The following is a 72089-nucleotide window of genomic DNA, read 5'->3' on the forward strand; positions in this document are numbered from 1 at the left end:
AATTTCGTTTCTTTATATACCTCTTGTTTCCATTGCACTAAAAGTAGCTAATTGCATCCTACTTACTTTAATTAATTTAAAAAAACGCACCCTCCTTAATCCGTGTTTAGATTTTGTTCTTGTTTATCTAATTTGCATCTAGTGTTAATTGTTTACCTTCTCATTCATTAGGATTCCTTGAAGTGTCACATAAACAACTACTTGTTTATCTTGATTAAGTTGTTTTCAATTCTAAAGAACAACTTGAAGAAGAGAATATAGTGGTAAAAAGCTTGAGGGTGTGAGCGTAGAAGAGGATAAAAACCAAAATCCTGAGTGAAAACACAACAAAAGTGACAAATCTATTCAATAGTGAAACACATAAGAGAATGTTGTGAAAAATTTTATTTACTAACATTTTTTTGCAGGTTTTACATCATGTCAAATTTAGGAAGTGAAAAGCGTGAAATAACCATGAATGACATGGTCTTTATGTTAGAAGCAATACAAAGACAGTTTGAGAAGCATCATAGGGACATAGACAACATGAAAGGTGATATAGATAGCCTTCGAGGCTGACAAAGTGATCCTAATCAAATAAGGCAAAATAGGAGAAGAAGAAATATGTTGAATGATGACGAGATAGAAAGGGAAGTAAATGAAGATAGTGAAGAGTCAATGGTAATAAAGAAGACTCGAAAGGAGGGACAACAATCTTAATTCTATTAAGATGAAGATTCCTTCTTTTCAAGGTAGAAATAATGCTGAAACTTATCTAGAATGGGAGTGAAAAGTTGAGTTGATATTTGAATATCATAACTACTCATAGGAGAAGAAGGTGAAGTTGGTAGCCATTAAATTTATTGATCATGCTTTGGTTTGGTGGGATTAATTACTCATTTGTTGGAGATGTAATGGAGAGGCACCTATTACCACCTGGACTCAAATGAAAGCTATCATGAGAAAAAGGATTGTTCCATCATTTTACTATAGAGAGCTCCATAAAAAATTGTAAAGACTTACTCAAGGGTCTAAATCAGTTGAGATTATCATAAAGAAATAGAGATAGCCATGATTTGAGTAAATATCGATGAGGATAAAGAAGTTACCATGACGCGATTTTTAAGTGGCTTAAATGGAAAAATTATCGATATAGTTGAATTACATCACTATGTTGAGTTAGAAGAAAGAGTTAATATGGTCATAAAAGTAGAAAGACAACTGAAAAGTAAGGGGACAAAAAAGTCATATTCTGGTTCTAATTGCAATTAAAATTCAAAATGGCCTAAGAAAGAGGAAAAGAGTTTTGGTTCCAAGGAAAATGTTACAGATTTCAACAAAAACAAAGATAAAAGTATCCCATTATCTTTTAAAGGTACTTCTGATCTCATATATACTAATAAATATAGAAATATTAAATGTTTTAGATATTTGGGAGTGGGACATATTGTTTCACAATATTCAAATAAGAAGGTCATGTTTATTAGGGAGAATGGAGTTGTTGAGTTTGAATCTAATTCTGATTGTGATAATATACCATCTTTAAAAGATTGTGATGATGATGTTGAATATGATGATTGTGGAGAATCATTGGTTATTAGGCGAGCTCTTACTATGTAAGTTAAGGAGAAAAAGTTTAGAACAAATGAAAAATCTATTCCATACAAGATGCCTTATAAGTGAAAAAGTTTGTGTTGTAATCATTGATGGAGGGAGTTGTGCAAATGTGGTTAGTACTATGGTGGAGAAATTACGTTTAAAATGTGAAAAGCACACCAAAGATCCTACAAACTGCAATGGTTGAATGATTGTGGAGAAGTGAAGGTGATTAAATAGGTTATAATTTCATTCTCCATTAGGAGAAATTAGGTTTAAACTGTGAAAAACACCCAAGACCCTACAAGCTGCAATGGTTGAATGATTGTGGAGAAGTGATGGTGATTAAACAGGTTATAGTTTCATTCTCCATTAGGAGATATATTGATGAAGTATTATGTGATATAGTACTCATGCAAGTTGGTCATTTGTTATTAGGGCGATCTTAGCAATTTGATAGAAGAGTCATACATAATGGGTGCACAAATAGCCACTCACTTACTTTGAATGACAGAGATTTCACACTTGTGTCATTATTTCCTTCAGAAGTGTATAAGGATCAAATGAAAATGATACAAGATTCTAATGGGAATTCGGGTAGCGAAATAAGTAAAAGAAATGAGAGAAAAGAGGTTGAAAAAGAAAAGAAAAAAAAAATAGGTCATTGGTGAGTGATTGTACTAATGAGAAAAAGAAAGAAGGAAGCACAAGAGAGAAACATATAAGAGAGAAGAAAAAAATAAAAATAAACTAGGTTTCTATTCAAATGAAAGGGAATTAAGGAGTGCTTATGCAAGTAAGAGAGCTTTGATAGTGCTTAGGTTTAGAGAAGTTTATTTCTCTAAAACTAACACTAATCCAAATGTGCTTAGTATGTTTCTTTCTTTGTTGCAGGAGTTTGAAGATGTTTCCTGATGATATGTCAAATAGATTACCACCTCTAAGGGGTATCGCGCATCAAATTGATTTCATCATTGGTTCTGCAATTCTTGATAGACCAGCATATAAGAGTAATCCAGATGAAACAAAAGAATTCCAAATATAGGTAGATGAACTCTTGGCAATAGGGTATATAAAGGAGAGCATGAGTCCATGTGCAGTTCCTGTGTTACTAGTTCCTAAGAAAGATAGATCTTGGAAGATGTGCGTTGACTGTCGTGCAGTTAATAAAATCACTGTAAAGTATCACCATCTTATTCCTAGATTAGATGACATGTTAAATGAATTCTATGGTGCATGTATTTTTACAAAGATTAATATGAAAAGTAGATATCACGAAATTCACATGAAACTAGGTGATGAATGGAAGACTACATTCAAAACTAAATATGGTTTATAAGAGTGGATAGTTATATCATTTGTTTTAACTAATGCGCCTAGTACATTCATGAGGTTAATGAATCATGTCTTACGTGAATTTTTTAGAAAGTTTATTCTGGTTTATTTTGATAATATTCTGATTTATAGCAAGTCTTTAGATGATCATCTTATGTATGTTAGAACTGTTCTAGAAGTTTTAAGAAAAGAACAATTGTTTGCTAACTTATAGAAGTGTACTTTTTGCCTTGATCAAGTTGTGTTTTTAGGGTTTATTATTAGTGTAAAAGGAGTTGAGGTTGATAGTGACAAAGTGAAAGCTATACATGCATAGCCAACACTAAGAGTGTGTCTGATGTGTAGAGTTTTCATGGGTTGGCTAGTTTTTACAGAAGATTTGTGAAAGATTTCTCAACTATTGTTGCTCCTTTAACTATAGTAGTTAAAAAAGATGTTGGATTCAAATGGGGAGAAGAACAAGAGCATGCATGCAAAACTTTGAAAAATAAATTGTGTTCTATGTCTACTCTTTGTTTACTTAATTTTTCTAAAATTTTTTAAATTGAATGTGATGCTTTTGGAATAGATATTGGAGCTGTTTTGATGCAGGATAAACATCCAATTGAATACTTCAACAGAAAGTTAAATGGAGCACCATTGAACTATTCTACTTATGGTAAGGAATTATACGCTTTAGTTCGTGCACTGTAAGTGTGGTAACATTACCTACTTCTAAAGAAATTTGTGATTCATACTGATCATGAGTCCCTCAAGCATTTAAAGGGACAAGGAAAGCTGAATAAAAGACATATAAAGTGGATGGAGTTCATTGAGACTTTTTTCTATATGATTTGTTACAAACAAGGTAAAGACAATGTGGTGGCTGATGCATTATCTAGAAGGTACGCTTTAATTTCTACACTTAGTTCTAAATTATTAGGATTTGAGTAACTCAAAGATATGTATGCTATTGATTTTGATTTTTGTAACATTTATGTTGCTTGTGAACATGCTGCATTTGATAAGTTTTATAAATATAAGGGATTTTTTTTTTCGTAGAAGACAATTGTGCGTGCCTACATGTTCATTGCGTGAATTGCTTGTTTGTGGAGGATTAATGAGTCATTTTGGTGTGCATAAAACTTTGGACATTCTGACTGAATATTTTTATTGGCCAAACTTGCGCTGTGATGTTGAGAAACTTTATTCATCTTGTATTGCATATAGATAGGTTAAATGTAAGTCCAAGCCGCATGGTTTATACACTCCGTTATTAGTTCCTACTCAACCTTGGACTGACATTTATATGGATTTTGTGTTAGGTTTGCCTAAAACTAGAAGAGATAAAGATAACATATTTGTTATAGTTGATAGGTTTAGTAAAATGACACATTTCATTGTATATTACAAAATTGATGACGCAACAAACATTACTGATATGTTCTTTAGAGAAGTAGTAAGATTACATGGTATACCTAAGACAATTGTTTCTGATCGTGATGTTAAATTCTTGAGTCATTTTTGGAAAACTTTGTGGAGTAAGTTAGAAACTAAACTTTTGTATTCTACTACTTGTCATCCACAAATTGACGGTCAAATTGAACTTGTCAATCGAACTTTGGGAACTTTGTTACGTGTTGTTATTGGTAAGAATTTGAAAACTTGGGAAGATTGTTTGCCATTCATTGAGTTTGCATATAATCGAACTATTTATTCTTCTATAGGTTTTTCACCTTTAAAAATTGTGTATGATTTTAATCCATTAACTATTTTTTATTTAATGCCATTACCTTCAAGTGAAATTTCTAGTTTAGATGGTTAAAAGAAGGGTAAAATGGTTAAAGCTATCCATGAGAAAGCGTACGAGCATATTAAAAAGAAGAACCAAGTTTACACTTAAAGGGCTAATAAAAAGCGAAAACAAGTTGTACTTTAACCTAATAATTGGGTTTAGGTACATATGCTCAAGGAAAGGTTTCCAAAACAAAGGAGGTCAAGGTTGGATCCGAGAGGCGATAGACCATTTCAAGTGTTGGAGAAAATAAATGATAATGCTTATCAGATTGATTTTCTTGATGAGTATTTTCAGTTCGCTACTTTTGACGTTTATGATCTTTCTTCGTTTGATATGAATGCAGATTCGAGGACAAATCTTTTTGAAACATGAGAAAATGATGCAAACATGGGTTCAAAAGGCATTAAAGAGAAACATGAAGAAGATATTATAATGTCAGCTGGTCCAATCACAAGATTTCAAGCCAATAAGTTAAAACATATATTTCATGGCTTTGTACAAAGATGGATACAACAAGAACTTAGCATATGTGAACTATTTAAATCAAAGAAGCCAAAGAAGATTATTAATTTCATCTAAGTGTGTGGGCAGAATTTAGAATGAATGTTTAGGATCATTTTGATCATTTCCTAAATAATTAAATTATGTTCGTGTTTCCTAGGTCATTTAATACTATATTTTCTTAGGTCATTTACTACTATGTTCCCCTAAGTCATTTAATACCATGTTCCCCTATGTCATTAAATATTATATTTTCCTATATTATTTAAATTATGTTCATGTTCCCTAAGTCATCTAATTATGATCCTTTGGTAGAATTTAGGTGTTTTAGGTTATAAATATCTCATTTGCAATATAATATAACACACTTCAATTATTAAATGAGTTTCATTGCCTTTGGTAGAACTTTGACAAGTAAGAATTCTTATTCTTCTTGTTACATCAAGAATTGAATTAACTTATCAAGTTATCTTGTGGCACTTATTCATTATTGCTTCTTTCATTTCAATCACCTATGTTCTTAATTATAGGTTAGTTGTGGGTTTGGTATGGAGGATTTGTTTAAGGTTCTAAGTTATCTATACTAAAATATATGTGGGGTTCTGGATGTAATCTTTGATCCTCAGGATCCACATCATTATGATTTAGGATTTAGGGTTTTAAGTTTTAGGCTTTATGGTTTATGGTTTTAAAGTTGTATGATTTAGGGTTAATTTTTTTTTAAGGTTTTATGGTTTACAATCTAGGGTTTCAAGGTTTAGAGTTTAGGGTTTAACGTTTAAGGTTTATCATCTTTTTAAGGGCTTAAGTGTTTAGATGGTTTTAGAGTTTAGAGGGTTTAAGTTTTAGGATCTAAAGTTTTAGGATTTTAGGGTTCAAGGTTTAGGGGTTAGGGTTTAGGATTTTAGGGTTTAGGTTTATGGATTTAGCGTTTAGTGTTTTGGGTTTAAAAGGCTTAAGGTATGAGTTTAGGGTTTAGGGTTTTTAGGGTATAGGGTTTAAAGGTTTAGGATTTATGGGCTTAGGGGTAAGAGATTTAGTAGTTTAGGGTTTAGGGTTTAGAGTTTTGAGTTTTGAGTTTAGAGTTTAACATTTAGCGTTTACCGTTTCGCGTTTGGGGTTATAGGGCGTTAGGATGTAGGATTTAGGATTTAGGGTTTAAAGTTTTAGGGTTTTAGAATTTAGGATTTATGATTAGTTTTAGATTTAGGTTTTATGTTTTGTTTTATGGCTATAGTTTATGTTTTAGTGTTTAGAGTTTAGTGTTTAGGATTTAGGGTTTTAGGTTTTAAGATTTAAGGTTTAGGGTTTAGTGTTTAAGGTTTAAGATTATGGGATGTAGTTGAAAATTATGACTCATTAGTTGAGCTGAAATTGGATAAAGTGATAATGCTAGAACTTCATCATCATTTTTAACCACATCCCATAAACTGAAAGATTGTAAATATGTTTGTATTTTCACATTTCATAATTGATAGTTTTTCCTTATGAAAATAGAAGCTGAAGCTAAAACAAAAGTGTTTGACCCATATTCAAAGTAAAGAACTCATTCGTTTTCTCACATACTCATGACCAAGAAAGGCTCCAATACCATTTTGTGGAGCTTTTTTTATATGATGAAAACTTAAATTTCTATTAACTCAAAATTAACAACTTAGTGTATCTTTAGATAAATTTACATATAAACTACATCAACTTAAAAAATGCAGCACTACTTGGAGCATTAAGTGTAATATCCGGAGTTAAAAAAAAAAAACTTTTTAAATTCATCGATAATAAAGGATGAACCACAATTTATTTATTTTGTAAATTAAAAATGTGAAAAATAATTGAAATAATTAATTTAGGGACCTTTTTAAAATGAAATATCAAAGAGACAAGGCCCTTTTAAAATAAAAATGGACTCAACTGAAAGAATGTTAGGAGATTAGGGGTCAATATGTAATTTTTGGAAAAAAGGTCACATAGGATCAATGATTCACTCGCACGACGAGTAGGATCGCATCGCGTGGATGCCATGCCAGCAGGTGACACAACGCATACGAGATGTTGGCGATCCAAGCGCTCACAAATAAACGACTCCCTTTACGCCACATGGACAGTGCTGATCTGTTAAGGTGGAGTATCTAAGCCTCACCCCTGTTGATTCCAAAAACCCTAGTTGACAAAATAGACAAGAGAAGAAAGAAACAGATACCGGGGGAGGCTGCAGATGGTAGACCACAACGGTGCCAACATGTTGGAACCCCAAACTGACCAATAAGTGATTTTTTTTCCTTTTCCCTCCATCTTTCCTTTCTCATTGCCGTTTTTAACATATATCCCTAATTTTTAGCTAGAAGCTCGAGCCCGATAGTGGAGCAACCATACCGGCAGTTAGGAACCTGGTGCAACTTCGGTAAGCCATCTGTTCTCCTCATTTCACCCCTTTTTCTTTCAATTAGTATTTTGAAAAGTCTTGTTGTACATAATCAAAAAAGAGGAAAGAAAATAAAAAAAATGTAAAGCTCGGGGATGGGAAGCCGAACCGCGACGCCTCGAGTCTAATTTCGGTAAAGATATTGAACCAATTCCTGTAACCGTTTATCGAAGTTTAAATTAGATATGTTGTTTTTGAAAGAAAATAATAATAATAAGAGAAAAATAATAATAACAAATAATGATAACAGTGCCGACGGAGCAATTCCATCATGTTCTGTGATCTATTCACGCATATTTTCAGTACATGATATGTTTATGTATGTGACAGTGTATAAAAATGTATAATGATATATATATATATATTCGATTTGGATGCATACGATGATATGTTGATGTATAATAATTTCTATATTTTTCGTACATGGTATGTTGATGACGATACATATGATGTATATAACGATATATATTTAATTCTGATGCATATGATGATGGCTTGATGTATAAGAATCTATATATATGCTGCGGTTATAGGCGTAAGTGTCGTTACATCATATATTGTTGGATGTTACCATTAGTGCATATGACGAGTAATTGGAGTTACCAGTGATTAAATAACAAGGTGTGAATGTGCGTATATGTGTTAAATGGGAAACGCGTGATGAAAATGTTAGGAAAAATATACAATACGTAATTATGTGTTTTGGATGATTATATCTTATTTTTATGGTGACTATGTTTTGACTATGGAGTGAACCCCACTGTAAATACCAAATAACAGTGGTGCCCATACGGGTTGGGGGTATAGTAGCGACCGGGTAGTTATGGCATTCATACAGGTTGGGTTATGAGAATAGTCGGTGTTTGTGGCACCCACATGGGTTGGGATGATGCAAATAAGGGTAAAAACAATTAAGATACTCAAAGAGCATCCAAATGTGACTTAGAGCAAATTTCAAATGACGTAAACACAAATAGAGTTCCAAACCTGAAAAATTTCAGTGGACGAGCAATAAAATCAAAGGCAAAGAAGCTTAAAGAGTTGCTCCAAGTTTCACTCAAAAACATGTGGATGATGGTCTGACCAATTATGGAAAGTTCAAATATGAGCTTTTTGAATAGCCCAAATTCGTAACTTTAATTAGGTTTAAATGATTTGGGATAATTTGACTTTGTTTGAGTCTTATTGGTAATGGGTGAATAAGCCTTGTGCATGGGCTGGATTAATTGAGTTGTTTTAAGTATTTTGAATTATTTTATTTTAGTTTGAGTTAATTAAACCCATATATTCAAGTGTAACTCATTTTGGGCTTAAGTTTTGTTTTAGTTTTATTACAAGAATGAGCCGATAATTATATGGTGACACAAATAATTAGTGGTGTTGGTTAAGAAGATTGGAGTTACAAGGAGTTACATAACAATTACATACCTATAATTAGCCTAATTATTGTTGGAGTTACAATTGTAATTATCACATAATTAGTTTAATTATTGTGGGAGTTACAATTGTAGTTATTGTATTGTAACTTATCATTGATTTTTTTGGCTATAAATATCAAAGGAACTCTTCTTTGTGAATATTAAGAGTTGTAATCAAATATTTTAGAATTGAGTTGAGAGCGATTTGGCTTTCTTTTCACTTTATGCACAATGTGTCGATTTGGAATACAATTGTTATCACTTGTATTTCAATTTTGATTTCCTATTTCAATTGTTTTTTGTGCTTGTTTGGATTGGGTTCAAGGGATATCATTTATCTTTCTTTGGTTCTATTTAACTTCTACCATTTGGATGATTGAACAAATTTGATTCATTTTTACATGTGATCTAAATTTTATTCTAGACCGATTGAAGAGTTCTAAGGTTCAAGCAAGGGTTTTGGGGTTCCGCATCATTTGGTATCAGAGCAATGGTTCATCAAGTAAATTAGTCTATCCTTATTTTGTTGTCTTTATTTTCATTATTTCTTGTAAAAAAAAAAAAGACAAATTTGCATTCAGCAAAAAAAATAAATAAATAAATCAAATTAGCCTAATTTGCTTAATTGTGCAAAACACACTTCAATCAATTCTACCTTGTATAATTGAAACACCTGTTGTTATTTCTCCTTTATTTATCTCATATAACATTCAAATACATTTAAAATTTAAAAAGAAAACTCGTTTCAAGGCTGTTTGTTTGGTTGAGATTGTTTGTGTAATTTTTGGGGCTGTTTGAAAATAACTCACTTCAATTGAGTTTGTTTTCATCCAAAACTGTTTGTTTCACTTAATTTGAGTGTTTTGGGTGATAATTTGTGGTTCTATTAAAGAATTAAAAGTTTTGTGCATTAAATTTTAGATTCACTATTTTTTTTCTTCTTGCATCTTTAGTTTTTATTTAATATTTCTGCCCATTTGCTTCTTATTACATCTTGAAATAATAATATTGATTCGTTGTTGCTTAATTAACATAAAAATCATCATACACTTATTTCTATATCAAGTGTGTGCTCTTCATTGTTTAAAATGTTCTAGTTCACTTCTAGAGTTGAATTCATATATCTTGTTTCTTTAGGAATTCTTTATTATCTCTAATTAAAATTGAGTACATAGTGATAATTAATTGTTGTTTAAATTGACCATTTTGTATAAAATTATAAAAGATTGCTTTAAGGTAAAAAGCAAGAGAGTTTGAGCTCAAAAGAGGGTAAAAGCTAAAATTGAGTGAAACACGAGTGCCCATACTACGAGAGTAAACACATGAGGGAGTGATTTGTGAGGTTGCAATCTATTTTGTTTGTCATTAAAATTTTAGATTTGAAGATGGAGCCACAAGGGAGTGAAAGAAATCAAAAGATCAAGAATTCATCCTCAAAGTAATGTAACAATAATTTGAGAGGATTCAACTAGCTATTGGAAACATGAATGAGAAACTAGAGAAACAACAAAGTGAGTTAAATTCCATGAGAGGGGAAGCTTCCCAAAACCAATCCAAGGGCAAGAAGACTTCCAACACCACCTTTTGATGAGGAAGTGGAGGAAGAATTTGATGACCAAGCTACTTTGGTCAATGAAGGTCGAAATTATAGTAGGGGTCGAAAGGATCTTAATAAAAATATTGGGAGCATCAAAATGAAAATCCCATCGTTTCTAGGCAAGAATGATCCGAATGCTTATCTTGAATGGGAGTGCAAGGTGGAGCTTATTTTTTAGTGCCACAATTCTTCGGAGGAGAAAAGATAAAGCTTGCAACCGTGGAGTTTGGAGAGTATGCTATTGTGTGGCGGGATCAACTCATCACAAGTAAAAGGAGAAATAGAGAGAGACCTATTTCCACTTGGGCCGAAATGAAGGCTATCATGAAAAGGTACTTTGTTCATACTCACTACTATAGGGATTTACATCAAAAATTACAAGGCCTTATACAAGGGAACAAAAGTGTAGAAGACTACTACAAAGAGATGGAGATAGCCATGATAAGTGCTAATATCGAAGAAGATAGGGAAGCTATTATGGCAAGATTCTTAAATAGCCTTAACAAAGACATAGCCAACATTGTAGAGCTTCAACATTATGTTGAGATTGATGATATAGTGCGCATGGTTATAAAGATTAAAAGACAATTAAATAGAAAGGGGAACACAAGTCAAGCCAACACTTATTCGGCCCAAAATTTCAATTGGATGCCAAATTGAAGGGGAGATAATAAGGCTGTCCAACTCAAAAGAGATGACAAAACCAAGCCAAAAGATGTTAATGATAATAAAAACAAAGGAATTAGTTCGAGGACGAATCATTTTGAGGGGAGGGGGAATGATGCAAACAAGAGTAAAAACACTCAAGATACTCAAAAAGCATCCAAATGTGACTTAGAGCAAATTTCAAATGACGTAAACATAAATAGAGTTCCAAACCTGGAAAGTTTAAGTGGACTAGTAACAAGACCAAAGATAAAGAAGCTTAAAGAATTGCTCCAAGATTCACTAAAAAACATTTGGATAATGATCTGACCAATTGTGGAAGGTTCAAATATGAGCTTTTTGAACAGCCCAAATTCGTAACTTTAATTGGGTTTAAATGATTTGAGATAATTTGGCTTTGTTTGAGTCTTATTGGTAATGGGTGAATAAGCCTTATGCATGGGCTGGATTAATTGAGTTGTTTTAAGTATTTTGAATTATTTTATTTTAGTTTGAGTTAATTAAGCCCATATATTCAAGTGTAACTCATTTTGGGCTTAAGTTTTGTCTTAGTTTTATTACAAGAATGAGCCCATAATTATATGGTGCCACAAACAATTAGTGGTGTTGGTTAAGAATATTGGAGTTAGATAATAATTACATGCTTATAATTAGTCTAGTTATTGTTGAAGTTACAATTGTAATTATGACATAATTACCCTAATTATTATCGGAGTTACAATTGTAGTTATTGTATTGTAACTTATCATTGATTTCTTTGGCTATAAATACCAAAAGAACTCTTCTTTGTGGACATCAAGAGTTGTAATCAAATATTTCAGAATTGAGTTGAAAGCATTTTGGCTTTCTTTTCACTTTATGCACAAGGTGCTAATTTAGAATACAATTGTTATCACTTGTATTTCAATTTTGATTTCCTATTTCAATTGTTCTTGGTGCTTGTTTATATTGCATTCAAGAGATATCATTTATCTTTCTTGGATTCTATTTAACTTCTACCATTTGGGTGATTGAACAAATTTGATTCCTTTTTACTTGTGATCTAAATTTTATTCTAAACCGATTGAAGAGTTTTAAGGTTCAAGTAAGGGTCTTAGGGTTCCGCATGATGGGATGTGGGGCGGCCAATAATCGTTGTGCTCATATGGGTTGCAGTATGAGTACAACCAACGATTTATCATTGATTTCGTAAAATTTTTGAGTATCTACAAGTAGTGGAGATCATTTAATGTATTAAATGAAAACATAATATATGAGTGGCCTTGAATATCAAATGAAAGAGAAATGTGAAATTAATTTGATTCATAAATTGTATTTGATGACATATTTGATATGATACAATGGTGTTTATCCATGAGAATGCAAGTTATTTGTGCACGTATGTGATGTGTCTTGATGGTATTGTGAATGAGAAAAACATGAGAGGTTTTCAAATAATCAAATAAATTTTATAAAAATATATTTCGTCGGTGTTTTACTGTTTTCTATAATACTTTAGTAAATTGTTACGTTTGTTTGGTTTTTTGAATCCTTACAGAATTAGTATAGCTCACCCAATTCATTATCCATACTTTTCAGACAAGAACGTTCAGGACTCTACTCCCGAATAATGAGAGGATTGCTAAGAGACCGTCCTTTTTTTTATTTTGCTATGATTCGAACTATATTTAAGGTTGTTCACTTTCTTTGTAGTAAGTTTTTATTTTTAGGACTTATACACACCTCACGAATATTAGAAATTTTTTTGAGATTAAGTTATGTAAGAAATGCACTTCTAACTTTTAAATATTAGCTGCGGAAGTTGTTTTCTAAAAATTACTTGTCATCACTTATTTGCGTGCGATTAGACCTCTGAATGGAGGTTTAAGTTGTTACATTAAATGTTAAAATTAAATCAAACTAGATTTGAAAAAACAATAAGCAAACTCGTACTGAATCAAAGAGCGTGAACATAGAAATATACTAGAATCCATAATGAAAGAGATCTTCACGTCCAGCGGTAGATTTTTCAAATCAACATATGGATGTAAAAACATTGATATTCACTGTTGACGGAATAACAGAAAATAAACAAAACGCACAAATGTGATTTGGGACCATAACTGCTTTTTATATTGTTGATTTTTGTTATTTTCTATTTTGGTCATCATAAAATGAGAAACTATAAATATGGTATCTGCACATATTACAAGCCTATATTTAAATTCGATACATTAAGACTCATAACCATTTAACCGTAATTAATCATTTTTAAACGAGCTCAATAAATTGATAGCTTGTTACACACATTAAGGCTCATAATAAAAACACTTGTTGATAAAAAAATCCAACAATTTTCCACTTAGACTTAAATGTACCACCTTAACCTGTGCGTTAAATAACTGCATGTGTACTCAGAACTTTGCTATCAATACCTGAATGCATCATTAAATAATCTTATCCATCAGTCATAACGACATAGGATTAAAACGTTCTTTGCTACAACTGTCGTAGTTAAATCCATCAATGGTCACGTATATCAGTATAACCGAACGACTTTGATCAAGTATGGATGTGCAACATGGAAATTACATGCTATGTGATCTAAGCATGCATACTTCTAACTGGTCTTGTCTTAACGTTAGTGAGATCAACTGCAAAAAAATTCATAAATAAAATAGAAACATAAATCAAAAACATTATAACTGAAATAAAATATGAAATTCATAAACCAAATCCAAAATACAAAACTTGTGACATGTCTATATCATAAAAGCAACTATGGTACAAAAAATTCCACTACAACTATACATGATCAAGAGATACTACACTCATATGAGCAATGTGCTCATGAAATACCTTAGGTGGTAATCCCTTTGTGAGCAGATCTACAACTATGGAGTTCGTCCCGATGTGCTTTATTAATATTTACTTACTTTGAACTCTTTTTTTAACAACTAGAAACTTAATATTTATATGATTTGATTTTATTGAGCTCACGTTGTTAGTAGCATACATAACTACAGATTTATTGTCACAAAATATCTTTAGTGATATATCAATTTCATCTATAATGCCAACCTAGTGACAAAATTTCGCAGCCATTTTTCATGATTTGACACTTCATAACATACTATAAACTCTACTACCATGGTGGAAAAGACTATAAGTGTTTGCTTAGCACTTTTTTAGGAAATGGCTCCCCCAACAAGCAAGTAGATATAGCTTGATGTAGATTTTATGTTATCTTAACATCCAGCAAAAACAGAATCATAATAACCAATGATCTCCAACTGATCTAACCTCCTGTATGTGAGCATATAATCTTTTATTCTCTGAAGATACCACGTAACACATTTGATTATTTTTCAGTGATCCATATTTGAATTGCTTAAATATCTCCCTAACATCCCAACAATGTATGCAACATCCAAATGCGTACAAACCTATGGATACATAAGACTCCCTACGACTGAAGCACAAAGAATCTTTTGTATATCCTTAGTTTCACAGTCATTCTTAGGGCATTGACTTAGATGAAACTTATCTCCTTTAGATACAGAGGTGTCATCTGGTTTACAATCTTACATGTCAAATCTCTTAAGAACTTTTTCGATATGCCTCTTTTGTGATAATCCAAAAATACCCCAAAAGCAATCCCGATGTATCTAAATCCCTAATAGAAAATAAACATCCCCAACATCTTTCATCTCAAATTCCTGTGTCAAAAAATTTCTTGATCTCACACAATAAGCCTATATCATTGTTGGTAAATAATATGTTATCGACATGTAAAATCATAAAAATATATTTACTCCCACTGAACTTATGGTATACACAATCATCCATTATATTCATCTCAAAATTGAACGAGATAATAGTTTGATGGAATTTATGATACCATTGACGAGAAGCATGCTTAAGTCCACAAATCAATTTTTCAATTTAGAAACCATTTTTTTGCATCACTCGATATAAATTTTTCTAGCTGCAACATATAAATTGTCTCATCAATGTCACCATTGAGAAATGTTGTCTTAACATTCACCTAATACAACTCAAAATCAAAATGTGCCAATAAAGCCACTATAGTTCTGAAAGTGTCTTTCGATAAAATTGGAGAGAAAGTCTATTTATAATTGATGTCTTCTTTCTATGTAAAGCCCTTAGTGATAAACGTGTCTTGTACCTTTTCACATCACCTTTTGAATCCCTTTTAGTTTTAAAAATTCATTTGCAATCAATGAGTTTCACACCTTCAAGTAATGGGACAAGATCACAAACATTATTGTTTTTCATCGAGCTTAATATCTTCATTCATGGCATCAATCTACTTTTGAGAGTTAGAACTATCCATGACTTAATGGAAGTTGATTGGATCATCTTCCACCATTCCAATGTCATCCTCATGTTCTTGAAGAAATATAATGTAATCATATGGAATTACATTTTTTCTCTCTCTAGTGGATCTTTTGAATGGCATTGGTTCTTGAAGGAGTGAAGTTTGTTCTTCTGGAATAGTTTATTGAGTATGAACAAAAGGTATTATGATATTGTCTTGATCTGGATTTGTTTCTTGAACAATGCAAAGTATGAGAACTTGATCATGATCACTATCAAGAGCAACTAAGAGAATATCAATATATTTTTCTTCAAAAACAAGGTCTCAAACTCTCTCTCCCCCCGCAAACTTAACATTCTCAAAGAATTGGACATTTTTTGTCTCAAAAATTGTCTTAGTAGTGAGATCATAAAACTTATAACCTTTGGATATTTCAGAATAGTCAATATAGCAATTGAAATGTTTTGAATCTAGTTTCTTTTCAGGTGGATTTGGCCTCAGCTGGACATCCCCAAATGTGCAAATATTTTAAACTAAGCTTCTTACTTGTCTAAAGCTCAAAAGAGGTCTTTGTAGTCGCTTTAGTTGGAACTCTGTTGAGTATATGTGTTGCAGTCTTTAATACTTCTCTTCATAGTGATTCAAGCAAGGTAGAATGACTAATCATACTCTTCACTATATCCTTAAGTATTATGTTTTACCTTTCAGCAACACCATTCACGCTAGAACTTGGTATGGTATATTGTGGGATGATACTGCATTCATCTTGGAACTTAGCAAATGATCCTAGAAGTTATTCACTTGATCTGTCATATTTACCATAATATTCACCACCACGGTCAGATATAATAGACTTAATTTTTTTATTGAATTGGTTCTCAGCTTCTGTCTTAAAATTTTTGAACACATTCAGGAACTGTGATTTCTTATGAATGAGATAAAGGTAGTGATGCGAGTATGGACATGAACCATAAAGAGAAAGCTCAATCCAAATAAAGATGAGAGAATAGGCCAAAAAAGAGATCTTATGACCGGACCTAAATTTCCATATGTCTCTCTATTAATTTGACTACAATTTCTTTTAATTAAAGGAAAAGACTAAATTTATCTTGGTAAGGAAATTAACTTTTAATTTTTAATTTATTTTCATATGACACCCTCTTAATTTGACTACGATCACTTTTAATTAAAGAGGAAGAATAAATCTATTTTAATTCGAAAATTAGTTTTTAATTTAATTTTTATATAATTACAAATTAAATTAAGAGATTTTTTTTTTATTTACTTGGCGTAACCTATAAATAGGCTACCAAATCTTCATGGTAAGGCATTTAGAAATTACCTCAATAATAATAAAAGTGTTTTCTTTAAAGAGAGGCTCTTTCATCATCTTATTGAATAAGAAGTGGATCTACTTATCAAAGTACGACATTGTGGCATTTTTTCATTCTATTTCTTTCATTTCCAGTGACCTTAGTTTCCATCATTCTTGATAGTGAGTTAAGTATAAAGGGTTTTTATAGGATCAATTCCTTTTATGCATTTAAATACAAATTGTGTGAGTTCTTAATCATATTGATTGATCTTGGATTCCTCATCAGGTAGTCATATATAGAATAATCATTAATGAATGTTATGAAGCATTGTTGACCATTCCAAGAAACTGTAGGGAATGGTCCACAAATATTTGTATAAATCAGCTCTAATATGTCTATAGCCTTGTTGGCATCTAATCTCTTAATGTTTGTATGTTTTTTCTTGATACAATTAACACATCTGTTAAAATTTGTAAAATCAAAGGGATCAAGAATTTCATCCAACACAAGTCTTTCTATTCTCCATTTGGAGATAATACATAATCTCTTGTGCCATAATGAGATAGAATTCACACAGATTAATTTACACTTGACACCTTTTGTACCCACATACAAAGATTCATTATAGGAAACAATTGTATGTAGTAAATAAAGATTATCATGAGTTGATAAAGAACCAGTATCAACCATATTGGAATCATAAAAAATACGAAATATTCCACTTCCAAAAGAACAAAAATAACTAAATTTGTCTAATACAAAAATAGAAATCAAATTCTATCTAAATGGCAGTACAACATAAGTCTCTTCCAAATCCAAATAATATCCAATTATTAATATAACGGCCCCAGAAACTCCAAAGATGATAAATTATAAATTTAGTGCGGAAGAGAAATAATAAATTAGGGTTTATATTCCTTACACAATAACTAAAAGTACCAAATAGGGCTTACGAGAATAACTCTTTTAAAAGAACAACTAATAATCAAAAAAATAAATTAAAAGTATATAAACTGAATATCCTACTCGCAACTCTCTTGTGGATCGATCTCTGGATCCTAGTCCTCTTGATCTGAAATGGTTAATGAAAGAATGACCTACATTAGCCCAGTAAGAATATCACACTACTCACCGACACAGAAATGAAGGTTTGTAAAAATCATAAAAATAACTAATGGAGCTCTTAATTTAAGTAAATTCGTTTGTCATAAATAAAATTATTTACTGTATACTTACCGTAGCGAGATTACCAAAAACAACCTATAAAGTCAATAACATAATACGTATCATAATTTCATATATGATCAGTTCGAACAATAACCTTCCATTTTATCAGCCTACTGGTATCCATGGAGGTCCATAGGGATGTCCCACTATGCGTGAACCCTCTTTTTTTTACAGTTTCAATAAACCCTTCATACCTCTTCCAGTATGAGCGCCAAAAGATACCATCCCTCAATATCTCGTTCGATATGAGGGTAAAATGGACCATTCCTATACCCCGTCCGATATGAGCGCAATTACCAAACCTCGATACCTTGTCTGGTATGAGGAAACGTTCACGATAGAGTTTTCTATGTACCCAGTCCGTTCACCATCTTCCAGGATATCCAGTAAGGATGTCGTTTCATCCATCCACTTAATCAAACAATTTTCCGTTTACCTTTAATTTTCAGTTTCCTAATTCAACCATAATCACATAAAATAAGCAAAACATGCATCAATGGAATACAATCACATCATCATACCAATTTCAGTATATTATTATGCATTCAAAAACTGTAAAATCAGGTAATCGGTTAAACATAGCAAACGATAGTAAATAACTAGTTCTGCCTCTATTAATAACCTGTAATTCATTATGAATGTTTCCTAAGTGTCATAAAATACTATATTATTTAAAATTAAACTTCAATTCCATGATAGGGAATAAGGTGAGGGATTCTTACTAAAACTAATGTCCAAAATGTTAATTTTTGACTGTGCCTACTGGTGGTCCCCTGGTTCCCTAAATTTTTCTTTATAGATTGAAACGTGTTTCAAATACCTAGAAATATCCCAAAAAATAAAAAATCAGTGTTACGAATCCTTTTTGGCCAATTTCAAAATTCCAGCATGGCAGCTCTGCTATACTCTAGTGACGACACTGCTGCTCGCAGCGGCGGTTTGCCTCGGATTGGCTGTTTTTGGCCGGTACCAATTCCTGCGAGAAAACACATTAAGAGGCCTCGGTTGGCCAAAAAAGTCAAAAAAACTGAAACTTACCGGCAGTGGGATTTTCTGGTGCAGTGACTCTGTCAGTTCACCTTCGCGGTTGGGTGTTTTGCCTCTGTCAACCTGTAGAGAATGGGATGGCGATTACAATGGTGGAAGAATTACGCATAACAAGAATCGGAAAGGACCTCATCTGAGGTGATTTTTGCATTTTTCGCAGCGTCCCCGGTTTTGTTTGCGGTTTCCGGCTAATCCACCGGTCCTTTTGCTCTAATTTGACCATGTGGGTGATTAAAATCGAATTTAGAGGAAAGAAAATTTTTTTTACCTCTTTTGGCGATCGAAAGTAGCTCTGGCACGACGGTGCCGGCGGTCAGCTTCCTTCCCGACGACTGATTCTTCTCCAGCGGGGGGGTTTGGCGAATAGGGTTAGGGTTTAGTGTGAAGAGAGTTATTTATATCCGTCTCCTTTTAATCTAAGTCGTCCATTGCGTTTGATCTGAACCGTTCGATCGTATTTAAATAGGAAGTGAATCTGGACTATTCATCGTGATTTGATCTGGGTCGTCTGATCGCATTTAAATAAGAAGTGGATCTGAACCATTCATTTCGTTTAATCGTGGTCGTCCGATCACGTCTGAGGAGGGAACTGATCCTAACTATCTGTGCGTGCGGGAACGAATCCGGACCGTCTGATCGCGGGCATGTGGATCGTCCGTGTGGCCTCCCGTGTGGTACAGCATCAGCGTCCCTTGCCCGCGCGCTCCGATTCGTCGGGGCTACTGACTGGATGTCCTACGTGGCACAATTTTCTTAGATTATGTTTTGACCCCCAATTTCTGATTTTCTTTTCAAAAATACTCTCAGAACCTAAATTTTCACTCATTTTTCTCAAAATTGTTTTCAATTTCATCATCCATTTAATTTTCTACATTTTTACATTAAATAAGAATTAAAAAAATTAATAAAAAATTATATTTATAAAATAATAAATTAATTAATTAAGGGTATTACATTTAATAATAATCTAAACGTACCAATTGCTTCCATCTCCACTGGTTTGTCATCGTCGACATAAATGAATATGACACATTCATTAGGCTTGTGATAACGAAGGAAACCTTACATGGACACATTAATGTGAGTTATTGCACTATAATCTGTCCGCCATGTGTGTCCAGGTACCAAAGTTAAATTAACATCAGAATAAATAAAATTAAGAAGTATACATTTCTTTGCGCGCCACACATGATAGTTGACGTATTGTTTTTTTTGATGACCCAGAGCTTTACAAAAGAAATAGACACTATCATTTTATACCTTTTGTTATTTCTCCTGTTGCACTGGAACCGCAACACTTCTACCGGTTTTTTTTTTCTTATTCTTCTTGTCATTTGAGATCGTAGTTAGATGAGTACTCTCTATTTTCTCATACTTTAGTCTTTCCTCCTCATGAACACAGTGTGAGATGAGTTCATTGAGAGTCCAAGATTCCTTCTGGCAGTTATAGCTCACTTTAAAATGGTTAAACTGTGGTGAAAGAGAGATCTAAACAAAGTACACCAGTAATTCTTGTGATAAGTCCAATATGAGTGCCTTGTATGAGACATTTTCATTATGTACTCTTTTATGTTTTCTTTCCTTCATATCTCATGGAAACAAGGTTCATCAAAAGTTTACACGCTTTGGTCTTATTACTCATGGCGAAATGTTGCTCGAGAGACTCAAGAAAATCTCTAGTTATAGTGATTTCATCGAACACAGTGCCCTTAAAAACTTCTGGAATGGCCTATTGCAATACCAACAAACTCATACAGTTTAACCAATTCCATCTTTCAAACTCCCTTTTATCTTCAAGAGATAGTCAGAAGTAAGTAGCTCTAGTTGATCAACCCGTAAAGCTCAATCCAAATCCATAACTCCAAAAACAAAGCTAACACTATTTTTCTCTGTCTTGAAGTTTATATCATTTAATATTCGGATAAAATTAACATTTACGCTAATACTTCCAGCAAAAAAAGGAACTGAACAGAGAACAAACAACATTCAATCAATCAATACTCGCATAAAATTATAAAACATAAACTATAATAATGAATTTAAATAAAAGTAAATCTCATATCAGGATATCATACACTCCATTAACACTTTATATTTGGATAGAATCTTAACTTGTAAGTGATATATTATAATAGTAATTAAATATTGACAGTAAGAACAAGACAAACAATAAATCTTCATTTGGGTCGATTTATAATAACACATCAAACAATAAATCTTCCTTTAGATCGATTTATAATTCACATGCTAAATTGAATAACTGTCATATATTTATATGTTAAACATTAACCCCCTTTTGGACCGAGTAACATTCATACAAATTACACTCATACAGCTGTTTATATTAAAAAATAAATCAACTTAATACAAGAGAGATCACTTTGAAATGTTGTATAAATTAATTCATTTTAAAATACATACACATACACCAATATTTAAATCCAAAGTTATATCAAATTTATACTTTATAAGAAAGGAAAATATCTGAAATATCTTTAAAAATAAAAAAATAATTTTTTTTTTTAAATTTCTATATGGTCAAACGTTGGCCATTGACCATTGATCAGTCAAAACGTTGATTGTTGACCGATCAAACATTGACCGTTGACCGATCAAACATTGACCGTTGACCGGTTTGGTCTGGACTGGGTCGGGTCTGACCTAAACTCATTTGGGCTTTGGGCCCATGCACATACAGGCCTCTCCTCCCCTCCTTTTTCTTTCTTCCTTGTTTCTTGTTTGGCCCACAGCCCACAAAAAACAAAACCACATTGGGTCCACGGCCCAAAACCCAAATCAGAAGAAGGAAACCTAAAAAAATTTAAAAAACCTTTTTTTTTTTCTCTTTCTGGTCTTCTTCTTCTACCTTCATGCGGTGGCCATCGCCGACGTTTCCATTTTGCAAGCTGCGACCGTGAGGTGCAGTTGCGACTGTGAAGCTGCGTTTGGGAGACCGATAGACCTCCCTTTTTCTTCATGTTTTTCTTATTCTTTCTTCTATATATATACACACACACACACACACACACACACACAAAGGCTGCCACATATATATTGGCTTTTTTTACCGTGGTGATACCTCACGGTTGCACCTCATGGTCTGGTCGTGGTAATCAGTGAAGCCATTCGACCTCCTAAAAAAACTGCAAAATATATATACACATATATATTTTATAATTTCCCAAAACATATCTGAAAACTCCACAAAGCCAAAGAAAAATGTATTCAAAAAAAATTTGTTTCATTAATCCATAATTAAAAGAAAAAATCTATATATATCTGTATCAAAAAAGTAAAACTCGAATATCAAAGATTCAATACGAGGTAACTTTGATACCACTTGTTAAAAATCAAATCAAACTAGATCTGAAAAATAATAAGAAAACTCATATTGAATCAAAGAGCATGAACACTAAAGTGTACTTGAATCCATAACAAAAAAGATCTTATCATCTTGCAGTAAATCTTTCAAATCAACACGTGAATGTAAAAATATTAATTTTTTACTGCTGACGGGATAACAGAAAATAAACAAAATGCACACGTGTGATTTAGGGATCATAACCACTTTTTGTATTATTGACTTTTGTTATTTTCTATTTTGTCCATCATAAAATGAGAAATTATAAATATGATATCAGCACATATTACAAGCTCATACTTAAACCTAATGCATTAAAGTCCGTAATCATTTAACCGTAATTAATTACTTTTAAATAGACCCAATAAACCGATAGTTTGTTATGCACACCAAGACTCACATTAAATCCATTTGTTGATAAATAATCCAACACTAAGTACATGATATTTAATCTCCTAAAAATAAACTATTACAACTTGTTAAAATATTATATAATATTCTTACACATAATAGCATGATTATATTTCGAAATATATTAGCGTAATTAAGAAGAAAATTAATAGAGTGATTTATGTTATTTACTATATATGAATATATCTACATGTATATATCTTTATTCTGATTTCAATAAAACACAAGTAAATATTCAATATTTTTTTCCTAACTCTTACACGGTATCATAGCTAAATTTAGGGTTAGAATTTTAGGGGTTAGATTACGTCAGAACAAAAGAATGTTTGAACAACCCATTTTTGGCGATGGAGGAAGTCGACCATCAATCTCCAAGCAGTTCAGAGTGCAGCCAGCACGGTGGTGTATGCGGGAGAAGCAGAGGAGGGAGTTTGAGGCTGTGTGCGTCGAGTTCGTCGGAGGAGGGTATTCTCGTCGTGTTGTTTTCCCGTACAAAGACAGAAGTCGCAGAAGAGCACGGTCGACCGATTTTGAGCACGAAACTAGATGGTTGGAGAGGAGAAAGTCACAGCAAAGCAAATCTCGCAACAATAAGCGATCATCTACTCTCCAACATGATTTCGGGCAGTTCTGCGAGTACCATTTTAGATTAAGGTGTGCATTGGAGGAGGAAAAAATAATACTAGAGGAAGAAGCAGAGCAAAAGACAGTCAGAATAATGATTCAAGCAATATTATTTGTTATTACTATCATGAACGGACGTACAAAACGACAATGCAAGAAATTACAGAATCGCAATTAAAGAACACAAATTACTGATATTGCTACTATTGCTATTAGTTCCTTTTCTAAGAAAACTCTTATGGTTTCAGCCGATGAGTATGCAAGATTCTCTCAGTTTTAAGAATCTTTGAAAGAATGTACACCAACCACTACTTCTGCTAAATCAAGTAAAAAAGTGTTTTATCTCCTCATCAAACAAATGAGTAATTAGTTTTGATGATACAGATCACATGACAGGTAACTCTAATATTTTCTTTAGCTTTCAATCACACAGAGCACACCTTGACATCTATTTTACGTCTACCTAAACTTGCTTTCAATTTGATTTTATAAGTAGACTTACTACAAATCTTAATTGTTGTATCTCATTCTTTCCTTATCATTGTCTTTTTTAAGATCTTATGACGAAATAGATTATTGGTAAAGGACATGTATTAGACGGTCTCTACATTCTTGATAGTTGGGTGTCTCGATCAGTTGTCTGGTGTAGTGTTGCTTCTCTATTTGAAGTACATTATCAGTTGGGACATCCATCTTCACTGTGTTGAAAAAGTTATGTAATTAATTTCATAGTGTAACTTCATTAGATTGTGAGTCGTGTAAATTTGCAAAACACCGTCGTAACTCGTTGAGTCAAAAAATTAATAAACAAACTAAGTCTGCATTTGAATTAGTTCATTATGATATTTGGGGTTCATGTCCTGTTATGTCTAAAACAGAGTTTAAATATCATTATGAAGTGTTTGCTTATTTTTGTGCTTTTCATGCAAAAATCAAAACTCAATTTAATGTTTCTATACATGTGCTAAGAAGTGATAATGTTAAAGAATATATATCATATTCATTTCAAAATTATATGACTCAACATGGGATTTTTCATTAGTCTTCTTGTGTTCAAACACCATATCAAAACGGGGCTGCTCGAGTCCTTTTATTTCAGACACAAGTTCCTAAGTAATTATGGGTTAAGATTGTATCCACTACTTATTTCCTGATTAATCGTCTACCGTTTACAATACTCGAAAGTGATATTTGTTACAGTATTCTTTTTCCGAATAAGTCATTATTTGTAATACAACCACGAGTATTTGGTAGTATTTGTTATGATCGAGATGTACGACTTAGTATTACTAAGTTAAATCCCAAAGTCTTGAAGTGTGCCTTTTTGGGATATTCTCGTCTGCAAAAGAGATATTAGTGTTATTCTCCATACCTCAATAAATATCTAGTATCCACCGATATAATCTTTTCAGAGAATATACTGTTCTTCTCCTCACAGTCCAGTTCTACAAATCAGGTGAAGGACAATGAATGACTCATCTATAGATTCCAGAACAGTACCTTTATAAAGCAACCAGATAATGATATTTCTTTTGATGTGCCTTCTAAGCAAACTGATAATGGTGTCCCTTCAACTCAAGAACAACTGCCAATTATTCATGCTTATTCTAAAAGACAACATACTAATGATACAGGTCTCGCACCAACTTCTTTGTCATCTGATCCTTCCACTCATGATCTTAATCTTTCCATAAGTTTTCGTAAAGGTATATGTCAATGAATCATTCCTCATTTTACTTATCTCATTGCTAATTTCATTTCTTACTGTCACTTGTCTCCTTCATCTATCTTTTTAATTGCTTCTATAAATTTCACTTCTATATTCAAGATATTTAAGAAGGCTCTGAATCATCCTAGTTAGCGTAATGTCATGCTTGAAGAGATAAATACTCTTGATGATAATCATGATACCTCATATCTAGGATCTGGTGGATTTACCCAAAAAAAAAAGTTGTAGAGTGTAAATGGTATTTGCAATCAAAGTGAATCCAAATGGCTCTGTGACGAGACTTAAAACTCGACTGGCAACAAACTATTATGCTCAGACTTCTGGGCTATTCTAATCCATTCTCTTCAGTGGCCAAATTTACCATTATTCGTTTATTCATATCTATTGCAGCCTCCAAGAACTAACCCCTTACACTAGCTGTATATTAAAAATATATTTCTTCATGTTGATCTCTTAGAAGAAGTGGCTATAGAGCAACTACCTTGGTTTGTTGCTCAGGAAGAGTACATGAAATTCTGTCATCTGGAGAAATCTTTGTATAGTTTGAAGCAGAGTCCCCATGCATGGTTTGACAAGTTTAATGAGGTAGTCTGTAAGTTCGGATTGAAGAAGAACAAATATGATCATTCAATCTTTTTAAATAATCAACAACTAGTATTATATTTATTATTTATATTGATGATATTAAGATTACAGGAGATAATGATGCAAGAATATCTTCTCTCAAGTCATTCTTGCATCCAAAGTTCAATACCAAAAACTTGGGACAACTAAAATAATTATTGAAAATTGAAGTAACAAGAAACAAGGAATAGATTTTTTTATCTCAAAGAAAGTATATACTTGATCTACTTGCAAAAACAGAAAAGCTGAGAGCTAAGTCATGCGATACACATATGGTACCAATGAACATCTTATAAAAGATGATGGTAATCCCCTTGATAATTTAGAAAAATACAGGCGACTAATTGAAAATTTGAATTACCTCACCGTGACTTGTTCAGATATTGCATATCTTGTTATTGTTGCAAGTCAATTTATGTCTGCACCTATAGTCAAATATTGAGAGGTTTTGGAACAGATTTTGTGTTACTTAAAAGGTGTACCAAGACTCGGCATAGTGTTTAGAAATTACGGATATACTCATAATGAATGTTTTATAGATGCTGATTGGGTTGGATCTGAGATTGATAGAAGGTCTATTACGAGTTATTGTGTTTTTGTTGGTGGAAATCTCGTATTATGAAAAGGTAAGAAGCAAACAATTGTATCTCACTCAAGCGTAGAGTCTAAATATAGAGCTATGACCCAGTTCACATACGAAAGTTTATAAATACATCATCTTTTAGATGAAGTGGATTTGAGGCTCAGATTTCCTGCAAAACTCTAGTGCAATAATCAAGTTGCCCTTCATATTGTTTCAAATCTTATGTATCATGAGATAACCAAATATATTGAGATTGATTGTCAATTTATCCAAGAAAAGATTCAGGAAAACTTTATATCTACTGGTTATGTGAAGACAGAAGAACAATTTTGTAATATATTCACAAGCCCTTTAAATGGAATACGAATTGAGTATTTTTAGAACAAGTTGGAACATAATTAATACATATGCTCCAAGTTGATTAGTAGTCTTAGAATATTATATAATATTCCCTATATATAATAGTATGATTATCTTTTCAAATATATTAGCGTAATTAGGAAAAAAATTAATAAGGTGATTTATGTTAGTTATCATATATGAATACATCTACATGCATATATATCTCTATTTTCATTTCAATAAAACGCAAATAAATATTTAATATTCTTTTTCCTAACTCTTACACAACTCAACATGCATAAAATCTAATTGATTAGTTAAAAAAAACCTTATTTAATAACAAACTAACAAACAAAGTAAATCATAATTTCTACCATTAAAAATTAACATGTGTAAGGTTTCTGACGATAAAACTTACAAGTATATGTTACATAATGAGAAATAATAAATAGCCATATATATTAAAAGGGACTAACCATGCATTTCAGCACTTCTTGTGGAGCATGAATTATATATAACTTCATCCTCATAGTGGAAAGCCAAAACACTAGAGCATCTCTCTTGAAGATACACAATAGAACAGTCTGCTCCTCTTTTGACACTGCACAACCATTGTAGAAGGAATACATAAATCTTTCAACTTTTACAAAATTTTAGAACAAGAAATCAAATAAAACTTATCTAGATACAATCTATAATAGATTCTTCAAACCTTCATTCTGGAGCATGTAAAGCAAAGAAACATCAAGATAGAAGCATGTCTGAGTAAAGCATACATACTGTAGTCTTCAATTTATTCCTAGAGGGGAAGACCTATCATCCCCGTCTGAACTTTATTTCACCAGAGGCTGACCTATAACTACGTAGAAAGGAATTTCCAAAAGATCTTCATAAATCATAAGAAGGAATTTCCAAAAGTATTATTTGAGAAGTCTTGACTATCATTAACAGAGGGATGAAAAAGATGATGTCCAAAGGTCTAATTTCTTTTTTCTTTAAAAGTAAATGTCTCGTAAAGGAAGCAATCATCTGGATCTTAGCAGAGAATTGAATACCTGAAATTAAATACTGTTAACCTATACAGAGAATGTTATGAAAAGGTTATAGAATTATCTCTCATAATGTAATCCAACCCGCTGGGTCCCCTCCGGACCATTGTAAAGAGCGCAACTCATCAGTTCATTAAAGTTCTTAACATCCAATTTAGAAACACACAGTCTGACTTTTTCAAGGTTAATTGGCCAAGCTAATGCTTCGGAATGTATGGTTTAACATAAAAATTTACATAAAAATTAGTCAAGAACTGGAGTCACAAATCTTTCTGTTTCGCATCCAAGAGAATTGTGCAATTCAAAAAATAAAATGTGAAATTCATATTCATAAACGGAAGAATCTATTTCTGATCCCTACACTTGACGTACTTTTTTAACCTTTTGGTGTCTAGTTTCAGGAAGCAAAATGTCTAGGATTTTAAGGAAATATTTATGTATGCATACAATCACATTTGATAACTGCACAATCCTGCTGGATGGTGGTAGAAAATGAGATAACCAAGTTCCCCTGCAAGACCCATCATCTTCAAATTTTTTATGAGGAAAAATGTTCCATCAAAGAAAAAGTGAAACTGAAAGCGTAAGAATAGAGTGAAGAATAAAGAACACTTAAATGATAATATGGAGGGAAGAGCATATCCAAACTAGATAATAAAAAATACATGAGCCACAAGGCTAGCAAGTCATCAAGGGATCCTGCCTCGCAGCACCACAACTAAGATGATTAATATAAAGTTATCAAAATAGTAATTACTAAAATATTATTTGAAGAAAAAAGAAAACGTAACAAAATTTGTTATCATGCAATATAAACATGAGTAAGATACAGAGACCTGTTTTTGTGCCAAATCTCTCTAAGGATCAGAATTCCTAACTTGAAGGTACCCATGCTAACGGAACGAAATATGGATTGTCTTTCTCCTGCATAAGGTATTTTAAAGATCACAAACGAACAAAAGATATCTCATTATTCTGATAATCCATCAAGAAATATATAATCTACAAAAAATTAATCTATCTCACATTTATACCTTCTGAAAAAACCTATCTATCTCACACTTATACCTCCTATAAATATTATATAGGATGCATCCTATACTCATCATTCATTAAACTTAAAAATTCAGATTTCAAGTGAAACTATAGAAACTTCTATCTATATTTGATTAAAAGAATTGAGGTAATCAATATTTATGTTACCTTCAACGTATGCGACTCAAATAGGCAAATGGCTCAGAGTCTGCTGCTTTTGGAGCACGTTTTGCAACTTCAGGGGTCTCAAAAACATTCCAAAATCGCAGAGTTTCATCTGCAGCTGCAGTTGCCACGGTGTGCCCATCTGGGCTTTGAGTCATGTGAAGGATTCTAGACGTATGACCAAAGAGTTCTGCCATCTTTTTTATTGATGGATATTTCCACAAAGTAAGCTGATTATGTGGATATCCATGAGCACTTAACAATTCACGTTCTTGCTTGCTCCACAACAGAGCACAGACCTGAGAACCAGTTTCTACTGAATTCAAGCAGGCACCAGTATGGCTATTCCAAAACTTAATTGACTCATCACCAACACCTCCGCCTGTCGCCAACAAATTTGCCTGGAATGGACACCAGGTGAGGGCCTTCACTGCGGCTCTGTGACCCTCAATTTTGTGAAGCCACTGTCTCGGAGAATTCATAGAGGGTTTAGACTGGTCCCAAATAAATACAAGATTATCATTTCCTCCACTTGCTAATTTTTGGCCAGAGGCTGACCATTTTAATCCACAGATCTGTTGTTGGTGTCCCACATATGTTCCAACAATGTTTTCTCTTATTCTAACATCGTTGTTTATGATTTTACCATCCATTCCTCCGGTTGTAAGTATGTGCTGGTTCCAAGCCAAAGAATTTACTTGAGACCAACGACCACCTGACAGTGTTCTCAGCTGTGCAATAAGAAAAATAAGAAGAAAATTGTCAGCTCATGAAAAAAATTGTCTACTTATAAGAAAAGCCAACAGTGAAGATTGCTAACCTTTCGGTTCGAGATGCTATCCCACAGTTCAACATCAGAATTACTAAGAGCAATTGCAATATGCTGACCATCAGGAGCCCAGCTAACACTTGTAACTGGACCATCTTCTTCATCAAATGTCACGAGTTCAAAGATAGAACTATCTGAAGCATTCCACAAATATATTGTGCAACCCAGAGCAATTACTATCACATTGTTAATGCTCCAGTCTAGCAAATTCAGATAAAAATTATCCACAAGATCAGGAGCATCAAGTGTTCTTGTTGGCCTCTGTAAAAAGTCAAAAGCAAATTTTCAGATTCTTAATGGCAGCAGAGCCATTACATAGACAACAACATTTTCGAAAGAGAATATAATAATAAAATTAACATCAAAGAAGTTATAAAGCACTTTTATTAACCCCTAGCATAAGTTGCGTTGCTTTAGATTCTCTTGACTCTTTCCACAATAAGGTCAGATTTTTATTTATTTTCAGTTAAAAAATAACTCAATGATAAAGTTTCCCCATTTACATGAACCTTGAAAGATTAATAGCCATCAACTATAACTTTTTGATTCCACGATACGATAAAAATGTGTGTGCCCCAATCTAAACACACATTTGCTGGTTTTTAAAAGGCCCGGAACTAATTGTTTCAAGTTTCAAGCATAATTTATTATACAGACTACAAAAATAACAAACCTGAGGAATCTGTCGATGAGGCTTTATGGGTTTAGAATGATGAAAAGACATAACCATCTTGTCTGCAAACAAATCTATTGGTACTGGTGGCTTGTTCTTGAATGCCAAGATCCGTCTCCCATTCATATTAAACACCTCCGCCAGACGCCTCTGGTAAGCATTCTTTTCAGGAGAACATGCAGCTGCTGCGTTTTCTTTGCCTTTCCTCCCCGTCAACATTGTCCGTGCGTAATCGAAATCCATAGCTGACCTATTTGGAATGAATCTATCGAACTGTTCACACGACAAGCAATATTTACTTAGAAACTTGAAAGAAACATCAACAATCATAAACGTGTGGATATATATGTATCTATTGAGTATCCTTTGAAGATAAGCAGGAGTTTTTATCCAAAACAAAAATATATATATATATATATATATATATATATGAATTAAGGGTATCTTTACAAATATAGGTTTAAACATTATACATTTTTACTTTAATCAAAAATAAATGTTGAGTGAAACCAGATGTGATTTAATTAGAATGTTGAAACTTAATTGAATAAAAATGTAGAAGAATAACGGATTCTCGGTGACAATTACCATTCTAAGTTCTAAATCTAAATAGTTGATCAAACTGTACTCTTTTTAGAAAATAATTTAGCAAATGGGGATGCAAAAGGTCAAAACACCACCAATGTGGACTCCAGTAATGATCTGTAATACAGAAATTTCCCAAGAAATGGACTAACTCGGACAAATTTGAACTATTATAAGAAAATTCACAAGTAATTTTTCTTTTCTATGATAGAAAGAGGTTGGCAGAACTAGGTTAATGAACCAAAAGTTTGAATCACCATAATGACCAGCAAAAAGCAACTAAAGAATCATCGGCTCAAGAAGAAAATATAATATAACACTAACAATTGGAGTATTGAAACCAAGGTAAAATGCAAAGGGGGCAAGATTATAACTGCTCTGACCCTATACATAAAAATTCCCATGATAAGGCAGAAACGGTAATCTAGTTCTTTATCTTTATCAAGAATAAAGCAGATAAAACGCATATAAATATAATTTAATCATGAGCAAAATTTTAATCTTACGTTTTCTCTTGACTTTCTTTTCCAAACAAGTTCCTCAAGATGATTTCTCGACGTTGAAGAATTCATTGCTCCTGCGTGAAACTCAAATAGATAGATATGTAGATGAAAAACACAGAATGAAAGACAGAAACTAAAAGGAATAACAAAATAAACGCAATTCTCAGAAAGAAAGAGATATAGATGAAAAACAGAGAATGAAATAGAAACTATAAAAAGAAACTCAATTCTGAGAAAGATTGAAAGAGATATAGACGGAAAACACAGAATGAAATGGACAAATTAAAAGGAAAAATAAAAGAAAGCCAATTCTGCACAATCACCAAATCAATTTTAAAAAAAGTGAAAAAAAAATACAAATAAAGAAACTGAGAGACTGGAGGAAAGAGAGATTGGAAAAGAGAACTCCTGATCAGATTCGATTTTGCTCCTTGTTGATCGCACAGTAAGCTTATTGGAGACAGAGAGAGAGAGCGACAGAGAACTGATTTTGTAGCGCTTATACGGCAAAGAGAATTCGTGATCAGGTTCCTCTTTTATCCTTGTTGATCGCACAGGAAGCTCAATTGGAGAGAGAGAGAGAGAGAGAGAGAGAGAGAGAGAGAGCACTGATTTGTAGCGTCTTATACGGCAAAGAGAATTCTTGATCAGGTTCGTCTCTGATTCTTGTTGATCGGAGAGCTCAGTTGCAGAGAGAGAGAGCGAAGGGGTTTATAAGGGTTTCAATGGCGGTGGATTGGGATAGCCGTTGTGTATAAGTTTTAGGAAACTGGATTGGGTGATAGGAAAAATTGAATTTAAAACGAACGAAAACAGGCTTCTACGAATTGGGTTTGGGGCTTTAAAGGGAACGGAAATAGGCTTCTACGAATTGGGTTGTGGGCTTCAATATCATGATTTATATATAAATATAAGTGATCAACTAAAAATTGATGGAAAACAAAAATAATGGGCCATATAATAAGAAAAAAATCATTTATTGAATATCATATTCTAAGAGAAAACCAATAAAAGTGAAAATGTTCAAAATATATATAGGTAATTATATAAATTTAGTAGAAAAAATTTGACCAAAATATAAAAATACTCCTTGAACTATACAAAAATATTCAAAATTCTCCTTCAAGTATTCTTTTTGTTCAAAATTCTTCATAAACTTAAAAAAATGTGATAAAATTATCTATTTTTATTGATTTTCTCTAACAACGTCTAGTGCTAATGAAACACGTAATATGGACAAGTCATATCATGACGATTTCAAATTAAATAATTGACATCCAAGTAAAATGTCGAACAACTTTTTTATTCCCTTTTTACTCGTCAACTTTATCCCCATCATTGTCGAGGTTCTCACCCTCGTCTCCTCCAATAAAGTTCACGTTGTTTCTTGTGCTTGAGCTATCAACAAGAAAATCAACGGCACCCTCATTTTCTCCAACTTAATCCACTTATTCCACTAATTTCAAATCCTCAAATATTCACTCCAAAATTAATCAAAAACTCAACAAATTAAAAAAGATCACATACCCATAATCATAAAGAAGTTGGCATATCTTTCATGTTAACCTAGAGTTGTATAGTCAATCTTGGGGTTGTTTTAGATTGCTGATATTTAGGAAAGGTAATGGAGTTGTATATTCGTTGTCACTTCTCAAATATTTCATTCTTTTGTTTTTTGTTGATTCGATTATGAATTTTTTTTTTTTTTAGGAAATTGGGATCAAGAGCTGTAAGATAAAGTGATTATACTTCATCCGTTAGGATCCAACTTTTTCCTCGATTCTCGTAAAACCTATGTCCACCCATTTTCCTACGTAGCTTATAAATTTCAACTTAGATTGGAGAGGTTTGGGCTTCCTTACTTAGGCTCTAAAAATTTTAATGATAACTAGGGAAAATCATTAAATTGTTAGCAAAAAAGGATAAGAGAAACTTGTTACTTGTTGGAATTTCTGCTAGCAATGTTTTAAAAAGCTTCAATGATTATATACAGAGAGGCAAAACGAATGTTTACCTTAAGAGCTTTGTTTTCTGAGCATAATAATCATAAAAAATGACATTATTGAATCTAATAATGAAATATGGATTTGAAGCTAAAGAAGGTGGAACATATTCTGTAGCGTTCTTATGTGTCTAGTTTAGTTATAAATTTTAGTGATCTGAAGGTATTAGTGGGAGAGAATGATATGCAATATATATAAATATAAATTGTATGTATATATAGTTACAAAGAAAGAAGAAGAGACGAATAACAATTTTGGAGATGTGGTAAACAAAGAATTTTCCTTTAATATGGAAGGAACCAGGTACGACCGAGACTAGTAAAGAGTATGGCGGATAAAGACGAAGAACATGAATGAGATAGAAGAAGAAGAGGTAAGAATAACATGTTTGCTTGGATGGGATGAAATGGGGTTAAAAAATTTGCTGACGTGGCATACATGCGGAACCGATGTAGACACCACATAAGCATCAACGTGGAAACTATATAAGTAAATTTGAAATGAACATGATGTAGACAAGTCATATTGGATGCCACGTTAACATTTTAAAATATACATGACATGGACAACTCATCTCATTTATTGCTGTTAGAAAATTAGGACTAACTTTAATGCGGAAGCAATAGAATAAGATGTTTGTTTTTCTGCCAACAAAGAACAATTGTTGATACATTTTGTTTTCTCCCGAATGCTACAAGAGTTCCAGGTAATGTTCATACCCCAAAATCCAAGTTTGTTGATGGTTTAACTTAACATTAGAGGGAGAATGATAATATATATATTTTTAAATGTTATTTGTCTTCTTAAGTTAACAGAAATAATTTTTTTCTTTTATATACTTGCCAAGAGTTATACTTTTTTACAAGAATGGTTTCTATCTTATAAATTTACGAAGAGTCGTATCTTTTTATAGTGGGTGTTGTGGACGTTTCTAATTTTATACAACATCTCCCACTCGGCCATACAAGCCTTGCTAACTACAATATACTGCCACATCAATATATCTCTCACGCTTCATACAAGATATGGGGTGTATGACCAAAAGGCAACAAATAGTGTTATATTAAGTCAACATATAACTAGTATAACACTTTCATATTTATAATATCCTATATTATTTGAACATCACCGTTAGCATATACTATCCTTCTATGTTATAATTATATTACTTTGTTGTATACAAAATATAACTGTCTGAGCTTATATGATGATGTCAGAAAGATTCTTCCTTAGACACTCATAATAATCCATCTCAACTTGACTGCTTTCCTAATATGCTCCGCTAGACCGTATAGGTCGTGGCCCTTAGAAACATATTAAAGTAGCAACATCAAATCTTGATTGCATGTGATAGCTCCAAGTCGAAGGATATTATACAAGGAGGACACAAGAGTCCATAGGTTTCACACAGTGACAAAGTAAGGAATTATTTTATCACTCCTTATATCGGTCGTCATAGAGCACATACAGTATGATATGTATGTCACAACATAGCTCCTATTAAGTTGGACATGTCACTCTTCTATGTCGTGCGAATTACAAATCTAGATACTACTCAAGTATCTAAGTTAAGCCACTTGATCAACATACTCAATGTATGACACGATACTCGATATTCAACTCTAAGGCTTTAGTATGAAATTAGATATATTTTATACTCAACTCTCTAGAGTCTCCTCTTAGACATACTTAAGCGACTATAGAATTTTAATATTTATCATGAATACAATATAAGTATAAAGATGATTCATATTGCACATACTAACTGCTAATATAATTTAATCTTATCCTACCCGCTATTTAAGCATTAGAGAGATCACCCATGCGATAAGGTCGATCATAAAGCCTGGTGACATTATTACGTGCCTAATCATGCAATTATGTTCATGAACATTTCATAAGAAAATAATAACTTTTATTTTATGAATGATCAATACACGAAAACATATGTCCATTACATATCAAATTCCACTTGAAAATTAAAGCCTACGCAAACCTAGACTCTTCACATGACCCCGAAAAGCATTTTTAGGTATAAGCTTAGTCAAAGGATCAACAACCATTTTGCTAGTGGATACATACTTAATCGCAACTTCTCCCTTTTTTATGGCGCTTCGAACGAATTGATAATGCCTCTTAATATGCTTGGTTTTCTTATGAAATTTTGGATCCCGAGCATATTAGATAACAACAGTATTGTCACAATACATTTCTATAGGTTCATCAACTTTATGAGTGAAGTTGAGATCCTATAGAAAGCTTTTCAACCAAATTGCTTCTTGTACAGCAAGACAACTAGCAACATACTCCCCTTCCATTATAGATAAAGCAATGCAGTCTTGTTTTTTTACTACACCAAGATATGACACCTCCAACAACGACAAAAACATATCCTGAAGTCGACTTAGACTCATCTCAGTCGCCACCCTAGTCTGCATCTGAATATTCTTTCAACTTTAAATCTCCTCCTTAATAATAGAGGACTAAGTCACTTGTATCATAAAAGTAGCACAAGATTCTCTTGACAGCTTGCCAATGAGCAGGTCTAGGGTTACTTTGATAACAACTTACCAAACTAACTGTAAAAAAAATATATGACTGTGTACACAACATAACATATATTAAACTGTCTATTGCACTAGCATAAGGAATGTTGTTCATTTTTTTTTCTCTTCATCTATCTTTGAGTACTGATCAAGACTTAAGGTTAGACCATTCTCAACAGGAGTGTCAATAGGTTTGGAATAATGCATTTGAAATTGTTCCAAGACTTTCTTAATATATATTTTTTAGCACAGTCCTAGAAGTTTCTTGGGACAGTCTCTCATTATTTCTATGCTAAGGACAAACCTAGCTTCACCCATGTCCTTCATTTAAAAAACAAAGGATAACCACCACTTAGTTGTATTGATCATCTTCATGTTGTTTCCAGCTAATTAGTATGTCATCAATATATAAAGAGAGAAATATAAGCCCTCCCATTATTTTTTTGACAAACCCACAATGGTCTTCATCTATCATGGACAAGCCAAATGAAGCAATGGCTTCATAAAGTTTGAAATACCATTATCTAGAAGACTGCTTGAGACCATATATGGATCTTTTAAGACAAAAAACTTTGTTTTCTTGACCTTTTGAGATAAACCTAATATATTGATCCATATCTATTTCTTCCTCAAGTGTACCATTGAGGAAAACAATTTTAACATCTATTTGAAATAATTCCAAGTGCAAATGGGCAACCAAGTCTAGGAGGAGGCAAATAGAGTTAAAATTCACCACATGAGAAAAAATTTCTTCATAGTCTATACTTTCAATTTGGGTAAAACCTTCCGCCACCAGTCAGACCTTTAACTTTTCAATTGATCCATCCATTCCATGTTTTATCTTGAAAACCCATTTGGTTCTAATTAATTTATGTCAAGGCGGGAGATCAACTAGTTCTCAAACCTTATTTCTTCTCATTGAGTCCATCTCATCCCTCATTACATCAATCCACTCTTTACTATTTGGTGAATTCACAGCTCCTTAAAGGAGGTGGGTTCCTCAATTTATAAAAGAGTGCATATGAAAATTTTTCATTCGATTTGAAAATATCATCAAGAAATTTTTCCATATTCACTCCTACAGATTCTAGGACCTTCGTCAACTGTTTGACTAGATGATAAATCTATCTTACTGTCCTTTGGAATGAGATTTAGAAATTAAAAACTAAGCTCATGTTCCAAGCTCGAATCTCAAGGACCAACCCCATTTTTCGATGGATTATCATTTGTAGGCAAGTTTCCACCATTTAAAATAGTAAGATCACTCCCACTATCTCTTTAATTTGGTCCAATGTCACTATTCTTGGTGATTTGGTAGGTTCTCAATATCTCCCTCTTATCAATAGATAATTGCATGTCCTCCTGTAACTCATATAGTTTGAGATTCTCTTCTATTTCACCAATAGTTGGGAACTCATCCTCAAAGAAATCAACATTGGGGGAGTCTATTTCAGTCATGCCACCATTTAGGTGTTCTCCAAACATTACATATCTTTAAAATGTTCAAGATATCTGATGAACACCATTTCTTAGTTATTCTTAGACCCAATTTTTCATACTTGTGGGTTGGGTTATGCACATAGTCTGCCAACCCCTAAGGACGTAAATGATCCAAAACGAGTTTCTTACCATTTCATAACTCATATAAAGTAACAGGCACACTGTTACTTAGTACACGATTAAGGATGTAGTTTGCCGTAAGCAACGCATCTCCCCAAAAATTATTAGAGAGGTTGACATGTATCATCATCAATCTAACCATGTCTAGTAATGTACGATTTCTTCATTCTGCAATACTATTTTGTTGCGGAGTATGGGGAATTATAAGTTGCTTAAGTATATCATTTTCCTCACAATATTCTTTGAACATATCAAAAAGGTATTCACGACCACGATCGGTTCGAAGAGTTTTTACTTTTCGATCCATTTGATTTTCTACTTCCACTACAAAACATTTGAACATATCTAATGCTTCATAGCGGTGAGAAATTAGATACACATATCCATATCGTGAATCATCTATAAAAGTGAGAAAAAATATGGGTCCATGACGTGTTTTGATATTTAAAGGCCCACAAATTTCAAAACGGATTAATTCTAAGGGATTTGACGCCCTTAAAGCCTTACCAAAATATTTCTTACTCGTTTTACCGACTAAACCTGACTCATATTTAGGTAACTTAACTTTAGTAAGCCAATCTAAAAGACCTTCTTTAGCCAATCTACTCATTCAGTTTTGGCTAATATGGCCAAGTCTAGCATGCTACTTAACATATTCAAAATCAAAATCAAGGTGAGAAACATAAGCAAGTATAGAATTATTATATATATTATCTTTCAAGTCAAGAATAAAGAAATTGTTTCTTAAATACGCATGACCAAATACATCGTCATGATATAAAATATTTAAAGTATCAGCTTTAAAGTTAAAAGGGAAACTCAATCTCAGTAAGGAAACAACTGAAAGTAAACAACATCGCACCCCAGGTGCATAGAGAGTATCATGAAGGAGTAAAGTATTTCCTCCACGTAGCTTGAGCTGGTATATTCTGATTCCAAGTACATCTTCTTCGCTGTCATTGCTCAATACAACAGTTTGTGAACCCACTAGAATATGATGGTAGTCTACGAATTTAACTCGATCTTGAACTACATATTTGTTTGCTCTGATGTCTACAATCCAATTAGAAAAATAATTAACAACTAATTCATGGGAACAAACAAATAAATCAAGAGGCAAACTAGAGAAAAGTACCTTCTTCGGCTCGGAACAATCATGAGCGAACTGACCCTTGTTGCCGCAGTTGTAACACTTCATACGCATTACATTTTTCTCTTTATGGTCCTTAGCCTTATGTTGTTTGGCCACACCACCTTTAGGTCTATTGGCTTGAAAGGGGCATCGACATTTCTTAAATTGCTTGGCACGATTAGGCTTGTTTCCCTTGGGTCTGACACTATGGGAAACAAGTGCCATATTGGAACAATTAAACTCCTTTTAATGTTCAACTTCTATCTCAATGTGCCTAACAATTTCAGAGAAAATATTAATATGTTCACTATGAACCATCAGAAGTTTAAAATTTTTCCAACATTCAGGTTCATATGGAAATGAACGAATCACATTGAGAACCTGCACCTTATCTCTTATGTCACGCCCTTAAGCCTTAATGTCATGAACCATAGACTTACGACACGTAAGTGTTTAGATATAATGTGCTTTAAATCCATTTCATATTTCATCCACTTTAAATCCAAGGCACGGAGTCTTATAGCGGATGTTTGGCCATAAGTGACCTTAAGCTTGTCCCACATGTCCTTAGCCGTGGAACAAGACTCAAACTCTTCAATGAGATCGTTATGCATGCAATACAATATAGAATAGTGCGCAAAACGATCCTTCTTGGACCATTCCTAGTATGCAGTCAGATCTTCATTGTACCGGTCACAACCAATAATTTTTTTCTTATAGACAATAGTGGTCAAGGTTTTCAAAATCTTGCACTCATTAGAAGATATTGAATCTTCGTATACCATATATCATAATTTATCCCATCCAACTTCTCGTTGATGGATAAATCAGTAATCATATTCTTAGTTGTTATTTCTACAAATATATAAAAAAATGGACATTAGACACGATTTTTTTATAATTAAATTATCAAAATTTCATTGTTTATATATATATCACATGTTCGAAAATTTTACGACGCTCATAATTATCACATATGATATAAATTATAAATATGATAATTTAATTATCATAATAAAATAAAAATTAAATAGAACATATTCATGTAACACTTTAATTTTATCAAACTTAATTAGTATAAAAAATATCACATAGATATATGTAGTTCTTTTAATTTAATAAAAAATATATAACTAACTAATATACATAAACTAATTAATATATATTAGTATAGTAATAATAAAACAACATTACAAAATACTGTAATACTGTTTAAATAAATAAAATAATGTGCATACATAAAAAACTATTGGTAATCCCAACCAACAAATATGTTCAAAAACACAAACATGCATCAATATTTTGAGTTGGCCAATGGTGATGAAAGTGCTAAATTAAGAATATGGTTGGAGAGGTCAATGATTTAATTTCTATTTTTAACATCTAATTTTTTTTAATTAAAAGACAAAATAGATGACATCATATCATCATCATCATGAGAGAGAAAATAAGAAACAAAATAATAATAAAATAGAAGGGTCTTGCTCTCCCACAGAGTTGGTTATGTGTGTATATATATATATATATATATATATGAACATATACACATATGTGTATATGTATATCTTCAATCTCCTTCTCACGCACAGGGTATCATCCTCATTCTAATTTTTTTTTAGTTTTCTATATATATATATATATATATACGTACATATATATATATATATATAGTCAGTATTTTTCTCTCTTCCAATTTTTTTTCTTCCTTCATGCATACACTACAAACACACATCTTTTCCCAGACCACAGAGTACATCATCATCCTCTCACCTAAAAAAAAAAATTTATTTTATTGTTTCTTATTATGATTGATAGAAAAACTAAAATTAAAAAACAATAATTTTATTTTAACCTTATATCTGTTGATATATTTTCGTTAATATATTCAAATAATTATGATTTTTCCATAGTTTGATGTGAATAATTTTACTTATCTTTTAGTTAATCAGTAATTAATTATCAAACTTAGGTGAGATAAATGATTAAATCAAAGAATGTGGCAGTTAATAAATTAATATTTGTGTAATTTTTTAATAATAAAAAATTATCTAATTTAATGTTGTAGGAAAGTATACCTAATAAAATATTAATTTAATTTAATTTATTTCAATAAAAATATTATTATCAGTAAAAGAAAAAGCGTATGCAGAAAAAGGGTTAAAAAAAAAAAAACTAAAATTGACTTTTAAAATAACTGAATTATGAATTCTTCTTTACTAAACTGGAATGGATTTTTTTTAGCTCCTCATCGAAATGTTTTATTTGTCCAAAAAATAAAAAGTATTTATTACAGGAATTTAAAAAAAAAAAAAAAAAAACCATTAACGGACACCGTCATCTAAGCAAGATTTTGATTATTAAGAAAAAAAACAAAAAAGGAAAATATTCTGTTAAGCCCGGTTCATGGTTATACTAGTGATTATCCACGGTTGCCACAAGATTTCATCAAAGAGAAGTGAGCTAAAATCGCTTGGCCATACAGAGAGGGTACAGTAAATTATCCTAAGCTGCAATACAGTAGATTGTAGCCAAAATCGTACCTTTTCACTGCACAACACGTATATATAGCTGCTACCTGTCCATAATCAGAAAGTTCCTCTGTATTGATTGCTCGCTCGCTCGCTCGATTGAAGAAGAAGAACAAAATACTGTAGGAAAATAGTGTTTTCAGCTATTGTGTTACTAATTTCTCTTGCAATTTACAGTGCCGAACGCAAAGCTTGGTTTGTCAAAGCCAATATCCATTGCTAGATCTATTATCTTGCAGGTTCAGATCGGACCCGATTTCATTGCGTGAATTCTGTCTCATTGAGCGTTTTCTTTCTGATCCTCGAAGCTCAGAAGCTATATGAGTAAAAAGTAGTTGCATCCTAGGCTAAAACCAAAGCCAGCTCGAAACCATGAAGCAGTTATACAAGCAACCAACCGCCAAGCGAGATGAAGAGATTCCCGTCAGCCAGACGTCGCAGTACTCACCAAAAACCCTAAAGCATCCGAGATCTCTCCCCAGATCTATCAACTACCTCTTCAAGGAACAGAGGCTTCTCTTCATTCTTGTGGGTGTCTTGATTGGGTCTACCTTCTTCATCCTCCAACCCACCCTGTCCCGTATAGGTCCAAATGAAAGCCATTCTACGCTGCCCAGATCTTTCTCTCACCGCACCGTTGATTCCGGTTCTTATCCCAAGAGTTTCATGCCCGGTGGGAAGGTGGGTCGAGTCCCAGTCGGGGTCGGACGGCGTAGAATGCGAATTGTGGTTACGGGTGGAGCCGGATTCGTGGGAAGCCATCTTGTCGACAAGCTTATTTCGAGAGGTGATGAAGTAATCGTGATTGATAATTTCTTCACTGGGAGAAAGGAGAACTTGGTTCATTTGTTCGGAAATCCGAGGTTTGAACTTATTCGTCACGACGTCGTTGAGCCAATACTCTTGGAGGTCGATCAGATCTATCACTTAGCTTGCCCTGCCTCTCCGGTACATTACAAGTATAATCCAGTCAAGACTATTATATCCTTCATTTTAAATTCGTTTCATTCTCCTTTTCAGAATCTGGATCATATATTGCGTAGTTACTATTCTAATTCATGTGGGTGTTACTGTTATTATTATCAATTTTTGTTTGAAAAGCTTAGTAGAAATGGTGCATTTGGATTATTTGATTTGGTGAATATTGTGTTGGAGATCCTTAACCATGGATTTACAAGACAAATGTGATGGGTACTCTTAATATGTTGGGTCTGGCAAAAAGAGTTGGAGCAAGGTTTCTTTTAACAAGTACGAGCGAGGTTTATGGTGATCCGCTTCAGCATCCACAGAAGGAGACATATTGGGGAAATGTCAATCCAATTGGTATGAATTGGGATGTTTGTGCGTGGTAGTTCATGAGATTATGATACAAGGTGTTTGTTATAATCTCTTGTGTGCTTGAACTTGCTTAGGTGAGAGGAGCTGCTATGATGAAGGAAAACGGACAGCAGAAACCTTAACAATGGATTATCATCGAGGTGCAGATGTGGAGGTAAGAGTTTTGCTCCTAATAAATTACCGGTATAGAGATATCTGCATTGTTATCTTTAGTATTTGTCTACTAACTTTATGAACGAATGTGTCTTGGCTCTTGCCATGTTACAAATCCCCAACTCACCAACCCTAACTGATCAGAGTTATTCACAAGGGTACTAAATTATGGCCAATCCTGGAATTTGGTGCATAAAAGCTGTTAGCTAAAGATTTTACTTTTATTTCTGTTTGATTTATATTTATATTTACATGTAGTATTAAGAATAAATATTTGGGCGTCCATGGCAGGGTGATCCTTTTTCTTCCCTGAGACTGTCCATTTAATTTCACTTTTTGATACTAGATTCCATCATGTTTATTTGCATTCCTTAAGCAGTAAAAAAAACAAAAGATACCCGAACTGGTTATCTTGCGAGTATGATGTGGATTTGGCATAGAGCGTGTATCACAATGCAAACACAGCTTTGGTCGTCCATTCCTTAACTATAAAGCTCTAACTTGACAAATTATGTATTGGATATCTGATTTTCCAGTCATATTCAACCTAGGACAAGAACACAGTTAATTGTAAAACTAGGGGTGCAAGTGAACGAATGTTGGTAAAGTTGGTTGAGATTGAAAAAAAGGCTGAGAAATTTGTCAAACCAGTTGCCACTTTTGAGAGATCACTGGCCAGTTCCTGTAAGTTAACCAAGCTTGAATCTGGATTTATACTGACATGAATTTCAGGTTGCTCTGTGTTGCAAAAAGTTCCATCTTCAGTGAGAGTTAAAACAGTCTCATGGCTCCTCACCTTTGAACTTATTGACTTGTATATATGTACCTATATCCAACAGTTACTTCTGGTCCGGTTGTGATATATGCTGCTTACAGGTTCGAATTGCTCGCATTTTTAATACATATGGGCCTCGCATGTGTCTGGATGATGGACGTGTTGTTAGCAATTTTGTTGCTCAGGTTTGTACTCCCATCTGATAATTTCAGCTACCATTCTATTACCGTACTAACTGATTCCTTAAGTTTTCTGACAAATGGCTACCTTGCAGGCCATCCGCAAACAACCTCTGACCGTTTATGGTGATGGGAAACAAACAAGAAGCTTTCAATATGTTTCTGACTTGGTAACATCAAATGTTATTCTATACTGGTTGCATTCCTTTGGTGCTTTATGATTGTATTATATATATATTTTTATATTGTCATACATTTTTGTGTATGTTCGGCTCTTTTTTTCCGTGGGAGCTTCAATTTTTTAATGCGAACAAAGAGGTGAAAAAATAGGCATGATAAAAGCGAGCACTTTTTGTTGCCTACTTACTCAAAAAAAGGAAAACTGCTACTATTTACTGGATAGCACTTGTTATTAGAAAAGAAGAAGGATTGTGATAAAGGGCTTTTATCAATGACAGGTCGAAGGACTTGTTGCATTAATGGAAAGTGAGCATGTGGGACCTTTCAATCTGGGTAACCCAGGGGAGTTTACCATGCTAGAGCTTGCTGAGGTTTTTCCTCCTTATGATGCTTCTTGTATTTGTGACAGAGTAAAGTCTCATTTGGCTGTTGCATGCTGTAACTTATTCTATATTTCGCCGTGGCTGTTCTTCCCTTCCTCAGGTTGTGAAAGAAGCAATTGATTCAAGTGCTACAATAGAGTTTAAGCCAAATACCGCGGATGATCCACATAAGAGGAAGCCGGATATCAGCAAAGCCAAGGAGCTGCTGAACTGGGAGCCCAAAATCTCTTTGAGGGAGGGTTTGCCTCTCATGGTGAGCGATTTCCGGAATCGTATCTTAAATGAGGATGAAGGGAAAGCTTAAGTAAAAAGCAACAGCAGCTGGAGCATGTATAGTGTGAAGTACGTTTATTGTTATGGCATTTTGATTATAGCAATTTACTTCTATATGCAAAATTCTAGCAAATCGCTTATCATGGTAGGAAAATTCCTGTTTATCCAAAGTAGGTGCTTGATAAGCAGAGAGTTTGAGATTCTTTTTGTTTATCTGAAGGATAATATTTTTTTTTTTTACTTTGATTATCTATATAGTGAAAGGCTCTTTTTGATAGAACAAAACAGAGACAGTGGATGATTGATTTGTAGTTGCTCCAAGGATTTTATGGTCCTCTCATGGATGATACTTGTTTTTAATGAAAAAAATGTTCGTTTAGAAAATCAGAGATCTCTATTTATACAGACAAAAATCATGAAGTAAACTTGAAGAAACCTGACCTTAAAATTAACTTTGGAAAATAACCCTTTTCAAACAGGTGGAATTGAAATGTTTTATTAAATTTAAAGGTAATATTTTTTTCTTCTCTACATAATCTTTGTTTACATATATATAGTAACACTTTTAGATTTATATTCTTCGTCTAATACAGAGAAAAAAAAATATTTAATTTGCAACTGTTACTTATTTACACATAATATAATAAATATATGTATATTAATTTATTCATTTTGACCCTAGAATTTATTAATTGAATGATTGTCACTTCCATTTTTGTCGCATAGAATGATTAGATGATTGTTATTTTTACTCTTTCTGGTAAAACTGTGAATTGGGAATCAAACTGAACACCATCTTTTGGTGAAAAAGTTATTAATGTTAGGGCCAAAAAGAACACTTCCACGATTCATCCGCATGCGCCCATATGATACTTATCCACATAACTATAAAAGGCATTAATCACCTACCATTAACTCAATAAAGACAGCCATGAAAATTACAACATAAAAAGAAGTTGGGTCCAAAGTTCAAACATGAACCTTTAAATAAGTAAATAAACCAGTATCTGACAATAGTAATTCATCCGGATCACACGGGGAATCAACTATATCTGGAGAGATTTTTTTTCTTTTTTTTTCCTTCTTCTGGGATGATTTGATTCCGTTGCCTCAATCCACATCTCTAACCAAATGGCTTAATTTAATTCCTATATATTCGAAACCCAATTCAGTACCAAGCATTCATAACAATGGCTGTAAGGATTGCGTGGGGAATTGTTCTTCTGGTTTTTCTGAGATACGGTTCTTGTGAGCCAGTTGCAGAGCATGATCTGAAATTCGGATTGCTTCAAAGAGGTCCAGTACCTCCCTCCTCTTCCAACCCATTTCTTCCACCGCCAAGTCCTGATCATGTAAATCGAAAATTGTACTCCGGGCCGAGTCGAAAACCGCCGAGTTACGACCGACCACCGCGGAGTCCTGGTCATGCAAATCGAATATTATACTCCGGACCGAGTCACGAACCGCCGAGTTACGAGCGACCACCGGCTAGTCGGGTGAATTTTTCGAGGTTGCGATCTGCAATTGGAATACCACCACCGCCAGCACCTGGGGTTAAAAGAGGTTTGTGAGGGAAAAGAAATGAACAAATTATTAGCAACTTGAAATTGTAACAGCTCCTTTCAAATAAAAAGTTTTTATATTATATTAACAAAATCATATTTATGTGATTATTATACATTTGGGCTCTTTGTTATTAATTTTTCAGAATTATAAGAAATATAATAAACTTATAAAAAATTAAAAAAAGATAAATTCTGGTGGGATCTATTTTAATCTGATTAACAAATTGTTCATAAATTTAATTTTTTTAATAAAAACTAAATTATATGAAAATAAATTTTAATTATCCTTGAATATAAATTAATTGATACAATTAATTAATTAATTAACTGCATGTACTGAATATATAGTATAAAAGTATTTTATATATAACTATTAGTTTTGAATTCATTGTCACTACTGACTTCAACATTTTAAAAAAAAAGAATCAAATATTAGGAATTCTTAAAATTAAATGATAGTAATTATAGTTGATTGTACTAATCACCAAAATAAATTTAATATTATATGTACGGGTGTTCTTAAAAGTAATTTAGTGTATTTATTATACTCTAATTATATATGGTTTAAAATATATAATTTAAAAAAAAAATGTAAAGCTGAATTTGCTCACATTTGAATTTGAAATGTGTTTGTGCATTCTTAACAGTTGCCTCTGTTTGAACTTCATTTGCACATTGTTGATGCCCTGACAAGTTTGTCTCGCATCATTATTGTACATACAACAAATAAAGTGCTCCGTGAAATTTTTCAAGACTTTCCCAGATAAATTGCAGAAGTTGTCATGAAGATGAAATATCCTTAGCCCATCTATTAAGGGATACATGGAGTTAGTTACCATAACTCCAAAGAAGATTTCGATACCAAGTCGGGACGATCAACTTTCTCTGAAAATTTCGGAAAATTGAAGTCTCGAAGATGCAAGTAAACTTAGACTTGAAAGAAGGAGATCCTTTGGAATGAAAAGACACAGGAGAGACATGAAATAGTGTAGCGGAGAGTTACACACACACATATATATATATATATGTCTTCCATGTCTTTCTTCCTCTTCTAATTCTAACCCTCCTATATGTTATTGTCAAACGAAATTTGTAGCATTTATAACATTTCAACAAGAACCACCTAGAGAGCAAATGGGCTTAACCCATATTTTGGCTAAATGGCCGAAACCCAAAATTTTGTGTCTCATATTTCTTTGGGGTTAATCTGGGTTTTTCTTCAACTATCCTCTTACAATATATTTTACTGCTTTCAGAAAAAAAAAACAAGGTTTAAAACGCACCGTTTAGGTCATGCTGACCTGAGCATCCACTGCAGAAGTCAATAAATAATTGAACAAAATTAATAATAATATTGTAGAATATGCAGCTAGCAATATTTAATTAATCATTAATTAGTAGAATCAGAAACTTAATCATGTTTGCTCTGTCCTATTTATGCTCTGCATTTTCTCTGTTTTGTGGAAGATTTTTTTTTTTTAAAATCCAATTCCCCATCACTTTGTGCTTCCCAAAATCTTTTTATTATTCTGCAAATTATGCATAAACAATTCCAGATAAATCCAAAAAATTTGATTAAATCAAATGTGCTAAATTAAAAGTAATTATAAAATTTTTCAAGAGGTGCAGATGACTTGGCAAATCCAATTAATACAATTAGCATACTTTAATTTATCTAAAAAATTTAAAATATGTCATTCAAATTTATGAAAGTCTAAAATCTAAATTTTCCTAAAATTAATACCACCTACAATTTTAAAGAAATCATCCTGCCAAATGTAGATTTGTAAGTTAGATATATAATTTTAAGTTTTTGGGTACAGACTAATTTTCGAAAATTTGATGCTGATGGTGAATGCATATATATATATATATATATATATATATATATATATGTATGTATGAGAGTGTGCGTGTGTGTGGTGGGGTGGGTGGGTGGGTGGTCCATTTCTTTTCCTTTTTGTGATGGTGGGTTCTTTCCCACTTTCAAAGTGAATTTTACTTGTAAATTGTTAAGACGAAAATCTGTGAAATATCTTATAAAGATCTCATCTATATATATATATATATACACACACACACACACATTATATGTAGGATTGAATTGTACAGAGGCGGTGAATATATATAAAGAGAGAGAATAAGCATCAAACTAAAAGTTAAAAAAAAAAAAAAAAAAAGAGCATCTGATTCGAGAAGGTTGGAAAAACAGAAAGAAAGAAAGTGACTTTATGTCTCATCCATCCTCACAGACGTTTATAATCTGACTTCCTTACAGAACCTGAATAAACTTTCATGCCAATAATTCATATCTACTTTCCCAGAAACAACATATTGCTTAGCAACCATGGTGTGTGGCAGCTACTGATTATTTTACCGTTGCTCTGTCTTACTCGAGCATCAGCATCCCTGTAAAGGACATTAATTTACATATCTAATTTTGCATCAACATCAATACCCACATTCTATATTATTATACAACATATACATACATATATAATCCACATACCCAACCAAGGGGTGACTTACTTACCTCTCCTCGTATCATTTTCATCCATTAAAAATGGCAGCCCACAGAAAAAAAAAAAAGTTGGTTGCATCTCATAAAGTCGTCACAACCAAATAACACATCTTTTCACTATTTCATCCACTTGTTCTTAATTTCCACCCACTTCCATCTTAAATTCTCCATTACGAAATTACTTATACTACACTTTTATTTCAATGAATTACTCCAATCTCTTCATGTACTTTAAGTAATAATCTGTCATTAAAGATAATATTAATAATTTATTAAGATATAAACTATAATTACGATAGAATATAATTAGAATGTGTCGATCTTACATGACAGCAATATACAAATGGTGGTCACATGTTATATATAGAGACTAGATAGTTGGCAGTTGCTAAACAAAAAATTACCAAATAATAAATATTTAGAATATAATTCCATCAATTATTTAACTGATAAAATAAGTAATTACTTTGTTACTACTATCTAAATCATGAATTATCTTACAAAGCATTCTCGTCAATTTTTACCAAGCAATCAGTATAGTTGTTATAAGATACTACGACACTAAGCTATTAAATAAAAGTTCACTACTATAAATAGGTCAACATGTAAGATAAAGGTACATTAAAGTCTATATTGATAACTTATGGTGTTTAATGTTTAATATTTTTTCTTTAAACTAAAGTTAGCTTAAACATTATAGTGGTTGCCAAAAATCAAACTCAATCACTTATTTTATTATTTGTACATATAATTCACTTACAAGGCATGTTGTTTATACTTACCAAATGAGTGTTGCCAAAAAAATTGGCCTATCTTCTTGAGCTATCAGACTTATCGTCCTAGCCACAAGAGTAACTACTAAACCTAATATCTTCGGTTACTAAAGATGGTTTCTTCGCCTAATAAGTTATTTGGCTATCAAAGATGACAACCCTACACTAGCCAACTTAAATTACAACTTCTCCCTAATCTAGGTTGCTTCCACGACATCAACAACTAGAGCCTATGAAAGGAAGATGTAATGATAATGACAAAGAGTTCATATAACATTAGACAGGAAGAACTCCCAGGGAGAGAAAGAAATAATATTCTTCTTGTGGCGTGGTCCTCTAAAAAAAAATTTGACTATTTTACTAAAGTAGTGGAGAAATGTCTTTAATAACAGAGATCATGAAAGGCTAAAAAGAAATAAGGAAGAGCAATACCTTTAAAAAGTTATAAAAAAAAAAAAAAAGCTAAAGCCTAATTTCAATTTTACTTGTTACAACAAATGAAGTAAATGATGTAAAAATTTGAAAAATCACCAAAAAATATATTAAGGTTTACTCAAATCCACTAATAACTATTTTAAATCATATGAACAATATAAATGGTATTAGTTTTACTTAAAAATAAGGGTAAAAATATCTTTTTAATATTTAAGAAATAGAGATTACTTCATTTTAACAAGAGAACCTCTTCTTATTATATAAAAATATGAGACAACTTCATCATAATAGAAAATAACATCAATCTCAGCTAAAGATAAAGAATTTTCTCATTACATCACAAAATACAACCTCACCCCCTATAACAATTAGGAGAAGATTTCAACCTTACCTGATTAATTAAGAAAGAAAAATTTCTCTTAAAAAAATAATATTTTTTTTTTGTAAAAAAATTATCTTTATACATTAAAAAGATAGAAAAGAGCTATTCTATTAATTATTTAGTTAATAAGCCAAGTCATTATTAGAAATATTATCACTCTTTTTAAAAATTATTTTTCGAACTATTATTTAACCATTAATGTTATTGTTACAAGATAATTATTAAGCCAATAGACTGAAGCTCACTCCTATAAAAAAGTAAAAATGGATAAAAAGAATGTATTTAAAAACTATAGTTGACATTCATATTTAATTTTTATTATTCTTTATTTAAAGTAGAAATAAGTTTAGTATTTGAGTGATCTTACTCAATAATAAAAAAAAAAAGTTACTTGTTTATTCCTTTGTGTATATGGCATAACTTATTAGAACTACCATCTAGCTTATTAAACTCAGTTTCCCCAACTAACATATCTTAAATCTTGAGCTATCGAATTCGATATATCTGACTACTAAAGCATCCATCAGACTAGTATCCTTAACTATCGTATTGAGCATCTTCACCTAGAAAATTATTTAGTTACTATGCGTAACAATCACAATCTAATCAATTTAGACCATAACTTTTTAATCGTCTGGTTTTCTTTGATTAAGAATTAGTTTATAGATAATATAATGAAAATTTTATCAAACGAGACATTATTCTAAATTTAAATAAAGTATTTTTTTTTTGTAGAAATAATAAAAACGTCTAATTAGCTCTAATATTACATTTGGTTCAAATATATTATGCTCTTATCCAATTTCTAGATAATCTTATTCATGTTAATATTATATTATGTATTTGATCTAAATTATCTAGTTACCATGCCTCTCAATCATAGCCTAACCAATTTAGACCGATCATAATATAATATTTTTTTTTACCAAATTTAAGATATTATTATCAATTAATATAAAGTGATATTTTTTTGTAGAAATAATAAAGATATCGTATTGGCTATAATATTGAATTTTGTTCGAACCTATTATACTCTTATTTAGTTTATTCATTCTATATGCATACACTACTCATAAATTATATATTTGACATATAATTGGATCAACTTTATTCATATCTCTAATTTTACAACCATTGAGTAATTTAAAAGCCAGAAAAAAGAAAGATACTCGAAAATGAAGAGGGTGGCACACCCTTATTGAAATTATCACAAAAGTAATGTAATTTTTCCTTTTTATGTATTTATATGCAGTGTTTAAACCATCTATATATCAAAGCCAGAAGACATATATATATATATATGGATTATGAAAATGAAAATTTATGATGTGGCCAAGTCTAATTGGTTATTTATGTTTTGGAGATATAGAAACTTGTATATTGCATACACCTACACCAAAGCCCTAGAGAATATATTCGGCAACTTATTTAATCTCTCTCTCTCTCTCTCTCTCAAAAGATAAGAGCTGAAGCATATAAAAACAGAAGAAGCAATCTTGTTTTGGAAGTTTCGTGTTTGTAATATAGTGGTGTACTTACACAAACTCTGTAAAGCAGTAACAGTGTAAGTGAGTTATAGGATTCTCATATATCCAAATTAAGATGTTGTGCACATCTCAAGCATCCACAGCCATATGTTTGAGCATGGATCAGATCGTTCCTTCTTCTTCTCCTTCTTCTTCTTCTTCTTCCACCGATCAACTAGGTGGAAGAGCCATTGATCGACACAATCCGATCATCCGAGATGGCCGAAGATTCACGAGACCGCTCACTTCTCCTCCCTGTACTTCTCAACCACCACCCATCAACCCTAAACCTTACCAAAAACTTCCCAAGCCCAAAAAGTCTTCTGCTGATGCCAAGAAGAAAACCAAAGCTTCTAATAATGACAAGAAGCAGCTTCCAATCGCTGATAATCCTATTAAGCCAATTCCTTCTGATGCTTCTAGCAAAACCTCAGCTTATAATAAGCCTATTACCGTTGATTTTTTTACTCCACCTGGTTCTTCGAGGTATCTTCTGAGTGAACTAAGCTTTTTGGATTATGATCCAGTTTTTTCTTTGGTTCCTGCAGCTCAGACTCGCAACAATGATATGGCTAATTCAAAACCCTCTTCTTCTTCTTCTTCTTCTTCCTCAGACCAGGTTACTTCTCTCTCTCCTACTCTTATATGTAAAACTTCGGTTCGAAACAAGAGAAAATATATATTGATCAGATGGATTAGAAATTATTTGAAGAAAAAAAAGTTTTCAATGATCGAATTTGGTTAATTGCAGGTTGTGGTGTTGAGGGTCTCACTGCACTGCAGAGGCTGTGAAGGAAAAGTGAGGAAGCATCTATCCAGAATGCAAGGTATTATTATTATTTTACAACTCATTCAAAACTTTTTTAAAATTTTTATTGAAAGATGAAGAAATTTAGACTATAAGAAAACTTTATTCATTATATATATATGATTCTCATGCCTCTCCTCTGTTCCTTAAATTAACTCAGAAAAATTATTTTCATTTCTTCCAAACATAGCCTTAAATATTATGCAGTACTAATTAATATAACTTATAAGATCCACTTTTATAGATAAAGTAAACATAGAGTTAGTGTTATATGATATATATATATATATGTTAATTTTTTTAAAACTTAGTAATAACAAGTTTCATTTCTTTTTATATTATTTTAAATTTTTTATACATCACGGATCGAAATTATTGTACCAAAACTGCCAGCCTGAGAACAATTAATTGACTGACTTACATACTTTTACAAGATCTTATAGTAAATAAACTTCAACCCAGTTAAGGTAATTTTTCAAGTTAGACCACCGTAAATTTACATACATAACTTAGGAATTCAATTTAAATGTTTCTGTTCCAAATTTTATAATTAAATTAATTAGCACCAGTACGAGAAAATTATTCCACTTTATTAAAATAAAAAATTAAAAATATCATAAATACTGCTTATAATTACCTATGAAAGTCAACACGATAATGTGTATAATTTGAATTTACTTACATGTCAATATCTATATGAACTCACTCGAAAAAACGAAGCTCCTTTTCTGTATCCTTTGTGATCAAGTCTCCCCGATCCTCCTCAATCTTCTCCAATCCTTAAATTAACTGTTTTTTTTTTTGTTCTTGCTTTCCATTTTTGTTATATAGTATTTATATAAAGAAGCAGATGATAGAGGGTCGGAGAAGCTTGGTCCTACAGAGATGGGAAAGATGTGCCTCATTTTTTAGAGGGCTTAACGTGAATATTACGTGTTATCAATGTGACGTCTATGTGAATTAAAATTATACATATTATTATCTGAGTGCGGTGATTTTTAATAACGTTAATTATTCGCGAATAATTTAAAATAAAAAAATTAAAATACAAATTTAAAATTTTTTAATAATTGACAGTTAAATTAGGTTAAATTTTGAGAATTTTCATATAAATTTAAATTTAAACTATTTGCAGGCGTGACGTCGTTCAACATAGATTTCGCAGCGAAGAAGGTGACGGTCACCGGAAATGTTACACCGTTAGGTGTTCTGGCCAGCATTTCAAAGGTTAAAAACGCACAGTTTTGGCCATCCGCACCCGCTGCATCCGCTCCAACAATTAAAAAATAATTAAATTATTAATAATGATATTGTACATGCATGATTAGTGTTTAATTACTTATTAATTAGCAGAATCAGAATCTTGTCATATGCTTAGGAGAAAGTAAAGAAAACTAGTTAATCACTTGCATCTCTTTCATATTTTATGCTCTGCATTTCTATTTTATTATTATTTTTTTTTTGTGGAAGATTGAAAAAAGTAAAGTGGGATATTTTTAATTAATAATTAATTAGTGTTAATCACTTAATTCTTAAATCCAGTTTCCCATGGTTTTGCCATCAGTTTGTGCTTCCCTAAATATTTTTTATATTCCACTAATTTTTCATCATAAATTATTCCTGAAGATGTTGAAAGCCGGGAGTGAGAAAATGATGTGCTACCAAATAAATTGAATAGAATGTCTACTACTGAATATATATATATGTGTGTGTGTGTGTGTGGTCCATTTCTTTTTTCTTTTTGTCATCTTGGGTTCTTTTCCACATTCAATTTATTCACAGAAATATTTTCTTGAGAAATTTTTTTTTTTTCCAGAAGCAAATAACATTACTAAAGCAATAATTATTAGGGTTAATGGTTCAAAATTAAGTTAATTAGGTGATTATTTTTCCAATTATAAGTGTTGATGTAGACTGGGACAGAGGATGCACATGGCACAAAATAATGGAATTGTACCAGGCAATTAGGACAACTGCAATGGCCCAACAACCCTGCAGCTTTTGGAATGACTCCTGTGGGGTTTAATCCCTAAAGTCCTTCAACCTATAGTTTACTTTTGATATTAGGAATTTTTTAGTCTCCCTCCACCATTATATTATTATATAGATGTCATTTGATACAACTATTTCTATGCTGTAACACAATGTAAGGATCTTCTGGCGATCTCTACTGTTCAATGATGTAATTATCCTCAACTTCATCTATTCTTTTATCACTGAATGAAGCATATGCATAGAGCTTGTAGGAATTTTTTTAATGACAGTGACTAAATTGAAAATTATGAATAATTTAAAATATTTTATTTTTGCCACATCTTCTCTTGTTATTGTTCTTTGTTTATTTGCTTCCAACACATAAAAATTTGATTGCATTCTTTAGACAAGAGAATAAAGCTCCAACCACCTCCCACAATGAATACATTATTAGCCTTTATTCACTGTATCGCTCGTAAAAGCGTCATAAAGCAAACTAAATACTTGCACATGAGGGTAATCCAATTGTGCTTCATCCAACCATGAAAACAAATTTAATAGTCATATACCTCTTAATGAGTTAATTCTTCGTACTTTAGCTGCACACTCACATTTAGTTTAGACTTACCAATTCAAAGAGTAAAAGTGATGCAAGATTGATAAGTATAGGAGACAATACACTTCATTTAAGTTTAGAAAAGAGTCATTTTTCTAACTATATACAAACACTTTGGAAATTTCCTATTCTCCAACTTATTCCCTCTAATAAATCCATGCTTAAAAAAATACTCTTTACCTGCAGCTCGGTCTTTGGCCCTAATTGTGTTGATTTAAAATCCTCATCTCTAAGGTACTTAGCCTTTAAAATCATAGATATGAGAAGATTTCGGTTTTGTAGCAGTGCTCAAGCATGTTTAGCAAACATGGTTAAATTAAAAATCTAGAAGTCCCTAAATCACATATCACCATCCACATTTCATACATATAGCTTTGATCAAGCGATCCAATGAATTCTTTTTTCTTATTCTTTTTTGTCTTCATCAAACATTGGATTTGATTGTCTTAAACTAAAAACAAATATTTTCTAACAACAGGAAGAAAGTCATGATATATGTTGGAGCAAGTTATATCATTGTTTTTAACATTATTTCTCTTTCTGTTCATAACAACGTTGTTTGTATCTAACTATCTATTATCATTGCAACTATGTTCACAGTATATTAGGTGTTATCATCAATAATACACTGATAAGCACTAGGAGGCCCTAATACTTATCATGTAAGTTCACCATATTAACCCTCAAAATTTTTAAATGTTATGGCTGTAACGGCCCCGGAAATTTAAATGAAATATATGTATTAAAAATGTCAAATGCGAAAGTGTAATAAAAATTTTGATTAACATCCCTTACACAATAACCAAAACGTACTCAAAACATGAAAGAACAAACTAACTAGAAGAGATACTCGAGATAAGAACTATAAATATAACTATGGAGTCTTTAGGCGTCCCCTTCGTCGTCTTCCTGCAGAACGGACTCGGGAACAATGTCTTCCTGATCTGAAATGGTTAAATAAGGAATGAGCTACACCAGCCCAGTAAAGACATGACATTATCTCACCACCACGGAAGTAAAGGTGGGTAGAAAATAAAAATGAGCAATAGAGCATAATTTATAACGAACTCGTTTATTAATATAAAAACTTTTACTGTTCACCTACCTCGGTGAGATCCATCAAAACAACATATGAAAGCAATAACATATTCATCATCATGAAATCATATAAACTGTATAACATAACACTTACCACGCCTTTGCATTTCAATCATTAAACAACATATTTTTCTCTTTTACCAGCCTACTAGTATCCATGGGGATCCATAGGGGGTCCCCGCTACCCGTGAACCATTAACATTACAACCTGATTCCAGGGCCGTCCCCATACCTCGTCCGGTATGGGTGCCAAAAGACATAAGGTCTTTATACCCCGTCCGGTATGAGAGACCACGTTCCCGGTAGGGTTCCCTACGGACCCGGTCCGTCCACCATCTCCCAGGATATCTAGTCAGGCTGTCCACATTTTTCACTTATCAATTCACATAACCTTTTTGCCTTCTTTCTTAATCTCAATCATCCAATCACACACAACATGTAAACCAGTAATTGACACCAAATAAGACAATACAGTACCGAGTTCACCATAATACAAACTATAATAAAAGAAACCATGATTCATGCATACGAGACCATAATATAATTACATCAAACATCATACTGCATTTAATACTGAAAATTAGATCAAACAATAATAGACCAATACTGTATCAGACTCGGGCTACAATTGACAACCTTAATCAATTATACATTTATAAATTCACAAAGTACAGTTTAATTATTTATTTAGCTTTAATACCGTGATAGGAAACAAGGTGAGGGGTCCCTACCTGTTTTGGGGTCTGAATTCGACTCTACAGTGTGCCTACAGGCTGTCCTTAATTTTCCTGAATTTTTTCTAGAAAACTGAAACGCACTACCGGTACCTGTACGTGTCCCAAAAAATCCCAAATCAGACCTAGGACCCCTTTCGGCCAATATCGAAATTCTGGCACGGCGGCTTCGCCGTGCTCCGGCGATGGCGCCGCCGCTTGCGGCAGCTATTCACCTCGGGTTGCCCGTTTTCGGTCAAATTCGGCCACACTTGCATCGGTCCCTGCGATAAAACAACCCTAGGACCCTCGGTGGGCCAAAAAATATGAAAAATCAAAACTTACTGGCGGCGGTGATCTCGGGTGCGGCGGCTCCTCTGGTGTGAGTCGCGTTTTAATGTTTTGCTCCGATCAACCTGTAAAGAAAAGAACGGTAATCATAGTGGTATAAAATTTGCATCGAACGGAGGCCGGGAAGGGCTTAATCGGAGGCAAAAACAGAGGGGGGCGAGGCGACGCCGCTGGGCTTCGACTGGATTTTCTGGTTATTTGGCCGGTGGTTTGGCTCCAGTTTGGCCATGGCGGGCTCAGCATCGAAAAACGAGCCAGGAGGAAAAAATTTACCTTAATCAGCGGTCGAAAACTTCCCCGGTGTGGCGGCGGGTGGCAGCGGCCGGCTCCTCCTGCGTCTGGTTCTTCTTCTCCGGCGAGGCACTGTCGGCTAGGGTTTTTGTGGTCAGGTGTGGGTGGGGTTATTTATACCCTTTGCCTTTTAATCTCAACTGTCCATCAAGATTAAATCTGGACCATTCGATCGCAATTTAATTGGGATTAAATCTGGGCCGTCCGTGCCTGATTGAATCTGGGCCGTCCGTGCGCGTGAATCTAGGCCATCCGTGCGCGTGAATCTGGGTCGTCCGTGTGCGCGGGAACGGATCTGGGCCGTCCGATCGCGCGCACGCGGATCACCCACGTGGCCCGTCCCCTGGTCAGCGTTTTCTTGCCACACGGCGTGTCCTGGTTGGCCGGGGCTGCTGACTGGGCCGTTGACGTGGATGCTGACGTGGGTGCTGACGTGGCACAATTTTTCTAAATTGCGTTTTGACTCCGGTTTCCGATTTTCTTTTCAAAAACACCCCTATAATCTAAATTTTCACTCTTTTTTTCTAAAATCAATTTCAATTAAATCCAAATAATATTTTTACCCAATTTTATCATTATTATTATTTTTATTTTCATGAAATTAGATTAAATTAAATCAAATTAAATTAATTAAAAATAAAAAAAAATTCAAATAATTACAAAATAAAAATAATAACACTTAGGTGTTACAACTCTCCCCTCCTTAAGAAATTTGGTCCCCCAAATTTAACTCTTACTCTTGGATGAATAAATGGGGATACTGAATTCTAAATTCTGATTCTAGCTCCCAAGTAGCCTCCTTGGGCGTGTGGTTCTGCCACACGACCTTTACAAATGATATTTTCCGGTTGCGGAGTATTCTGCTCTTTCGGTCCGTGATACCGACTGGTACTTCTTCATAAGACAAGTCCTCTTGGAGTGGAAGCGATTCATGAGCCAAGACATGAGAAGGGTCCGGGTTGTACTTTCGTAGCATGGATACGTGGAACACGTTGTGGACTCTGGAGAGTTCTGGAGGCAGTGCTAGTCTGTAGGCAGCAGTACCAATCATGTCTAAGATTTCAAAAAGTCCAATACATCGAGGGTTTAATTTTTCCTTCCTGCCGAACCTACTAATTCCCTTGAAATGAGTGACCTTAAGAAACACCCGGTCGCCTTTCTCAAACACTAGGTCTCTCCTCCGGGTATTTGCGTAACTCTTCTACCTACTCTGAGCTGTCTGAATGTTCTTTCTGATTTTAACTATTTTGGACGTGGTCTCCTCTACCAACTCTGGGTCGAACAATCTTCTATCGCCCACTTCCTCCCAACAAATCGGTGATCTGCACGGGCGCCCATATAACGCCTCATATGGAGCCATGTCGATGATTGCTTGGTAGCTGTTGTTGTAGGCAAACTCTATCAGGGGTAGATGGTCGTCTCAATGGCCCCCGGAGTCAATGACACAAGCTCGGAGCATATCCTCAAGCGTACGAATTGTCCTCTCTGATTGTCCATCAGTCTGGGGATGGAAGGCAGTACTAAGAGACAATTTTGTTCCCATAACTTGCTGGAAGCTACTCCAAAATCGAGAAGTGAACCTGGGATCCCTGTCGGATACTACTGTCACTAGAACCCCATGCAATCTGATTATCTCCCGGATATACATTCTTGTCAACTTGTCCAATGAATCGGTTATCCTGATGGCTAAGAAGTAGGAAGACTTGGTAAGTCAGTCAACGATTACCCATATGGCATCATGTCCTGAACGTGCCTTGGGTAGCCCCCATACGAAGTCCATGGTAATATGTTCCCACTTCTACTACGAGATCGGTAAAGGCTGAAGTAACCCACCTGAGCGCTGATGCTCTGCCTTGACCTGCTGACATACCAAGCATTTAGATACAAAGTCGGCTATGTCTCTCTTCATCCCATGCCACCAAAACTGGGGTCGCATGCTTTGGTACATTTTGGTGCTTCCTAGATGCATGGCAAACTTCGAGCTATGGGACTCCATCATGATGTCCCTTTTTAACTCACTGTCATCTAGGACACACACCCTATCTTGGAAACGAAGTAATCCATCGGCAGATATTCGGAATTCTGAGCTCCCTCCCTATTCTGCATTCTTCCTGCGGGCTACTAGGGTGGGGTCAACTGTTTGGGCTTCCCTTATTCTCTGGATTAACTCGAGCTGGACTGTCAGGCGGCCCAAACATGTGACTCTCCTTAAATCATGAAGTCGAACCTGTTGCGTGGCCCTAATTAGTCTACATTTTAAAACCATCAAATGGGCTAAGATATCTGCACTTTTCCTGCTGAGGGCATCTACTACCACGTTGCCCTTACTCGAATGGTATAAAATGTCACAATCATAGTCCTTAAGGAGTTCCATCCACCTTCTCTGACGCATATTGAGATCCTTCTGAGTGAATATGTGTTTCAAACTCTTATGATCGGTATAAATCTGAAAGGTCTCTCCGTACAAATAATGGCGCCAGGTTTTCAAGGCATGAATGATTGCGGCAAGCTCCAAGTCATGGGTGAGATAGTTCTTCTCATGGTTCTTTAACTGTCTGGACCCGTATGCTATAACCTTTCCGTGCTACATAAGGACACAACCCAGGCCCAGATAGGAGGTATCACTATAAACTATATATCCTCCCGATCCACTCGGTAAAGCCAACACGGGTGCAGTGGTCAACCGCTTCTTTAATTCTGAAAAACTTCTTTCGCAGTTTTCATTCTACTCACACTTGACATTCTTCTTTGTGAGTTAGGTTAGAGGAGCTGCTAGACTGGAGAATCCTTCAACGAACCTACAGTAATAACCTGCCATTCCTAGGAAGCTGCGGATTTCCTTAACTGATGTCAGCTTTTCCCAGCCAAGTACCACTTCAACCTTTTCGGGATTCACTGATACCCCTTCCTTCGATATTATGTGTCCTAAAAAAGCGGTCTGCTCAAGCCAGAATCCACATTTACTCAACTTCACATATAACCTCTTGTTTCTAAGGACCTGCAAAACTTGGGCAAGAAGGTGAGCATGTTCTTCTCTGTTTTTTTAGTAGACTAAGATATCATCGATGAACACGATGACAAATTGATCCAAGAACTCTCTAAAGACCCTGTTCATTAGATCCATAAAGATTTTCGGGGCATTGGTTAGCCCAAATGGGATGACCAGGAACTTATAGTGTCCGTACCTGGTTCGGAAAGCCGTCTTGGGGATGTCTTCTGTCTTTATCTTCACCTGATGGTAACCTGATCGTAGGTCTATTTTAGAGAAGACCTGTGCACCCTGCAGCTGATCAAAGAGGTCATCAATCCAGGGAAGGGGATACTTGTTTTTGACCGTAACCTTGTTCAATCCTCTGTAATCAATGCACAGTCCTAACGTTCCATCTCCCTTCCTTGCAAAAGTGACTCCAGTACCCCATGGGGACACACTGTGTCAAATAAAACCACTGTCTTATAATTCAGTGATCTGTTTCCTCAGTTCTTCCATCTCAATGTGACTCATGCGGTAAGGAGCAACTGAAATGGGCTGGGTACCTAGCTGTAGGTCTATAGTGAACTCGACTTCTCTGTCCACTGGCAGACCGGACAGTTCATCTGGAAACACATCTGGGAAGTCTCGGACTACCGGAATCTCTTGAATACAAATTTCCTTCTTGGACTTGCCTAGTAAGAGAAAACAGCAAGATTAAGGCACTAAAAGTTAAGAAAACTTGCCATCAAAGAATACGTACTGAATAATTTTATTAATTTGTAAATGGCTCCTCATTAGGAGGATTAAATACAACTGTCTTGTTAAAGCAATCTATGGTGGCATGATACGCCGCTAGCCAATCCATTCCTAAGATTACATCAAAATCCCCCGTGTCTAACCCTATCACGTCTACACTCAGTTTTTTATTTGCTATCTCCACGGCACAAGCCCTATAGATTGCTTCCCCTAGTAGTGTTTCACCCCCGGCAGTAGACACAAACAACAATGATTCAAGTTTATCAGGTGATACATTAAGTTTGGAAGCAAAAGCATGTGAAACAAAAGAGTGTGATGCACTAGTGTCAAATAAAACATGAGCAATATGGTCACAGATAATATATATACCTTGTACTACATCCGGGTCGGCGTCGGCATCCTGCTGGGTAAGGTTGTAAGCTCTGCCTTGGATAGGAGGCCTCCCTTGATTCTGGTTCCTCGGACACTCTCTGGCATAATGCTGGGCACTGCCACAAATGCGACAAGTGTTGTTGAGGCGGTAACAGGGTCGGTCCCCGTGATCTCTGCCGAAGTGCTGACAGATTTTCTCACGTGCTGCCCCTGGAGCCTGAGGAGGGGCCTGGAAGGCTGGTCTGGGCCTCTTATTTGGTTGGGCAAGCGCAGTAGGTGCTGGCCTGCGGAACGGAGCTGAGGGTCGGGAACTCCCTCCTGGCTGAGGACAGGTGCTGAAGCTTCTTTCCATGATCTGTGCATTTGCTGGGACTGCTGAATATGTATTGAGCTCCAGTACTAACAAGTGTTGCCTGATCTCTAGGCGGAGACCCGACTGGAATCTCCTGGCCTTTCGGCCCCTATCCATCAATGTCTCCGGGGAGTATCGGCCCAGCTCTAGGAACTTACGAGCATATTCTGATACTGTCATGTTTCCCTGAACCAGTTGAACAAACTCTGTTTTCTTTAGGTGTCGGATGTGCTCAGGGAGATACTCCGCTTGGAAGGCCGCTAGGAACTGCTCCCAAGTGACTGGTGTAGGCAGGGTGGTCTGCTTGAGCTCCCACCAACGTCCTGCTTCCCCTACCAGCATGTAGGAAGCAAGGGCAGCTCTCTGCTCAGGAACTACTCCTAAGATCCTAGAAGCTCTCTCAGTCTCTGCCAGCCAGTACTAGGCCTCTTCAAAAGAGGATCCCCCTGCAAATGTGGAGGGGTTCAGTCTCCTGTACCTCTCTATGTAGCCCAGGTCGATCAAGGAAGGAGCGGGGTCCCGTGGAGGAGGGACTGGACCCGGCTGGGGATAGACTGGGGGGTCCTGTGGTAGCACCTGCTGATATGCTGGGGGTACTAGGTCGTGCTGTGGTGGTGCCGGGTAGTATCGTGGTTGGGGCACCGGGTTGTACTGCGGCAGTGGTGCCGGGTGGTACTGTGGAGGAGCAGGCTCATGTCGGGGTGGCTCGGGATCAGCCTACTGTAGCGGAGGCTCAACCTGCGGTAGTGGAGGAGGGTCGAGTAACTCCTATCTCTCCCCTCGCCCTTGCTGGGCAGCTATGAATCCTTTCATCATCTCAAATAACCTGTCTACATCCTTCCAAAGTGAATTATCCCGGGCCGCTCGGTTTAGTGGGGGTCTTCCTCTCCTCATCTCTCTGTACTTGCATTTCATAAGGAATGGTTGAGTAACGGTTTATCGGTGAATATTTCTCTAAGCATTATTGTGCAAGGGATGGGTCCGAGAAACGCGGCTTTGATACCAACTGTAATGGCCCCGGAAATTTAAATGAAATATATGTATTAAAAATGTCAAATGTGGAAGCGTAATAAAAATTTTGATTAACATCCCTTACACAATAACCAAAACGTACTCAAAACATGAAAGAACAAACTAACTAGAAGAGATACTCGAGATAAGAACTATAAATATAACTATGGAGTCTTTAGGCGTCCCCTTCGCCGTCTTCCTGCGGAACGGGCTCGGGAACAATGTCTTCCTGATCTGAAATGGTTAAATAAGGAATGAGCTATACCAACCCAGTAAGGACATCACACCGCCACGGAAGTAAAGGTGGGTAGAAAACAAAAATGAGCAATGAAGCATAATTTATAACGAACTCGTTTATTAATATAAAAACCTTTACTGTTCACTTACCTTGGTGAGATCCATGAAAATGACATATAAAAGCAATAACATATTCATCATCATAAAATCATATAAACTGTATAACATAACACTTACCACACCTTTGCATTTCAATCATTAAACAACATATTTTCCTCTTTTACCAGCCTACTAGTATCCATGGGGATCCATAGGGGGTCCTCGCTACCCGTGAACCATTAACATTACAACTTGATTCCAGGGCCGTCCCCATACCCCGTCCGGTATGGGTGCCAAAACCATGAACCTCAATACTCCGTCCGGTATGGGTGCCAAAATCATGAACCTCAATACCCCGTCCGGTATGAGGGTGAAACGGGCCGTCCCCATACCCTGTCCGATATGGGCGCCAAAACACATAAGGTCTCCATACCCCGTTCGGTGTGAGAGACCACGTTCCCGGTAGGGTTCCCTACGGACCCGGTCCGTCCACCATCTCCTAGGATATCTAGTCAGACTGTCCACATTTTTCACTTATCAATTCACATAACCTTTTTTCCTTTTTTCTTAATCTCAATCATCCAATCATACACAACATATAAACCAGTAATTGACACCAAATAAGACAATACAGTACCGGGTTAACCATAATACAAACTATAATAAAAGAAACCATGATTCATGCATACGAGACCATAATATAATTACATCAAATATCATACTGCATTTAATACTGAAAATTAGATCAAACAATAACAGACCAACACTGTATCAGACTCGGGCTCCATTGGCAACCTTAATCAATTATACATCTATAAATTCACAAAGTACAGTTTAATTATTTATTTAGCTTTAATACCGTGATAGGAAATAGGGTGAAGGGTCCCTACCTGTTTTGGGGTCTGAATTCGACTCTACAGTGTGCCTATAGGCTGTCCTTAATTTCCTTGAATTTTTTCTAGAAAACTGAAACGCACTACCGGTACCTGCACGTGTCCCAAAAAATCTCAAATCAGACCTAAGCCCCCTTTCGGCCACTATCAGAATTCTGGCACGGCGGCTCCGCCGTGCTCCGGCGTCGCGGCGGCGATTCGCATCGGGTTGCCCGTTTTCGACTGAATTCGGCCACACTTGCATCGGTCCCTGCGATAAAACAACCCTAGCGCCCTCGGTGGGCCAAAAAATCACGAAAAATTGAAACTTACCGGCGGCGGTGCTCTCGGGTGCGGTGGCTCCTCCGGTGTGAGTCGCGTTTTGATGTTTGGCTCCGATCAACCTGTAGAGAAAAGAACGGTGATCACAGTGGTATAAAATTTGCATCGAACGGAGGCCGGGAAGGGCCTCCTCAGAGGCAAAAATAGAGGGGGGGCGCGGTGGCGCCGCTGGGCTTTGGCTGGGTTTTCCAGCCGTTTGGCCTGTGGTTTGGCTCTGGTTTGGCCATAGGCAGACTCAGCATCAAAAAGCGAGCCAGGAGGAGAAAATTTACCTCGATCAGCGGTCAGAAACTTCCCCGGTGCGACGGCGGGTGGCGGCGGCTGGCTCCTCCGGTGTCTAGTTCTTCTTCTCCGGCGAGGCACTGGCGGCTAGGGTTTTTGTGGTCAGGTGTGGGTGGGGTTATTTATACCCTTTGCCTTTTAATCTCAACCGTCCATCAAGATTAAATTTGGACCGTTCGATCGCGATTTAATTGGTATTAAATATGGGCCGTCCATCGCGATGCAATCTGAGTCGTCCATGCCTGATTGAATCTGGGCCATCCGTGCACGTGAATATGAGCCGTTCGTGTGCACGTTTGATCTGGGTTGTCCGATCGCGCGCACGCGGATCGCCCATGTGGCCCGTCCCCTGGTCAGCATTTTCTTGCCACGCGGCGCGTCCTGGTTGGTCGGGGCTGCTGACCGGGCCGCTGACGTAGCTGCTGACGTGGGTGCTAACGTGGCACAATTTTTTTAAATTGCGTTTTGACCTCCGGTTTCTGATTTTCTTTTCAAAAACACCCCCATAATCTAAATTTTCACCCCTTTTTCCCAAAATCAATTTCAATTAAATCCAAATAATATTTTTACCCAATTTTATCATTATTATTATTTTTATTTTTATGAAATTAGATTAAATTAAATCAAATTAAATTAATTAAAAATCAAAAAAATTCAAGTAATTACAAAATAAAAATAATAACATTTGGGTGTTACAATGTTAAATTTGTCTCCCTACTCATTTTCCAAAAAGAAATCCTAATATGAAGGTTAATAAGATTGACCTAGTGCATTTTAAGAGCCTTAGATGATATTTTTAGTTTCTATCACCTTATTTAGCTTCGCTCGCTTAAAAATAATACCGGCATCAACAAAGAGCAAGTGGATTATGGGTGGCACTTCTTCTGAATAGCATTGTGTTATGAATTCTCTCCCATATTTTAGTTTGTCTCAACATTAGTGATAAACACATAAAATGAATAGGTAAGTGGAAATAGAATTTCATTTGCAAATACATCTATTAGAATACATCACATTTTTCATTTTTTAATTAACGAATAGTACATAAGAAACTATAGTAACACATTCTATAAGCAAAAACACAATTAAAGTATTTTTAGAATTAATATATTATTTTATATCTTAAAACTTTTAAAATAGTATTTAATTTTATGTTTTCTTAAAAAAAAAAGTCATTCAATTTTTTATTGAACTTTAAAATTTGATTTCAATAATTCTCAACACATAAATTTAACAAAGAGCAAGTGGATTATGGGTGGCACTTCTTCTGAATAGCATTGTGTTATGAATTCTCTCCCATATTTTAGTTTGTCTCAACATTAGTGATAAACACATAAAATGAATATTTAACATTTATGTATTGAAAATTACTTAAAACAATTTTTTAAATTCATTAAAATCAAAGAAAAATTATTGAAACAATTTTTTTAAAAAAAAAAAAATACAAAGCCAAATCTGCAGCATATATAAGTTAACCGGAGAGAACCTCATATTTCATATTTTTCAACATTGGATTAACATTTAATACTTTCAACGACTGACTTCCTTTTTGAGGAATTTAAATATCATTCAACAACTTGCTCTTAAATTTAACAATTATTGAAAAATCAGCAGCCTTTATCATCAATTTCTTTTTTGGTCAAATGTAAAATATATTAAGAGTTTATTCTTAAATATTTATTTTTAGAAAGAGAAATTTTTTAAGACATTAAGTATACCTTCTATATGTGCTTTTCAATAAAATATATATATATTTTTTAAAATGAATTTTAACTTAATTAATTTGCTATTGGATGCTTGATTTCTTATTTTAAATTGTATAAATTTAAAAAACTCAAAATCACCTGTTCTTGAATTGCCATAAACCCTTGGACTAACCAAAAAAAAAATAAAGAAATAAAATTCTAGCAAACTCATAGCACACGCAGTGGCCTCAGAGGTTTGAGTTTTGTTTCACAGCAATTATGTTTTAAAATATTCTGTGTTTCTATATGCATGATCATATGGGTATGGTTAAGGTATGCCTAAGTTCAGTAATGTTGATTAAGATGAACTGGTTGCATACTGCTAGCAAAGATTTTTGATTTCCAGCACCAAGTGTTTCTCCATTTATTGTCTGTTAGTAGATCTTTGTACTGAGAAATTTTTAATCAACTTCATACAAATCCCCTCTCTAACCCATCAAAATTAGCTCGCCACCATGATATATATGTATATACACCATATATCTAATTCTATAACTTCCATAACCTCCCCACAATCAGTTCTGGAAGTAAAGCGTCTTGGGAAGAAAGATAAATTGCACACCTTTTCACAACTCATTCTGATGTATGCAAAAAATTGATTACGATAAACGTAAATAGAATAAAATGCACGTTCACGTTTGCTATTGTTATATCCGCTTTTCAAAATATAAGGAAATGGAGAATCTATAGTAGGTGTGTTTCTTCTGTGTCAAGATTTTTGATTCTTTTATTAACCATTTTATGAAATGATCATTACATCGATTTGTTTGTATAGACTTGACTAGAAAAAAGTTTTTGTATTGAAAATCTCTACATTACTATTATTGCCTCGGCAACCAATTCATCCGTCAACAATCTCTCAATTTCTCTACCAATTATATCAATATCAACTCCCATATCTAACCACTGTGAGTCCCTGCTCAGAGTCATCTCCCCCGCATCTGTACCAGCTTTCTTGTCTTGGCAAATGAGCAGCTCCTGCAGGGTTTCCGCCAATCCATTTTTGTTATCCTTAGTAGGAACTACCCTCCTTGCAGGTCTCACCCATGGGTGTGGATCTGTTAAATGCTCAAAAATCTCCAGAAGCTTTTTATTTATGCAGTCGAAGAGTAACCTCCTCTCTGACCTTGACCATGATTGCAGATTACAATATTTCTTTTCAAGTCCTTCGAATACCGAGAGACTCACTGGGCATTCTGGAGAGTGGCATCTCGCCATGAAAGTGTCAGCATCGGCATCCTTAAGTCCAGAGTCAGTTAAGAGATCAGCTAAGTACAAAGATTCCCAGTTCTCTTCAGCTTTTGGTATCATCTTCTCATCAGCCAATTCAATAGGTTCCTCCACACCATCTTCATCACTTGAAATAAGCATTGGCCCCTCTTCATATGCCTCAGACTCCAGCTTCAGTAACTGAAGTTGCACTCGAAGCCCTATTACAGCATTTGATTAGGTCAGTGAAAAGAAGAGTAGCTCAAACATTACAATTACTCAACAGCACTGGTTTGAGCTTCAAACAACAAACAAATCCTCAACTTCTTTCCATAACAGATTTTAAATCAGTTCATAAGCACATCTAAATCTTCAATAGAAATTGGTTCGAACCAATGACAAAAGAATCAACCTCAGTGATTTCTAGGAATTGGTAACATTTGAAGACTTGCAGTTAATCCTAACACTATCACTAAGACGTCACTGGTAAGGACCCGAATCACACAACATGAAATTCAAGTAACACTTGACTTTGGTCCACCTTTGAATAGTATAATAGCATAAAATTGGCATCATCAGCTACCACTAAAGAAAAAAATCTGAGATAAATAACTCGAAAGTCGCAGATGTTAGGAATGATAATCATCCGACAGAATCAGAGAATTGGACAACTGAAAGGTCATTAAAGGACATTGATGCATAATGAAAAGTTAGAATGGAATGCCTTTAGTGATAGGATTATTTTTGTAATTATTACATATTTTCGATTTTTTTAAATGATAAAGTTTTCAGTTTCAATTTTTTATTTTCTAAATAATTATTTTATTTTTGAATTTTGTAACTTCAAAAAATATTTTGCAGTGAATATACTGCATTAAACCAGTATTCTAGATAGTAAGAAATTTAACCTGTATTGTTCCACCATTTGAGTGTTACACTACATGCCAAAGGAACGAAAAAAGTGTGGTGCTTAGGACTAATCAAAACAGAGCAAATTTGATGAGTCTCACTCACAGTCCCATTTACATGAAGTTCACACTAGTTTACAATCACCAGAGGACACTGAGCTTTCAGCTGTAGACATGTCTAGCAATGGAGAGTTTAGATCTAGGCTCAATGCAGAGTCTCATGCCCAAGAAAAACAAACCTAAAGCTCATAATGTCCTAATTTGATGAGTCTCACTCACAGCCCCATTTACATGAAGTTCACACTAGTTTACAATCACCAGAGGACACTGAGCTTTCAGCTGTAGACATGTCTAGCAATGGAGAGTTTAGATCTAGGCTCAATGCAGAGTCTCATGCCCAAGAAAAACAAACCTAAAGCTCATAATGTCCTAATTTATACATACTCGAAAAATCCTAATCTATTTAGAAAATGTTTTTTATCTCCATTCTGCATCACCTGCCCATGTAATGTTGGGTAAAGAGCTGCCTATGGTGTCGGACATTAACTAAGGACCAAAGTAGATGGGGCACAAGTTTGCAATAAATTGATATGCCCCTCTGTGAAGAGAAGGGTCTCAATTTTCTTCTAAGTTTGAACATAAGACAGAAATCATGGTATGTTTAAACACATTTTGTCCACTGTATAATTCATGTCACAAATGCAATTGATGTGTAAGGTAAAAGTAATGGATTACTTCTAATCTAAGCAAAAATATGGATAATGAAAATCCTAGAGAAAACTAAATTCAAGGACATATGCCCAAAAGATGTCTGCAAATTGCTAACAAATAAAAGTACTTGTAAATTACCATGGAGGTCAGCACTTATACTCTCAAAGCATTCAGAACCAGATGAGAGGTCATCAGGAAAAGGAGCTTCCAAAACTGACACTGGACTAGGCTGATCAGGCTCTTTAGCACTTGCTGAAGGTTGTAGTTCACCAACAGGGTGAGGAAATGAATCTCCTGTAGATGATCTACAATCACCCTTGGAATCTCCACTTGATGATTTCTGGGACATCACAATAGCCAAATTATTCTCCATCACAACCCAAAGAGTAGCACCTAATTTCTGAATTCTAACCAACAATCAACTTAATCTTCATTTCATGATTGTTTAAGAGAAACAAGCAATCAAGAACACATATACGAGCAGTTAATTGTGCTAACCTTGTTGCCTTGGCACATTATAACAGAAAAGTTGCAACAAAAAGAAGGTCATGGTCATTCCATATGTGGGTGTAAAAATAAATTTTTTTCCCAAAATAAATTTAGAAACCTGTATCTGCAAACAGTTTTTTTAAGAAAAAAACAAAAACAAAAAACAGAAAACAGTAACAGTTGAACAGATAAAATGGCTAATTTGGCATACTGTGCTAGGACAGTACTCATATTTTAGCTGGAGGCAGACATTACGTTCGGATTTTTCTGCCAGTGGAAGATCCATGACATTCTGTAATGATCACCGGACTCAAAATGCTTTCCATAACTAATGAAACTGTTTTCAAAGATGTTTTTTTTCAAGTAAAAATAACATGAAAAAGATCATAGGAGGAGTTACCACATACCAAATAGTCCTTGATAACATAGTTAATGAAATCACATAGAGAAAGAAAGGTCTTGATTAAGCAGTTCCAGACAGCCAAAGCTACATGTGAAGTCTAGAAAGGCTTCAAAAAAATTAGAAGGAATACCTGATGCATAGAAATGGGTGATAAAGATGAAGTCAAGAAAAGTTTTCAAAAAGGCATGACTTTCAACTGAAATTCTAATTTGCATGCTTGCAACGAAAAGTAATGAAGAAAATGATGTGCTAGCTCCATATATGCACCAACTAACACTTAATGATTGAACATATAGCTTCAGTGCAGTAGAGTATCCATTATGTTGTAATTTTTTGAATCGTTCTGGATCAATAAGAAAGGATCAGGTAGAAAAAACCTTTTCAATATCCATCCAAAAACAGAACTTGAGTAGAAAAAGAAAAGCAGTGGCAGCTTCAGTCACATGTGAGGAACCAGAGAGCGAGACAGAATTATTTAAACGAAACAATATAAAGGAAATATATTTAGGCAGCTAAAGTTCAGAGTTTGCTATTGTAAATGTATATATGAAATATACTAATTTTCGGCCCGATTCGGCACAGAGCACTGAAAAAAACAACGAAAGTGAACACAGCACACTCAATGCATAAGAAAATTAGCACATTTATTTTTGAAGTCAGAGATCACCAAGATTTTGGAGTCCGCGTGCCAACAAATAAGTAGCATATGGAGTAATCAAAACACAAACCTGAGATCTTAAAACTTCAAGGTCACCGGTGGGCAAGTTGCCTTCTAATAAGGAAGAAGTTGATAAGTCCAGATCAGAAAGTTCAGAAGGCACAGTTATCTTCTTGTGTCCTGCATCCGTCCCATTTTCATTAACAGAGAGTGGATCTATTGAGATGGTGGAATGTGTTTCAGAAGTACTACGATCTGGTTCAGATGGAACACCCTCTCCATATTTGCTTTTACACTTTCTCTGGCTAAAATCAATTTTGGTTGAGGAGTCACTATACAGCCGACTAGAGCAGTGTGCAGATCTCTTAACAGTGGATCTAGAACTTCTCCCCAAGAATTCCTTGTGATTAGGAGTTCCCTTTACTGACTTGGTTCTTTCTCGCTTCATCACTTCTTTCGGTATCTTGAACCTATCATCACAAACATTTTCATGGTACGAACTGGCTTTAGGGCTTCCAAGGAGAGAAGATGAAGCAGGGAGGGACCGCGACCTTGATAGATTTCTTACAAATCCATCTTTCCACCCATCTCTGCTACTAATACCTAAAGGTTCATCAACCCACCCTCTTGGTCCACTGTTATTAAAAACTTTTCCATTGAATCCCATCCGATCCATCATACCATCTAGTTTTTCTGGCCTAATTTCCCTATCAGGAATAGCAAGCATTTCACCAAGTGTGCTGCTCCTACTGACAACTTCCATTTCCTGAGACCTGTGAGTCAATTTCCACCGCTCT

At 34.3% G+C, this 72089-nt stretch overlaps 4 protein-coding genes and 2 long non-coding RNA genes across 18 annotated transcripts in view; 2 read left to right on the top strand and 4 right to left on the bottom strand.

The window, feature by feature from the left end:
* Window positions 1-13377: 13377 nt before the first annotated feature.
* LOC110824750 (cell division cycle 20.1, cofactor of APC complex-like) lies at window positions 13378-32482 on the bottom strand. 10 transcript variants are annotated; one of them, XM_088209455.1, is made up of 7 exons: window positions 31716-32482; window positions 30625-30897; window positions 29943-30212; window positions 29126-29853; window positions 28759-28846; window positions 27350-27474; window positions 13378-13921 (listed from the first exon to the last, which is right to left on the bottom strand). In XM_088209455.1, the coding sequence occupies exons 1-4, from the start codon at window positions 31779-31781 to the stop codon at window positions 29128-29130; spliced, it is 1335 nt and encodes a 444-aa protein (XP_088065581.1). In that variant the 5' UTR covers window positions 31782-32482; the 3' UTR covers window positions 13378-13921; window positions 27350-27474; window positions 28759-28846; window positions 29126-29127. The 10 variants fall into 10 exon arrangements, with proteins under 10 accessions (XP_088065581.1, XP_088065578.1, XP_088065577.1 ...); XM_088209452.1 differs by adding an exon at window positions 25806-25914 and having other exon boundaries at window positions 27350-28846; XM_088209456.1 differs by lacking the exon at window positions 13378-13921 and adding an exon at window positions 17817-17997.
* Window positions 32483-41589: 9107 nt separating this feature from the next.
* Window positions 41590-45206, top strand: UXS1 (UDP-glucuronic acid decarboxylase 1). Its single transcript, XM_088209411.1, has 7 exons — window positions 41590-42538; window positions 42715-42864; window positions 42954-43033; window positions 43909-43992; window positions 44082-44156; window positions 44445-44537; window positions 44650-45206. Exons 1-7 carry the CDS (start codon window positions 41914-41916, stop codon window positions 44851-44853), a joined length of 1311 nt encoding a protein of 436 aa, XP_088065537.1. The 5' UTR covers window positions 41590-41913; the 3' UTR covers window positions 44854-45206.
* A 498-nt stretch (window positions 45207-45704) lies between these two features.
* On the bottom strand, window positions 45705-47954 carry LOC148240405 (uncharacterized). Its single transcript, XR_015814137.1, has 2 exons — window positions 46999-47954; window positions 45705-46370 (listed from the first exon to the last, which is right to left on the bottom strand). It is a non-coding gene; the product is annotated as an uncharacterized LOC148240405 (long non-coding RNA).
* A 4018-nt stretch (window positions 47955-51972) lies between these two features.
* On the bottom strand, window positions 51973-53700 carry LOC148240406 (uncharacterized). Its single transcript, XR_015814035.1, has 2 exons — window positions 53515-53700; window positions 51973-52677 (listed from the first exon to the last, which is right to left on the bottom strand). It is a non-coding gene; the product is annotated as an uncharacterized LOC148240406 (long non-coding RNA).
* On the top strand, window positions 52101-54237 carry NAKR3 (Chloroplast-targeted copper chaperone protein). The gene is made up of 3 exons (XM_022035880.2): window positions 52101-52643; window positions 52776-52851; window positions 53968-54237. The coding sequence occupies exons 1-3, from the start codon at window positions 52101-52103 to the stop codon at window positions 54120-54122; spliced, it is 774 nt and encodes a 257-aa protein (XP_021891572.1). The 3' UTR covers window positions 54123-54237.
* A 13375-nt stretch (window positions 54238-67612) lies between these two features.
* Window positions 67613-72089, bottom strand: part of TRM19 (afadin) — a 7577-nt gene continuing 3100 nt past the window's right edge. For all 4 annotated transcript variants that reach the window (XM_088209478.1, XM_088209475.1, XM_088209476.1 and 1 more), the window contains 3 exons: window positions 71363-72089; window positions 69881-70082; window positions 67613-68344 (listed from right to left, as the gene is read on the bottom strand). The exon at window positions 71363-72089 is cut by the window's right edge and continues 1244 nt beyond it. In XM_088209478.1, the coding sequence (XP_088065604.1) occupies window positions 67725-68344; window positions 69881-70082; window positions 71363-72089 (1549 nt within the window). In that variant the 3' untranslated portion in view covers window positions 67613-67724. The remainder of the gene's footprint in view (window positions 68345-69880; window positions 70083-71362) is intronic.

Source organism: Carica papaya, chromosome 8, assembly GCF_054855325.1.
Source record: "Carica papaya isolate Zhongbai chromosome 8, ASM5485532v1, whole genome shotgun sequence".
Taxonomy (NCBI): Eukaryota; Viridiplantae; Streptophyta; class Magnoliopsida; order Brassicales; family Caricaceae; genus Carica; species Carica papaya.

Bases quoted from the DNA above. Each gene is read 5' to 3' on its own strand.
- UXS1 (XM_088209411.1), top strand. From the start codon at position 41,914: ATGAAGCAGTTATACAAGCAACCAACCGCCAAGCGAGATGAAGAGATT. The intron at 42,865-42,953 runs GTATGAATTGGG...GAACTTGCTTAG, and splicing joins GGGAAATGTCAATCCAATTG to GTGAGAGGAGCTGCTATGAT. The intron at 43,034-43,908 runs GTAAGAGTTTTG...TGCTGCTTACAG, and splicing joins ATCGAGGTGCAGATGTGGAG to GTTCGAATTGCTCGCATTTT.
- LOC110824750 (XM_088209455.1), bottom strand. From the start codon at position 31,781: ATGAATTCTTCAACGTCGAGAAATCATCTTGAGGAACTTGTTTGGAAA. The intron at 30,213-30,624 runs GTTTGTTATTTT...GACTTTTTACAG, and splicing joins CTCATCGACAGATTCCTCAG to AGGCCAACAAGAACACTTGA. The intron at 29,854-29,942 runs GTTAGCAATCTT...CTTATTGCACAG, and splicing joins ATAGCATCTCGAACCGAAAG to CTGAGAACACTGTCAGGTGG.
- NAKR3 (XM_022035880.2), top strand. From the start codon at position 52,101: ATGTTGTGCACATCTCAAGCATCCACAGCCATATGTTTGAGCATGGAT. The intron at 52,644-52,775 runs GTTACTTCTCTC...GGTTAATTGCAG, and splicing joins CTTCTTCTTCCTCAGACCAG to GTTGTGGTGTTGAGGGTCTC. The intron at 52,852-53,967 runs GTATTATTATTA...AACTATTTGCAG, and splicing joins GCATCTATCCAGAATGCAAG to GCGTGACGTCGTTCAACATA.